The following is a 72,089-nucleotide window of genomic DNA, read 5'->3' as shown; positions in this document are numbered from 1 at the left end:
ACTAGCCTTGCTTATGTCCTAGCTGCGGGCCATACTTTTTTACGGAATTATCAGGAGGCAAAACGCACGCTACCTAAGTATTCTCAGTGCAAGCAGCGGGCACCGTAAAGAGCACAATTCCTTAAAAAAGCTAACCTTTCCGTGCTAATTTTAAGGTTTGGGTTTTGGCACATCCGCTTCAGTCGGTCTTCAGCCGAGCAAACCACTGTTTACTGTTGCGCTGTCTCAAGGATCAGCCAGCTCAAGTATGCGCGTACATCCTGGTTACAGTGTCGAAGTAACGCGGGCCAATCCCCCAAAACAGCATAAAGCGTGGTCACGTGCGTCACGTAGTTTGGGACTCTCCGTCTTCTGTAGCAGGAGGCCGGTAATCCCTGTTATGCAAAACGCTGTGCAGAGTATAAACAGTTACGCGGCATTGATTTGCCTGCTTTACGAAAGCTTCACGATCTCGTGACCGAGAAATATCTAAAGTATTGTGTTTCTTCTCGCTGCACTATATTATGTAGCTGACAACCATTACCCAATCAATCAGAATCCTCTGGCACCTTACGGTGGTAAACCGATGTGTGAGAGTAACTAAAGTAGACCTTAACACCAACCTTTTGGGCATCAATTGTGCATTGCATGTTGCATGTCCCACAGATAGCTGGAAAATTTCGAGGGCATGAGGTGTGGTAGAAAAACTTGTGTCCTAATTTCTTTTATGCCACCCTTGAACCGCAACGCGGGCTGGCAACGGGGAATTGCGCCAAAATGAATTGGCACGCTTGGTAACGGCTCCCTCGAGGAACTGAAGCCGGTATCGAAGGCCATGCTTTTCTGTACTGCAAACACCGGAAGTGATTGCTGCAGGAACTCGAAATACATCGTGGCCCCCAAGATGCGTGTTTGTTCTTGCATGTGCGTTTGCGCGGTTTGCTGCTCCTTTTCATCGCGTGAGCGAAATAATAGCGGGTGCAACTCAAATGCGACGTTCTTGGTGCAAATTTCGGTGCAGTTAACACTTAAACACGCATGACACGTGATGTATTGCTCTGCAGCTTTCTCTTCATAATTACCAAGTCTGTAACGCCGCGTTTACAGGTATTCCCCGTTAAATGCAATACTCTTGACATCGGCGCAGGTGCAATTCCACCAAAGTGGACTTAATTGACGTGGTTACCCTCCGATCCATGTATTTGAACCATCGGCCCGAAAAGATATATGTTCACTGCAGTCCTTGCGGCTTTGAAGGGAACTACACTCGCTTTCTGGAAGGCATCAACTTCACCTTCATCCCAACAGTTTTGCCCACTGAGATTTTTGGCATTCCCATAAAGGTAAATAAATGCGATTCAACCAGACAGCCTTAGGTCCATACCACTTACACGGTTTTCCAACAATGATGAGTAGAGGGAATTTTGGCGCTGCTATAGTGTCGGTACCATGGGAACGATGGGTAATGGTAAATGGATTTGTCTAGTGTTTGTACGTTTGGTTGCAGACGTCCTTGTAGCGCCGTTTATTACAATCTTTCTCATAGAATTCCTTGCCTGTATTTGTTTTCGGCGAAATGAATCATTCTGCAAATCCACACAGCCATTTGAAGCCGAAAAAAAAAAACAAGTTTAGGGAAACCCGTATGATGTAGCTGTCATTTCAATGCTCGCTGAGCCAACACCAAAGAAGCATTAGTACACAGGAACACAGCAGCTAACTTTTGTAAGTTTTGAAGGAAACGCGATGCATACCTCATGCATAGCCATGGATTACGAGCATTCGAGTGCACCACCACAATGCGTCGCCGCGGGAGCTCATATATTCGAAATTCCCACGATGACGCATGCAATGCGTCATAGCTCTATGTGTAGACAATCAAGAAGTTGAATCGAGATAAATATGTTTACCGCAGGTCGATATCGAACAAGCAAAGTCGCGCTCATCTTGCCACTTTAATCGATTCGTGTTCATCACATGCACTTGCCACGGCCCATGCAAACGCGCTGGCTTTTCAGCATCGCCATATGTAGTATTCTGCGTTTGATTTCGTGATTGCTTCCTAATGATGGCAATCCTATTTTTAATGATATTCCATTACACCTATTGCACTCATAAAATTAATTAATTGAATAATTCATTTATTTGAAACAACTTCTTAGTTGTTTCAAGACGCGCGGTTAAGACGAGCTGAACGCTTGAAAAAAAAAAACACACACACAAATGCCCCACACTACTTTTTTTCCCTTGCAGCTCTCTTTCGGTTGAAAACTTCGCAAACGATTTGCGACGCTTTTGCGGCCTCGAAAACAAAACGTGCCCTTCAATCAGGACGTTTAATTGGACGTGTAGAATTTCTTTCCTCGATACAATTTGAAAAGATATCTTTTTTGATAAGTTATTCACGGAAAATTGTTATTTCTCGTAAAAACCTTGCCTATCCCAGTCACATAGCGAATTTACGTACCTTTTCAATTATTTTTCTAAAACTCACGTTATTAGTTAGAAATTATGTCTCCCTCATCTAGAACTTCCTCTGCAAGACACAGCGATCGCTGCGCCTGTAGCCTGATCACGATATTTCTGCATATCCTAAAAGAAGCGCCTCTTATGTAAAATACTCTAAGATGTTTGACACGATTGTATCCAGAGGTAGGAAAACAGATGAAGACTAAAAATTACCAAGTGCTTGGTTGATGTGCTCGAAAACACGCGAAGATATTTACCTTACATTCTTTAGGTTCCTCAAAATATTTCTATATTACTCAATGTGCTGTAGCAGGACATTTTGGCACAAAACGGTGTTCGTTCTTGCTATAGATTCCCCGAAGTACGCTTCAGCAAACGTACAAACCACTCAGCGCTTCATTTTACAGCGAGAGCGTGTTGTGATGTGCAAAGTCAGAACCACCATAGGAATATAAGCTAAGCGGGACTTATAGCTATGTTATATGTTAGAAGTTATAGCGTTGATGCCAAACGTGAAATCCTGTTGCTTAACATGCACCCAGGCTAACAAGTATTACTTATGTGAGTGACTGAATGGTACCAGAAGCAGTCGGGTCTAAGTGTGATTTATTTTGTGCATGTGACACAGAATAGTGTTGAAATTGTCGCCGATTTCTCGGTTCACACCTGCGGTTTACACGCAGGAGCCTCACCACTCAACCGATGTGCTCCGCATCAGAGCTCTGATGCGCTACGGAGGCTTCTACTTTGACCGAGACGTGTTCGTGGTACAATCTCTGCGACGCTTCCTGCGATTCGAGGCATCCGTGGGCTTCGGGAGCCGGGACTCCATGGGAAACAACCTGATGTTTTTTTCACAACAATTCGCGCTTCCTTCGGCTCTACCTAGACAGCTACCTCCAGTGAGTCGGGTGGTTCTCCGCATTATGTACTTCTTCCCCGTAGAAGCGAGGTCGATGGTTCTGAGCGAACAGAATACATCTAGTGTGAAGCCTAAAGCCAACATAACTAACTCTGGAGAGAAAAAAAAAAAGGAAAAGGCTACCGCACAGAGCCCTTGCATGGACTCGGAAACCAGTAGAGCACTGCCATGATACAGCAATTTCATGTTTGCCAGTTTATCAGACACATTCCCAACGTAAGTGCGAACTTGGCTATGAAAACGATACGCAACAAGATTGTAGATTGAGATGGAGCAATGAAAGCTGTTGGTATTTAAAGAGGTTGTCTTTCTGAGGCCCAGTGCAGGTGAGCTTGAGTTCCAGCCCGAATCAACAGCAGGCGTGGACGACGAGATGCGATTCAGAGAAGATCCGCGGCACCGAGGCATAGGAAGTCGATAAGTTAGGAAGTTTACGCTCCCTCACACTTACCCTCTCACAAACACATAAATAAATAAACAAGAAGAAAAACGTAGGATCTTTCCATGTCTTTTTTATGGCCAGCTAACTATCTAGAAATTGTAATTCATTTCAAGTATTCTACCATTTTTTGGTAGGGACCTTGCGCAGGAGTTGTTACGAATATATACGGCTACAAAAGCTCGATCGCAGGAAATATTAATCCCGGTGAATAACATAAACAACGGCGGGGCGTAATAATATACATCGCAGGAATAACTTCAAAGCGACCAAAAAAAAAAGAGGAACGTTGACCGCAACTTTAGCATACGCTAAAGCGGATGAACACGAAAGGCTGCACGATCACGATACATTGGAGAACTTAACTGACGTTCTTAATCCGAATGCTTTGTTACTTCATTTTACTTGTTTGCTCCGATGAAAGGCCATGGGCTCTTGCGCCCTAATTGAATATGCCTTAACACCAATGGTCGTGTGTTCCACCATTACTCGTGGAACGTATTTTTGGCACCAATGAATTTTAGACTCTCAAAAGGTCAGGGGTTGAACTCCTGCCAAAGCAGGGCTTTCGAGAGTCTTGGTTAACTCCACCTTACTTAACATCAAAGTCATATCATAAGAAGCCAACAAATTTCACTGACACCAAGGACAACATTGGGGGAATTACTTGTGCTTAATAAGAAAACGATAAATTAATGGAAATTAAAGTGCATGAACAAACAACTTGCCTTAGGTAATGAACGATTCCAGAACCTTCGCATTTCGCGTGCGATGTTTTACCAATTGAACTACTACGACGCCTTTTCCCCATGCACTTTCTTGGGTATTTATTGTTTCCTAGTAGAACCCTGGGAGTCTTAGCCAGCGCCACGACTCACAGACCTTGGCGGCTAACACGCCCAGGGTTCTGCTAGGAAAACGCAAATACCCAAGAAAGTGGATGGGGAAACGGTGCCGCGGTAGCTCAATTGTTAGAGCATCGCGCGAAATGCGAAGGATGTTTGATCGTTTCCCACCTGCGGCAAGTTGCTTTTTCATGCACTTTGATTTCCATTAATTTATCGTTTTTTTATTAAGCGCAAATAATTTCCCCTCTGTTGTCCTTGGTATCCGTGTTTGTTGGCTTCTTATGATATGACTAAAGAAAAAATCGGACCCCTCGGTTAGCACCCTTTCCTCTCGTCTATTACATTAACGAGGGTCTCGAATCCGGGAACATTCATGCCTTCATGTAGCACGTGTGGGTTCATTGACCGGTTGCCTTCACAATGTATTTTTCGGTCTATGATGAACCCAAGGCTTTCGCCTTTAGAAGAAGAAAATCTCTAGCAGAAACCATCTCAGGAAGACTGTTTACACTAATGCCACCAGCACTAAAGCAGTGTAACGAATCGCCGTATTGCTGCAACCGAAAAGCATCTTACATGAGGCTTGAACTCACAACCGGGAGATCCTCTATCGCGCTTCGTTCGGGACACACTACGCCACCTGAAGGCTGCGTCGCTTCGTTTTCTTGTCACATTCGGCGCTATGTGGAGACGCCCCATCTAAAAGACTACCATACGCGCTAAGTGTCGGCGTAGCCAAGATTGTTTTATTTGTGACACCACGAAACGTGTTTTTCTTACTAAAATGTGGAGAATTGCACAGCTTTTTGTAAAATACATCCAGAAATCATACCTTGTTGTTAAGGTTCCAGTCCTGCTTTCACGAGTATAACAACCTCGTGCTGAGCCTGCGCACGTCGCCAAATGAATTGCTTTATCAAAACTGCCATAAAGTTGCACTACTAAGAGCCTGCCACTGACGGCCGGGTCATGCGCCATCTACGCTCACCCGCTTAATCGTATTTGTAGGGTTATGCTAAAAAACGTAATTTCAAATGAATTTACTTTTGACCTTGTTCAATTTTCGAGTGGAAGTGTCATATCTTTCGTAAGCTCACATAATTTCCGAATTCTATTAGGTTATATTTCAAGACCCACAGATGTCGAAGACGAAACACAAAGTTGGAGTAACTTTGCGGGAAGTTTCATCTCCGGCGGCTACGGTGCACACAAAACACGAGCATGATTATACTGCGCTTAGTGTTACACTGACGATTTTAAGTGAAGGACAGGACGTGGACGTACGTAGCACAACGTCCTCTCCTTCATTTAAGATCGTCAGTGTAACACTAAGCGCAATATAATCCTGAACGTCCACCAACTAGCCCCCTTCATTGCTGTACTAAACACGACAAGTTACGAATGCAAGGGCGCATTACGTTGCTCGAGGAGCTGGAACCTTGCAGGTTAACCTCTATCATTCGTGCATTACCGGAAGGTTTACGAGTATGCAAACAGGCTGGTATTGTAATCCTAATGCTCTGTTTACATTCGCTTTGAATAAACAAGGTTTCATATTCTGCATTGTAATGACAAAAGCTTGCTAACGTTTTGAATATACTACAATGTGAACATCATTTAAAGTTTCTTGGTGAAATCGACTGCTTAAAATTCGCAAGCTATTGGAGAAGTATTTCATGTATAAATAAATTCGCTTCTGGTAATATTACTTTTGGTATACGTTTCGGTTTCAAACAGTATTATTCGCACTGCCTTAGGGATTGGTTGAATAAATGTTTCATTCACAATACGGCTCTTGTGCCTAATACGAACAAAGGGAATGGGGAATACGGTGCCGGGAGGGCAAAACGTGATGCGAAGAAATGGATGTACAACTGGTGTTATGGACCGAAATCGCAGGCTACAGCCAGTAGAGACTCATGGGCCATGTTGCAGTCCTTTAGGCCACCCACTCGTGGGATCCACTACACGTATGTGTTCCACACGGAAGTGCTTTTTTCACACCACATCGTCTGCTCCAGATTCCCACATCACGTGTTCGATGTTAGGTTGTACTGGGTGCTTAAAGTTGGGGAAGGTGTACAGGCCACTGAAGGAGGCGCCACGTGCGTAGTCGTCAGCGCAACATCCAGCTGCCTTGCCTCGGCTCGAAGTCCTGCGTAAGCTTGCCACTTATCTACCACCTTTGGCCTGAGGACAAAGCTAGACTGCAGCTAAAAAAGAAACACTTGCCCTGCGTTAAGTAAACCAAGGGGCAGTGCATGGCAGTCTGGATGTACGGAGCGTCCTAGATGCGTCGCACCTGTCTCCAACAAGTTTGTTGTGAAACACGTAGAGACGCGGGACCATTTTATCACTCCAGCAGTCCTACTTTCCATTGCGCAGGTTGAATGACTCGCGTTGGAATTACAACGCGGGCGAGCTGCCCGCCAAAGTTCTACTCGAACGGCATCCGCATCTCGCCCATCGATTGCACTACGGCCTCGAAACCGGACTCGACATGCTAGGCGTCCTCTACGAGCCACACGCCTACCCACACTGGCGGAACGCCTTTGCCATGCACCTTCTGTCGCAGAACCGCGGGGAGTCGCAGCACGATCCACTGCGCGCCACTCCATTAAACGAAACCAACATCCGGGACCTCGACAACGCCTTTGGAGAGATGGCGCGCTCGGTCCTGTTCGGAACCTCCTCCTTCGTGACCCCGGATGCCCCCGTGCTAAGCGTTGCCGAGCTCGAGGCTAGAAAGGACCGGGGCGAGGAGCTGACCAGCACCCGCCCCGGAAATGAGCGCACATTTTTTTACCCTGTCATAAACGCTACCAAATAGAGCTTTTCAGGTTTGAATGACACCTCTGATGCGTGTTCACATGCATTTGGTATACTGGCTGCTCTTAAATTTTATTTATTTAACTATACTGTCAACCCTCTTGCGAAGGTCCTTACAGAGAGGGTTATGAAGAAATATAAAAAAATAGAACATGTGGAATAAACACAAACACAGAATACATCGGAATCAAGCGGCGCACTGGTACAGATAGTCATCCAGAGTTTGTTTGAATTGACAGATTAGTATGTTCCACAATACACTTCGGTAAATTGTTCCAGATTTCAATTCCATTGGGGAAAAAGGAGTACCTGAACGTATCAGTGTTAGCGGTATAAGCTTGGATGGACCGATTATGGTTGGTTCTGGAGCTCCGTTTGCCAGATGCCAGTATGTATGTTTCCTTCCTAATATTTATTTGGCCTTGGAGTATTTGGAATAATAATTTCAATAGATTTGTCTACGCGTTTCTCCAGCAGTTCCAGCTTAAAAAAAAAACGGAACATTTCTGTGACTGAATGAGTCCTTCGGTATCGGGAGCATATAAAGCGCACCGCGTACCTCTGAATTTTCTCTAATTGTTTCTTCAAATAACTTTGGTGTGGGCTGCATATCTCTGACGCGTGCTCTTAAAGTGACCATACAAAAGTTTTGTAAGCGGCGAGTCTTACATCGCATATGGCACCCTCCAGTTCCTTTCGCAGGAAGAATAACCTCCCGTATGCTTTTGAACAAAGATTATTTATATGTACGCTCCAGGATAAGTTTTCTGTTATCGTTATTCCCAGGTATTTAAACTGACTGGTATTTGTCAAACACTTTTCACCTATAGTATGTGAAAACAGAAGACGGCCCTTTTTTTGTGTGTGGTAATCTGTGTATATGTTGATTTAGAATAATTTATCTCCATACTCCATTTCTTGCACCATCCGCTTAACGCCTTTAGACAGTTATTATGTTTAAGTTGGTCTGCCGTGTTTCGTATTCTAGAATAAAATAGTCATCCGCGAACAGTTGTACATCTGGTTCCATCACAGCAGAAATGTCCTTAATATACACCAAAAATAAAAGCGGTCCCAGGACAGATCCCTGAGGGACACCTGAGAGCACTGCCAGTGAGCAGGAGACATGAACATTCATTCTGACCAACTGGTTGCGATTCGTTAAGTATGCTTTAATCCATTTTATTACAGTGGAATTAAGGCCGGTTGTTTCCAGTTTGTAAATCAGTCTTTTTTGTGTGGCACCTTGTCGAAAGCCTTGGCAAAATCTATGGCGATTGCGTCAATCTGCTCCCTGGCATCAATCGCCATTGCGAAATCATGAATTGTTCGTGAAAAATTTAAAAGGTTCCGGTTTACCGAACAGGGCCAGCGTGTCTAAGCTGTAGGGCTGTGATAAAAGCTGTAGGGCTGTGTATAAAATGTTTGACGAGGATTTGCAGCCACAGCTGTAAGTGGTTACCGCCATTCATGCTTTTTTTGTTGTTGCTGACTGCCGGCCTTAACCACCTTCCCTTACTGGAAACACACATGAAAGTGTCAGTTTCCTTATTCCCGCGGCTTTACATGTGCTGATGCAACATAACTTTTGCTACTTGCGTAGAAGACGTGTGACGTCGATGTCTTTATCGTTACATTTGCAGTGGCTCCAGTTCAAAGTTCTCCTCGTTTGTTTTCTGTAACGTGTAGAGCACCTACAGAAGCGACACTAATGAAGAGCAGAAACAAAGTCCAAGAAGCTAGGTCTTCTTCCGCAGGTTTCTGAAAAGACAAAGCGTTGTTCTTGTGAACCTCATTACGGTGAAGGACCTGTAGGTTTACAAATACCGTTTATTCGAATTTATCCTCAGCATCATCACTCATTCCACCTTGCTGCACATTGCTTGAGCCAAACCCGTCAAATCAATCACCTTCTCTGGGAGAGTCAAAACCCAATGACTTCTTCAGGCACTCCTGAAAGCAAAAACGTAAAAAAATGGAAGCCACCCGTTTGACAATTTTCGCCTACTTCTGTTTATAAATATTCTATAGTTCGCTGAACTCTATATCTACATTACTTTATTGTACTTATGAGATCGTCGTATTTCAAGTATACAGCTGCTGAGGTTGATTGTGTTTGGTAGTTCTGGCCTTTCGAGTACGAGACTCAAAGGATGTAAATAAATATGAAGGTGTTCGCCAAGAGAACTTCGTCACATATTGCACAAGATGTTGGCTTTGTTGGTTGAAAATAAAGTTTAAAAGGGTACGAAGAGAAAGAAGAGAAAAAGAGTAAGGGTAGTACCATAGAGAAGATAAACCCCCGAATAAAGAAAGAAAGAAATACTAAACAGTTTAAATGGAGAAGCGACACGCACGAACGACCAATTTGTATTTTCAATGTAGCACGGCTGCACAAAGCCCTTATAGCTTTTCAATCTTTTCCTTTTTTGCTCTACGACAATATAGATATTGAATTTTCTTTTGTCAGAGCCATCCTGAAGTCTACGTGTAATTTGCGTTATCATGTATGAGAAGTACTTTCCATTGAAAAAACTGTCAAGAAATTTCATTTTTAGTCCTGATAAGGACACCTCACAAATATAGTGTCCGCACTAAAAATGCTAAACATGAAGCGAACTGATAAACGCTAAAATTCAGTGCAGAAAACATTGCTATGACTTTCTGTGCCCTGTTACTGAGACCGCCGATTGGAGGACCACTTGCGATGAGAGTAGGGGATTATTATTTCTTTAAATGTCTTTTGCAAGTGCCCTAATGGTTCATGCTGGTTGTCATTTTCATCTCCTCTCACAGAAACTACAACCTCCAATTCATGGAAGCTCGTTGTGAATAGTTGAAGAAATTGAAACAGTTAGGACAAGAGGAATTGGGTCACGACGCCAACTGCATAAGTCATGCAGATAACTAAGCAGTAAGACTAACTGCTTAGTTATCTGCATAAGGGAACTGCATAAGTCATGCAGATAACTAAGCAGTAAGACTGGAAGCACGTGTGTGCTACCATACTCGACCACACAGCATTCGACCACACGTCCTCTGCGATTAGAAAAAGCGGAGCTGTAAGCCCTTGCATCATTCTGTTGCCTTCACAAACGTTGACGCACCATTCCGTCGTCGATCTTGCCGTTCTCATAATGCTTTCCGGTGTTGGCCTAAAAAATGCCAAAGGGAAATGAATTTATTTAGTACTAGAGAGGCTGAACTCTGCCAGCTAAAGCCAGCAAATGTGAAACTTGTGCGCGCTAAGCGTGTAGTTAAAACTTAGTTAAAACTCTTGAACATCTAACGCATCTTCCCAATATGCGTTCACCAGTCGCTGAACACATCGGAAATCTTCACCGTGTACGTAAAACATAGTGTAGTTTTTCCGGCACGGTGTTTAAATCAAGAGAGGGAGGCGTTAATTTCTCTTCACCGAACCGCGATGACAGCGTAGAGAATGAGGGACCTTGTGAACCATGCAAGATCACCTGCATGCCGCGTAATCTGCGTTCTTCTTATCCATTCCGTTTGGCATTACTTCTATGCCCCTTAGACTGGTCCCACCGCGCTAGAAAACTCATTCATCAGGGTTTAACAAGAAGCTGTAGCTCGGGAGTGCTTCATACAAATACATGTGAAAAGAGAAATAAATTTATCAGAGCACACCAAACAACTTTTGGTAATATTTGTTGCATTTAAAGGATATATATATATATATATATATATATATATATATATATATATATATATATATATCCAGTGATGCGAGGCAATTTTTTACAGAATTGTCTTTTTCATTCGAAAATTGGCGAAAACACCCGGAAAGTTTGAGTGCCCAGTTCATAAATCTGTATCACTATTGCGAAGTGTGAAGCAGACAAACATTTTCATAATGTACACCACTCGCGTATACACCCATGATTTGTGAATAGGGCATTTGCATAATCCTTCAAGAATTGTAACAATTTTAGGTAAAGTGTAAATTCGCAGATTAAATGGATGCGCTTGAACTCACGTATTTGCGATTGCTGATTTTGGCATTGAGCAAAGAGATTGGTAAACTACGTTCCAGTTTTTTTTCTTACGTTGTCAATTTTCGTGAACTTCGGCACCACCTTTCAATATATGAGGAATAATATGGCTTTAGACTAGGCACATGTTTTGTTTCAACGAAGTGTAGTAAAAATTTCTCGAGATCATTTCAATCGTTTGCCGTTTAGAAATTTCTCCGTTTTCGTTGAATAATAAGATCGGCTGTGGTATTCAAATAAGGATTCATCGCAGCCGCGGCGCTTTCGAAAACCTTAGAAATTAGGTGTTCTTGATACGACATATTGCAAGGAATAATATAAATAGGCACAAGTGCGCAGGAAGGATAAGACACATTCCTCACTACACCCATAATAGTGTCACGTGGTGGTGAGGTTCAAGAACACAATAGCAATACTGTGAAAGACAAAACTAACTTTTATCGGGGGGAACCTGTGCCCACAAAAACAGGCTACACTTATAGCACAACGATAGCGGCGAACACGGTCGGCGATTGTCGAAAATCTGATCAACGGGTCAAGCGCCTCGGCTTTTATATATCAATCGTCGAATGTTCCAGACTAATCGTTGGGACCCGCGTGCCTTCCACAAAGTTCTACACCATTCGCGTCAGGCAATGAAATCAGATAACATAAGGGTCGGCGACAATAGACAGCGGATAGAAGCATCAATAACTTTCCAGAAACTTCGGATACACGCAGGCGCGTCCCGCGCTGTGCGACAACATTTGTTAGGCGGCGAAACGTGGTCGCCCGATAAAGATAAGTACACGTGTCAATACCCCCTCTTAAAGAGCATCGACCCGATGCTGCATACAAACGAAAGTATTAAAGAAAAACACCCGTAGCAAAGAAAACAACAAAATAAGGAAGTTTGTCAGCGTCCGTAAAAGGGTTTCAGATGCACCACGTGGACCACTTCAGATCGTGCGCGGCGCCGCTGTGAAGGCGAAATTCCGTCTTGCACGACCTCATAGTCCAGTGCGCCAATACGTCAAATGACCTTGTAGGGTCCCAAATAGCGGCGCAATAGTTTCTCACTCAGTCCTCGTCGGCGTATCGGTGTTCAAACCCAAACACGGTCGCCGGGGTGGTACTCGACGAAGCGTCGTCGGAGGTTATACTGTCGGCTGTCGGTCCTGTGTTGGTTCTTGATCCGTAGGCGGGCGAGCTGTCGTGCTTCTTCGGTGAGCTGGAGATAGCTAGCGACGTCAACATTCTCTTCGTCAGTGACGTGCGGCAGCATGGCGTCGAGCGTCGTCGTCGGGTTCCTGCCGTAAACCCGCTTAAACGGCGTGATCTGTGTTGTTTCTTGCACCGCCGTGTTGTAAGCGAATGTTACGTACGGCAGGACCGCGTCCCACGTCTTGTGCTCGACGTCGACGTACATTGATAGCATATCGACGAGGGTCTTGTTCAGGCGCTCCGTGAGACCATTCGTCTGCGGATGGTAGGCAGTTGTCCTCCTGTGGCTTGTCTGGCTGTACTGCAGAATGGCTTGGGTGAGCTCTGCTGTAAAAGCTGTTCCTCTGTCGGTGATGAGGACTTCTGGGGCACCATGTCGCAGCAGGATGTTCTCGACGAAAAATTTCGCCACTTCGGCTGCGCTGCCTTTCGGTAGAGCTTTAGTTTCAGCGAAGCGGGTGAGACAGTCCGTCGCCAGGACGATCCACTTATTCCCGGATGTTGACATCGGAAACGGCCCCAACAAATCCATCCCAATCTGCTGGAATGGTCGGCGAGGAGGTTCGATCGGCTGCAGTAATCCTGCTGGCCTTGTCGGTGGTGTCTTGCGTCGTTGACAGTCTCGGCATGTCTTGACGTAACGGGTGACGTCGGTGGTCAGACGCGGCCAGTAATACCTTTCCTGTATTCTCGACAGCGTCCGGGAGAATCCGAGGTGCCCAGCGGTTGGATCGTCATGTAGAGCGTGCAGTATTTCTGGACGCAGCGCTGACGGTACAACAAGAAGGTAGCTGGCGCGGACTGGTGACAAGTTCTTCACGAGCAGGGTGTTTTGTAGCGTGAACGAAGACAACCCGCGCTTAAATGCCCCAGGGACAACGTTAGTGTTCCCTTCCAAATACTCGACGAGGCCTTTTAGCTCCGGGTCTGCTCGTTGCGGTTTAGTGAAGTCTTCCGCGCTTATTATCCCAAGGAAGGCGTCGTCGTCCTCGTCGTCTTGCGCCGGGGGATCGATGGGGGCGCGTGATAAGCAGTCAGCGTCGGAGTGTTTTCTTCCGGACTTGTATATTACCGTGACGTCATATTCTTGCAGTCTGACGCTCCACGGCGCCAGCCGTACTGAAGGGTCCTTTAAGTTAGCTAGCCAACACAACGCGTCATCGTCGCGGACGACTTTGAATGGCCTGCCATAGAGGTAAGGGCGGAATTTAGCTGTAGCCCAAATGATGGCGAGGCATTCCTTTTCAGTCGTAGAATAATTGCTTTCCGCTTTTGACAGCGACCGGCTAGCATACAATATCACCCGTTCCAGTCCTTCTTTTCTCTGCACTAGAACGGCACCGAGGCCTAGGCTACTGGCGTCCGTGTGGATTTCGGTATCGACGTCCTCGTCGAAGTGTGCAAGTACCGGCGGCGACTGGATGCGTCGTTTGAGTTCTTGAAATGCCTTGGCCTGCGGCGTTTCCCACTTGAACTTGACATCACATTTGGTTAGATGTGTTAGCGGCTCCGCGATGCTTAAAAAGTCCTTGACAAAGCGCCTATAGTAGGCACACATGCCAAGGAATCTGCGCACTGTCGTCTTGTCGGTTGGCTGCGGGAACTTTGTGATGGCAGCTGTCTTCTGTGGGTCGGGGCGCACTCCGGATTTGCTGATGACGTGGCCTAGGAACAAAAGCTCATCGTAAGCGAAGCGGCACTTTTCCGGCTTCAGAGTGAGCCCTGATGACTTTATGGCCTCTAACACTGTCGCAAGCCGCCTAAGGTGATCGTAGAAATTTCCGGCGAAGACAACGACGTCATTCAAGTAAACAAGACACGTCTGCCACTTCAATCCTGCTAACACAGTGTCCATGACGCGCTGAAACGGTGCAAGCGCCGAGCACAGTCCGAATGGTATGACCTTGAACTCGTAGAGGCCGTCTGGCGTGATAAAGGCGGTCTTTTCGCGATCTTTCTCGTCGACTTCTATTTGCCAGTAGCCAGACTTGAGGTCCATCGACGAGAAGTATTTAGCATTGCAGAGCCGATCCAATGCGTCGTCTATTCGTGGAAGGGGGTACACATCCTTCTTCGTGATCTTGTTCAGTCGACGATAATCGACGCAGAAGCGTAGGGTTCCGTCCTTTTTCTTCACCAGTACTCCAGGAGAGGCCCACGGGCTTTTTGACGGCTGGATGATGTCGTCGCGCAGCATTTCGTCTACTTGTTGCCTAATAGCTTCACGTTCTCGCGTTGAAGCTCGGTAAGGGCTCTGGCGGAGTGGTCGAGCGCACTCTTCGGTTATTATGCGATGCTTTGCAACTGGTGTTTGTCGAATCCTCGATGACGTCGAAAAGCAGTCTTTGTATCGTCGGAGAAGACTTCTGATCTGTTGCTGCTTACTCATAGGAAGACTTGGATTCACGTGGAAGTCTGGTTCGGCGACTATGCTCATCGGGGTAGATGCGGCTGAATCCGAGAGGACAAAGGCATTGCTGGTTTCCACAATGCGAGAGGTACTGGGATCGATACGCAGCACCTCCACCAGATGTCACGTGGTGGTGACGTTCAAGAACACAGTAGCCATACTGTGAAAGACAAAACTAACTTTTATTGGACGAACCTGTACCCACAAAAACAGGCTACACTTATAGCACAACGATAGCGGCGAACACGGTCGGCGATCGTCGAAAATTTGATCAACGGGTCAAGCGCGTCGGCTTTTATATATCAATCGTCGAATGTTCCAGACTAATCGTTGGGACCCGCGTGCCTTCCACAAAGTTCTACACCATTCGCGTCAGGCGATGAAATCAGATAACATAAGGGTCGGCTACAACAGACAGCGGATACAAGCATCAATAACTTTCCAGAAACTTCGGATACACGCAGGCGCGTCCCGCGCTGTGCCATAACATTTGTTAGGCGGCGAAACGTGGTCGCCCGATAATGATAAGTACATGTGTCAATATAAGCATTTGAAGCTGGCGTAAGTTTGGTGTTTTCATCGGTATGTGTAGTAGAAAAGGGTATTCCGGTGAATTTATACGTCCTTTTTTCTGAATTCCTCGCGCTCCCTCTAAAGTAAGAACATGCCGTATTTTCCTGTGTATAAGTCGCACCCAAGACTAAGACGCACTTCGTGCCAAAATCAGCCATTTTTACGAAAAGGTAACATATAAGACGCATCGTTGCATAGGACGCATATATTGTACAATAGTACACACCTTGCAACGAGGTACTTTTGTCGTTAAATGCGGAACTTATAAAATTTCGACGCGCTCAACTGCTACACACCGCTCGTTGCCCGATACTTAAATCAAAGAAAAAACATTTCGTGCGATTTTCTGTTTTCACAAACGAAATTGAGTTATTCACCTCAAGTGCACGTTGTCTAGGTGAACTGTGTTTTGACTTTCGCCTCAGTCATTAGTGCAGCCATGCGGCATATCCTATTTTTGCTATGGCGGAAATATATATACAGAACTTCTCACTTCTTTAGGACGCACCACCGGAAAAGCTTACAAAAAAAAATATCCCCTCCTTATACACCGGAAAATACAATATTAGTTGCCACAGTGCAAACCATGAACTGCATAAGTTTTTGTATAGTTCACTACTTACTGCAGCGTCACAGAATGGCATGGTACAGAAACGAGATGAAAACTGGTTAATACACACACAGACCACACAAAGTTAACAAGGAGTAAACACCAGCTAGCCCGGTTTTTATTCATTCGATAAGTCATCAATAGTTATCGCAGAGTGAGTTTTGACCCTCTGCATCCTGCACGCAATGTCCCTAGACGTACACGATGTACACACACAGCTAAAACATATACGATGTAATACTGAACATCTTGTTTCTCGGTGAAGGGAGTATAGCATTCACCTCACATCCTAAAGACGGAATCTAAAAAAAATGTTACAGTGGCATCATCTTTCGTGAACGTAACTGATGAGCAAGCGTATGGCTGTTATATCGGACACGACGCCATCGGCCCTCGGTGCACATCGACGCTTACACTCTTCGCATCACAGATCGTATTAAAGACAAGGCTCGCAACTCCGCGCCATAACCAGCAGCCGTAGGAGTAGGACGCTCCGTTTTAAACATTCGCATAATATGTAATTACCGTGCATCGCGTCAGCGCGTTCAGGCAAACACGAACACTTCACCCTCGATAGCCACGGACACTCGCTGCCAAAACGCTGGCGTGAGGAATCGCGGCAGCAACAGCGAGCGAAGTGACCTTCGTTCTATGTATCGCTTCAACAGAAACTTATGGGAGTGAAGGCAGCCGTGGGCTCACGTAGACTATGCCCCCTAAAGGATATCGCTTTCCCGATAATGCTCGCGCAACCACTCGAGGCTGAAGTATAACGCCCCTCCCTCCCCCCCTTCCCCTCCTCAAGTAACATGCGCGCGACGAAAGACGGCGCGCTTCCTACCCTTCCGCATGCGAGATTGGTCCGCCATCGTCGGCCCACCATCGCAGGCTTTCACTCGAACAGACAGCGTTCGTTGCAAAAGGACGATCGTATCACGAGACGAACCCGATATGCATGCATCACAAATAAAAAGCTGCAGCAAGTGCAAGAGGAGGTCATCCCAAGGCGCATCCACGTGCCTACCTCCTCCGCGATGCTTCGCCTCGTGTCTCCTTCCACACTTCGCTCAACGTTACCTACACCGTCCTGTACGTGTCGGTATTTGCCACGCAACCACGCTCTTTCGTACTTTCCCCGTCGCCCGATATTCTCCACCTCCAGGCGCCTACCTCGTTCGCTTGTTTGGCGGCTTCACACATGTCCCGCCATGTTGAAGAGATGGCCAGTTACGCTCGCGCTGAAAACAGGTGGACCACGCCCCCCTGTTTTTGCCGCGCTCCTTGACTTTATCAGCGGCGTCCTGACTACAGGTCACGTACTCCCAAGCTCAGACAAGAATTCAGCACACAACAATGCCTTATGATAGCATGTTTTCACACTGAACAATAAAAAAAAACAAAGAGAAAAAGCTAACATTTATAAAAAGAACAACCTTCCAGACAAACAGTCAGCACACGCCGACAAGAGGGATTTCGAGTTTAAAAGCACCAGGCGTGAGGGAAACTTCCACAAAATTAAACCACTCCAATGTTGTAGACATATCAAAAACATTAAGTAAAGAAGAAATAGGCGTACTCAGTAAAGGCCTAAACTTTTGTCCTACGAACAACACAATAAATGAATTCGAGCTTCACAAGGACATCTCAGAATTTTCCCGACGAATGAGGATCAGAAACTTTTTCGCAGACACACCAGACACCAGGACGACAACACTTAGAGTCCAATCCACTTGGACTCCCGAACCAGAACAAGGAATAGAACTTGACATATACCTTAAAACTGTGAGGAAAGAAATTATAAGCCAATCCAAGACAGCTAAGCGACCTAAAAACATAACTGCGTTGTGGAGTCATATCATTTCAAATCTTAGTTGCCGGAATGACATTGTTATTAAGGAAGCAGATAAGGGTAAAAGTATAGTTATTTAGCGAGTAGAAAAATACAAGAATGAGGCTTACAGAAAACTAAACAACCCAGAACATTACCGTAAGCTAGATAACCATCCGACATTATCCTACACAGGGACAATTACCAACAGTCGGAAATCCCTTTTGGCTGATGATTTGATAACACCGTCAAAATACAAATTTCTTAAACCAAGCAACAAAACTGCTGGGCATTTCTACCTCCTTCCAAAAATTCATAAAATTCCGTCAACTGAGCTGTACACCACTATTATCCAAGGTCGCCCGATAGTATCAGACAACAACACCCCGACAGAGAGCATCTCCACATTCCTTAACCACTTCCTTGGTGACTTGCCAAAAGCACTTCCGTCATTTGTACAAGATACGCCCCACCTGCTGAGAATTATAGAGGACATTAATACTAAAGGCACACTACCCCACAACATAATTCTCCCAACACTAGACGTCACGGCCCTGTACACCAACATTCCAATCACTGATGGTTTATTTTCGATAAAACAAACGCTGTCTAAACACAGTGCATAACACTCTACTGAAGTCTACTTGTCTCTTCTTGAATTAGTTCTAACACATAAATACTTCGAATATGACGAGAGTTACTTCCTACAGATTCATGATACAAGCATGGGTACGCCTTTTGCACCAACCTATGCGTTCATAGTTATGGGGATTCTAGAAACAGATTTCCTATCGCGCTGCACTGACAAGCCCCACACATGCCTACGATGCGTAGACGACATATTCATAATATGAGGACATGGTCAAGACGGTCTAGATAAATATGTAGCATTTCTAAACTCTTTTCATCCAATAGTAAAATTCACATTAGAATCCAAACTGAGCGCATAAGCTTTCTGGACACAGCAATATATATTGACAATGGGGCGTTAAAGACAACGCTGTATAGGAAGCTTTTAGACAAAGAACAGTACCTAGAATATACGAGCCACCATCCGAGACATTGCAAACAAGGCATCTTTAAATCCCAAGCCACACGACTACGTCACGTTTGCGTTGAAAACGAAGACTAAATAGATAGACTCGATCACCTTAAAGAAACCCTATCAAACAGGAACCACCCAAACAGTGACTTTCAAAAAGCCTACATCGCTGCAACCAAACTTGATTGAGCCCAGGTTCTCAAGCTCCTCCCGAGGATCACAAGAACAACAGTGCCTCTTCTTACTACTAAATTCTCAAACGCATTCCCAAACGTGAGTAACATCCTCAGTAAATACTACCCAATTCTCACCAGCAACCAGAAACTTAATGAGATTTTTCCCGACCCGCCCAGAGTAGCCCACAGAAGCACCAGTAATTCTAAAGATATTCTTGTGCATGCCAATCTAAGAACAAGGACGAAATTGGGAACCGATCCGTGTGGCCGCCCCAGGTGCTCTACATGCAAACATATTCAATATACTACTACAGTAAAAGGTACAGCGTCAAATTACGCACACAAGGTAACTTCGGCTTTCACCTGCACTTCAAGCAACGTAGTCTGCTGTCTAGAATGTTCCACTTGTAGCAAACAATACATAGGTTAGACTGGACAACAAATTCATACAAGACTCAACGGTCACCACGCGGACACAAAACACGATTTCCCTAAAGCAGTAGCCAGCCACTTTAATGAACGTGGTCATATATTTGACAAAGCAAGGCTCTATATACTACAAACAAATTTCCGTTCACCTCGAGAAAAGAAATATACGGAATCATACCTCATTCACAAGTTTTACTGCCTACACCACGCGAGACTTAATTTGGCACGTGGCAACTTAGAATCTTTAAAAGCGGTAACTTAAATCTGAAATTCTCATATCATCAACCAAGACACAAAACACATTATGCCACCAGCTATCCTTGATTCTTAACCTCACCTATTCCTCCATTTCAAAAGATATTTTCCTGCCTAGTACTCAATTTAATATACTCTTTCATGTTTTGCGTTTATATCAACTGTACGACCCCCTTTTCCCATGTACACCGGCCCCCACCCGCTTCTGCGAACGTCACCCTCCTATTTGCTATTCTGGTTTCGGTTCCGCCCCCTCCTATTTCTTTTTCTTGTCTGTTTTCTATTATATGTTTTTTGAAACAACCTCACCAACACATTCCGAAGTCCCAGACGTCATTATACCTTTATCGGCGCCTGAGCCACACAGGGTATCGCCATTTCTGTATACCGCCGTAACGACACCTACGTTCAGTTGCTGGGGCTAACGGCCCTTAAAAGATCATGCCGCTGCCTTCCAGATACGCCATACATTGTATCCCAGACTCCTTGTCGCCATCTTAACTACTTCAAAATTACTCGACGCATTACTGCTATGCTACTCAAGTCACGCTTTCAACTCCGTTTTTGTTTTTTTTTTTACTCGCGCACTGACCGCCTAACCGGCTCTTCTCAGGCCACAAAAACATGCCACCAAGGACACCTCTGATTGCTCCCTAACCTCTCGCTTTCCCAACGCCCTCCCATGCCCCCCTTCCTTTTTTGTTCTTTCTCCCCCCTTTTTTCCCTTTTGCCCCCCCCCCCCCCGTTTGTTCTCTCTCCTTCACTTTCCTTTCCTTTTTCCCTGCCTTCCCACTCTCCCGCTCTTGTCCCCTCGCCTTGGGAACGACGCTCACAGACGTCAGACAACAGCGCTCATTACCTCTGAAGTCTCGCGCTTTATAACTAACCGCCACCGACGACAAACACACTTGACGTCACTGCATTAACACTTTAAAACTAACATGCCGGGGATGACGAAGCCGCCTTTGACGAAGATAGGTCCTCGTATCGAAACGTTAGCCAGCCTTTCTGAGGCACCTTATCCCTGATTACAAACTTTATACCACATATATGTGTCTAGGAAGACTAATACAGTGCCTCACTGTGTGCTCTACGACATATATGCCCTATACTTTTATGTCGTACCATGTCTTCTTGAATATGTTTTTCCTCGTTGAACAGCTTGGATAACGTAAGCGGGGACACAACGTATAGCGTTTTTCCTTTCATGAGATTTTTGAGACGCCTCGTAGCTGCCAGGGCACTGCTCCTGATAAGAATAAGCAGTTGCATGGCGTGCTTCTTCGCGCCAATGTGTCGCACCCGCCTACTGCCAGAACGCCGTCAGAGGAGTTGAGCGCCATTCTAAAGATGGATATTACTTTCAGTGCCACGATTTTGCTCTCATGTACGTGCTTTTCAGCAGGCTGGTAATAAACTCACTGGCATGGGGCAGAAGAAGCTAAGCTGCCTTCAGTAAGACGACTCAGTCTGGTTGAAGCACGAAGGTGATGGACACCCACAGTGGTCACATCCTTTCAAGCGGTTTCACTCTGAAGCAGCATCGCGAACCACCATGGATGACCCCGCTTATGTTGATAACTCAACTAATTAACGAACGCATGGAAGCATCCCGAAAATTGCGCTCCAGAAGCTCACCAGGATCGAGTCGAGTTAGCTTGTCTAAACGAAGTCCAGTCGTAGGATTCCTCTAACGCTAGCGGGTCGGGCCGTGACAGTGTTCAAATGAGTTTGGTCAACCAAACTTCAACAGGGGGACAATTGACTCGCGTATAACAAGCTTAGATGCACACAAGTGCACCACTATGATATGATGCACGTAAATGGGATCGGTTCAATCTTGGTCAGCTCAATTTCCGGCTCGACCCACTTGCGTCATTCATTGTTCAGGTGCACCTAGCCAGGGAGGGCACTGACGTTGGGTGAGCCTAGTTCCTCAGATACAGTAGTAATGAAGTGGGATACCAGACGGCTCCCAAATGAGCCCAGCGCTACGAGCGTTTTTACATTCCTCCCCAAACAGACAGTGGTTATCGTAGGTGCGAGTCAAACCAGCGACCTCGTTCCCTGCAGCAGGGCGTCATAGTCATTGAGCCACCCTGGTGGGTAAAAGCTTGCAGCGGCCTCTCTTTAGGCAGCGCGCAGTTGCCATTTTAACCACCTTAAAGAAAGCTCTAATTCGAGGCTCTCAATTCACTTGTGCTAACTGCTATATGTCGCCCAAGCCATGACAAATTCACGGCGCAGCAGGCGCTTAGGCGAGTGCCAGGACAACCAACGGCAAGTCATCGAGTGCAACGTCGGCCATTGCGCACTTGCAGGGACGAGAACGTCACCCGTACTCTGTGAGAATGTTTGCCGTGCCGTATTTCGCGTACACGAGTCGTTGTATTGATAGGAAATCACTCCGCCGGAAGGCATCGAATGCTTTGGCTCCACCAACGACGACAATTTGGGAGTACAGTCAATGCTTCTGATGGCCCTCACATTTCTGCGGTTGTGTCATGCACGGGCAAGGAACGCTAAACTCCTGATTTCAGCCGTTGTCCAATGCCAGCAAATTTCTGCAGATAACAGTGACAGTTTCCGACGATTTCTTCTACCTGCGCGAAAAAAAAACGAGGACGCAAGAAAGAAACACAAGCCACACCACGAGCGCAGTGGTGTGGTGTTCAGTGCGCAGTGCACTGAGCACTCAACACGGAGCACTGCGCACCAGTGTACACTCAGTGCACAGTGGTGAGTGACAGTGGTCGTTGTTGTTGCGTGCCGAACGTATGGCTTCTGTCCAGTGTTTATGAGTGGCAAAGAAATTGGTGGATTATTACAGGACAATTGACAAATAAAATTTCGGAATTGCCGTAAACTAAGTGCTGTAGAAGGTGAAATTCTCTGTTAAAATGAAAGCAATACTAGCACGAACAATCAATTATCGTCGTTCCTTGAAGCTTACTAGTAGTCAGGATCTCTTGGCATTCCTCGTCTCGCTGACTGTGTCACTTAAGGTTCAAGGTTATCTTAAAATTATCTCAAAATTATCTTAAGCTTATCTTAAGGTAATTTAAGTTTAAGGCTTAACGGTTGTCCCATACAGTGGCACGTTCCCGCAACAAGGGATTGGCCGAAACGTGGGTTATACAAGAATAAAACCAATGGGATTCAATAGTAGTCAAATCTGAAATAGGAATAACAACGCAAGCAAAATAATATTTGCTTGAATATGTATCTAAGTAGTGGAAGAAAACGTGTTGTTTCGCAGTCGGTCCACTATAAAAAAACCAGGAGGAATTGAATGCTGGAAAGAGGAAAGGTAAGAATGCGAGAGAAACAAACCAGGATTTCTTGAAAATGAGGAATGTTATCTAAGAATTTGCATAACGACTTTAAGAACAAAAAAATACAACAATAGTAGTATTAAATTAGCCACGGTATTTTCTTTAACAATGATAAAAGAATCATGAACGATTCCACTCTGTGAAGGTGGATGAGCAGCGAAGCTGTGCAGCACACGAGAAAGAGGTCACATTGAATTTTGAACAAAGGTACGAACACATTTATTTTTATCGGTGGTCATCACGAGGAAACGTACGCGCACACATTTTTTTATGCATCCGCGTTCATTCGTCTTATAAATTTGTTATATACATTCCTAATTTCATTTCGCGATACACCCGCAGGCAAAGAATCCGGAGCCGAAATCCCCGCACATACTGGCGGTGGGCCAGTGCCGTCAGCGCCTTAGCAGAGGGAGGGGCAGTATGGGAACGCTGGCATGAAGAGCACCGTCGGAGGTAGCTGTGGTAGAAGACGACGATGAACGTGCGAGCTTGAGCGCGAGCCATTGCTGATGATGGTAGATTTTGTTCACACAGATTTGTTGACGCACACAAAGAAATGCATGAAACCATAGCCATAAACAGCTTCGCTGTAAAATGGAGAAGCAATCGACAGTAATTTGTTCACTACGGGCAGTTGTTTCGTTCATTTTATTTACAAAACCTTCTTTAGCTATTCATAGAATAAACTGCAATTTATTTTTCCCCATGGCCGAGGTGAAGATAATTTTAATAAATGTTTGCATGATTCATGACGAAAACTGTGATGTCGACCGCAGTTATGCATATTAGACACCAAATTCATCCCCAATCTCTTATCTTTAGGAACAAAGATGATACCAAATTTTTCGCGTGCCCCTTCCAAGTACAGATGCGCCTATAGATGACAACATCCTGCCCCTTCTTTTATCTAATGACGGGAAACGGTTCGTGCGTAAATAGACTGGACATGAAGGCAATATAAAAATGCGATGGTACAATAAAGTATTTTCGAAATGTTGTTTATTAAAATGTATACATCAACAGGTTCGAGTTTGAAACCGCCTTATTCACGCTGACATTTCCACCCGATGTTTTACATTAACAAGGGAATGACAAAGCGCTGTTGGCAAACCCTTGGAGGAGCGATTGAGCATCGTCGAATTGTGAAGCCATAAAACTGGCTGCTGTACCCGTTTCCAGAAAGGAACTCTCTTGGTTGTAGCAACCCGTTGACGTAAACAAAAAATCAATTTTTGCAGCGCTTCCTTGTACAATTTCTTCCTTCCAACTGACACCATGCCCGCTGAACACGTTCGGTCAGAGCTGACGCTCTCACGGGAATCAGGTCTCGCACTATGAGTAGAAGTATCATCAGAAAGTCCGCCACTGAATGATATCAGCGTCATAAAGGACATTTTCCATTACAATTAAGGACGATCGAGATCGACCTCAATCGTAAGAGCCGCTTATGGCCTGGGTATGATAGGACGCCTGCAGTTCTTGTGAAGTAGCAAGTTGAACAAACCGTAAAAAAAAAAGGATAATCAACCTCACGTTCATTTGTATCAGCGGCACATACATGGTATCGCTTATTATCCTGTTCAGGTAAAGCACATTCGTATGCGATACCGCATTCGACACCTTTCTTTTTTTCTACCTTTCTTTCTTTTTTTTCTTTTATTCTTTCCTGCTTAAACCCTCGACAGCTCGCGCGGGTGGTAAACTAATGTATTTACGCTGTACGCGCTTATCGTACCATTATATTTTTACTTCGTTTGAGCCTCTCCCGTGCCTGCTGCCAGGAGTGCAAACAAAGAAACCGCAAGGCGAAACCGAGCCTGTCGGTCACGTGGGAGGGTAAATTGCATAGCGCGCGCGGTTGCTCGGTGGCGGCTGCGGCTCCGCCAACTGAACTCTCGCCTTCGACGTTAAAAGCAGAGACGGCTGTTTTCGCCTCAGCGTCAACCGGTCACGACAGCCACTGCTCCAAGGTCGAACGCACGTAATGTTGCCGCTCTCTTACTCTTGTTGCGATAGCGAGTCAAATAAAACGTGTTGCAGCTCCGTAGCGGCTCGCAAACCACCATAGGCAGTCCTCTATGCTGGTTCTCCCGGTTCGGGCGGTGGTGCCTCGGGTGCGACAGTTGGCGTGCGACGCGGTACGTTTGGGACTTGAGACACGATTTAGCAATGGCTTTTAGATTTCTTAATACGCGAAGCATACTAGCAAGAGAAAGCTGCCATTAGGCCCTTTTCTTTGGTTTGTACTACGATTCCTACTCGGCCCTCAATTTGTCCGAGAACAGCGGCTCGTCTTCAGCAGGCCGGTATAGCGTGAGCTTCAAAGATGCCGCGTACGCAACTCGCCAACATCGCCTGCGTATTCCTAGTCGTGGCAGCCTTGTACGGTGTGTCGTCCGCTTTGGGTATCTGCACGCCTAACCCAACGTCACCCGACCTCGGCGACCGCGCAACCTGCCCGTTCACGATGACCGTGGACGTGGACCCCACCCGGATCCCTTCGGAGTTGCCCGTCACCAAGTGCAACTGCCCGGACAGTCGCTGTAGCGACGTGGGCGACTACCGCTGTCAAGAGGTGAGGAGCACTTTTCGGGTGGCGTACCGCCTGGGCGACGGCAACTTGTCTGAACTGACCCACAAGACGGTGGAACTGACAACGTCGTGCGTCTGCATCGTCGGCAGGTCGGCCGGAGCGGTGTGGGGAGGCCAGCGAACCACAGGTGGTGATCCCCATAAACCGGCGAAGTTCAAGTAGCATCTGTTGTCTGTCGTCATTGGCGTCGAGCTGCGGGCATTTGCGCGATTGTCTTCACTTTTGTGTGCACGCTAACGAGTCCATGTCGTGGAATGCCTCCGTGTTTCGTGCGCGGATCGTCGCCGCCGTCGTGGCAACCTCTGGAGGATTAACTGGGACCTTGTTCCGATGCTGCGTTGCTGTGTGTAACAAAGTGTTCGAGAAGTCTAGGGCTTAAAATTGTTCGTTGATTTAAAAAAAAATGATGCTGTGTGAGAAATTATGCCTTTGCCACCACCGCTTCATTTTATTTTATTTCTTTTCTGTAGGGTTCTTGTTTTTTTTTTTTCCAATGGAGGAGACAGGAAGCTTGGGGTGAAAACGAATAGCTGTTCATTCCTTCTTATGTGGAGCAACAGCAGTGGCTCAGCGACCTTATTCTTATATTTAATGTCATTATTTTCTTAGTATTCGGCTCACACGTTTGAAACTAGTGCCCTCGCCGCATTGAAATATTTCGTGCAGTACAGTGCTCTACAGTGCCCAGTAAGTGAAACTGTCTACTCCGCCCACATCGCGACCGGTGCTTGTTGCTCCGTAGGAGGGCGCCGAAGGGATAGCTGGGGGGACACGACGGCAGCCGCAACGCGCCATAAAAGCAATTCGCCTTCACCGACAACCAGAAATAATCAGCTTTGTGCGCCCAGGGCTCCGCCATATCTCAAAAAAAAAAAAAAATAAGCTGCCGGCTGCCACACGTTCCGATGACGCGTTTCGATCGCTGAGCACTGTACTCTGTGATTTCGACATAACACGTTGCAAATCTATTTGCGACGGTTTCACATAGTCCCTATAATGTTCAGTAAGTGACAACACATTTTTTTTTACGTAGAGAAAAAGGTTACGGGTTCAATTTTCGTCACGATGGCCGCATTTCCCCGCAGGCGCCACGAGACGTACTCGTACGGCAAGCTTTTAGTGCACCGTTAGCAGCGCCCGCACGGTGAAGTGTTTCTGTAGCAATCTGTCACCTATTGCTTCTTTTATGCAACTTGCGACTTAAATAGCTACTCCAAATCAATCTGTATAAAATGTTTTGCCGCATTGTAGCGTGGAAGTATAAGCTTTACGTATATGGCAGTTATAAGCTCCGGCACTGATCACCAACCAGCGTCGGTGACTCCGTTGCACACCAGAAATAAGTTGTGGTGTATTACACATGTTTGTCATGATAACTGCGCTACGCAGGACTTTCATGAAAATAAATTCAATATGTATACCTTTATCTGACTTCGTCGTGTGAATGTGTGTGAGTGCGCGTATGTGCGAGTGGGATTAAAATCGCTTATATGCAGTAGCCACCATGAATATCGTTTCATATGCTTTACAGGTAGCTCGCACGATTTGACGCTAATCGTATAAAAGGGGTAATGTCGTGAACCACGCTGCCGAAAAAGCCAACAACGCGTGCCTTGTTTATGAAGATGAATTCCATTACCATTTCTTGCGTCGCTCCGAACTTTTCACAGGGAACTCCTGCATAACAACCTTTGTCTGTTTTTATTTGATTTCTTTACTTGTCACAAATAAATCAGAAACATTTATTTCAAGAAAAGAAAAACATACGGACAAAAAATTGCAAAGCAAGCGTTAAAAAAAAAACAAGAAAAACAGCTCCTGCGGCTACGATGCTATGGTAGCCGGGTAAAATTGCGCAATAAACGAAAAGTCGTGCAGAATGCATGAAACCAGTCTGTCAGAAGGGAACGACGCTGCAAAAAAATGATATATATATGTTGTTTTGGGGGAGGGGGTGGCACGAAAAGGTTACGAGAACATTACTATTTCGTTTCGGAGTGAAACCGACATATTTTGGATCGGTTTTAGGTTCAAGGAGGAGAAAGTCGGCAATCCGAAACAATCGAGGTCGGGCAATGTCAGCATTAGGGCGTTATCTGGGAGGGTCCGCATAAGCACCTATTTCAGGCAAGGATAGTGCTAGCGATAGCCCGTCGAGCGCTCCACTAATCTAAGCGTGCAGATAAGCACTAGCAGATAAGCGCCGTGGCGATACCCAGAGCTCACGCGCTCAAGAGCTTATCGTTTTGTTTCCTAGAGGTACGATGCTTTGTTACTGAAGTTTTATCCTTCGTTTGTGTTCATTTAAGTGCGTTTTCTTGGAACAGCGGTCTGGCATTTCGGCGAATGCAATCGATGACGTGCTGCTTCAGAGATCGTGCTCGGTGGCCTTGACTCGAGCCACTGAGCATGATGGCAGAATTCATAATTCACGTATTCAGAAAAATGAATACTGTTGTTTTATGTCACCTTGCTCAGAAATTTTTTGCGTACGAACCATTACGAATAATTTGTTTTTCGTTCCGGAGCAGAACCAGAATGGTACTTCTTTCAGTGGAACGAAACTAAAACCACGAAGAAAAATATTTCGTTGCAACGCCCTGCAATAAAAGGACTCATAAAACTGAGAATATAAATAAGTAGAAAGGTAATGCAATGCCAAATTTAGGAAGTTCTTCGGTAGATGGTCTGGGAGTCGCGATAGACGACTGCTTGACGCGGGCGAACCATACGAACCAGGACAGAATATCGGGTAGTAATCGGGAAGGCTTACAAGGGGGGTATCGGACGCTATATTTCATAATATTACACAAAAAAAAAACAGTTAATAGAAAGCTTCAGTTTGAGAATCCTATTAAATACATTAAAATGAAAAAAGAAAATCTTTCTTGACAGCACCAGCACCGAACTTGACGAGGTTGGTTGCACTCAATAGTCACAATCCGGGGACTATACAAAGCGCAATATTTATTCACGTCGTCAATATGTTTATAAATATGATTTAAAAGCGCTAAATGTAAACAAAAAATGATACTGTCATATTAACTACTCCACAATTTAGCGACGACAAATGTTCCGACAATTTAGTACGCTGAGCCTCATAATGGATCTAAACCGAACAAATAGTACTGTTTTATACAGCATGGCAAGATATACCGTCACGATGGAAGTCGGAATTTTTCAAAGCGGTCATAAACTTTATCACAAAATCATTTGAGTTCTAAATTAATCTATCAAATTTGTCCTCTGTAGATTGTCTAACGGGTGCAGCTAACTACTAATATGGATGAGATAGTTCAAGTGGCTGAGGAGTTCTATAGAGATTTATACAGTACCAGTGGCACACACGACGAATGGAAGAGAGAATAGTCTAGAGGAATTTGACATCCCACAAGTAACGCCGCAAGAAGTAAAGAAAGCCTTGGGAGCTATGCAAAGGGGGAGGGCCGCTGTGGAGGATCAGGTAATAGCAGATTTGTTGAAGGATGGTGGGCAGATTCTTCTAGAAATCTGGCCACCCTGTATACACAATGCCTCATGACCTCGAGCGTACCGGAATCTCGGAAGAACGCCAACATAATCCTAATATTTACTAAAGTAATCGCAAATAGAATTAGGAACACCTTAGGCTTCTGTCACTCAAAGGACCAGGCAGGATTCCGTAAAGGCTACTCAACTATAGACCATATTCACACTATATAGAGAAACGTGCGGAATATAAACCAACCCTTATACATAGCTTTCATTGACCATGAGAAGGCGTTTGATGCAGCCTAAACCTCAGCAATCATGAAGGCATTACGGAATGCGGGTGTAGGCGAGCCGTATGTAAAAATACTGCAAGATAACCACAGCGGCTCCACAGCCACCGTAGTCCTCCATAAAGAAAGCAACAAAATCCCTATAAAAAAGAGCGTCAGGCAGGGAGATACGATCTCTCCAATGCTATTCACAGCGTGTTTGCAGGAGGTATTCAGAGACCTAGATGGGGAAGAATTGGGTATAAGAGTTAATGGAGAATACCTAAGTAACTTGCGATTCACTGAAGATATTGCCTTGCTTAGTAACTCAGGGGACCAATTACAACACATGATCACTGACCTGGGCAGGCAATGCAGAAGGGTGTGTCTGAATATTAATCTGTAGAAAACTAATGTTTAACAGTCTCGGAACAGCAGTTTAGGATAGGCAGCGAGGCACTGGAAGTGGTAAGGGAATACATCTACTTAGGGCAGGTAGTGACCGTGGTTCAGGATCATGAGACTGAAATAATCAGAAGAATAAGAATGGGCGCGGGTGCGTTTGGCAGGCATTTTCAGATCATGAACAGCAGGTTTCCTTATGCCTCAAGAGAAAAGAGTGTAACAGCTGTGTATTCCCAGTACTCACTTACGGGGCAGAAGCCTGGAGGCTTACGAAAGTGGTTCGGCTTAAATTGAGGACGACGCAGCGAGCTATGGAATCATAGGTGTAACGTTAATGGATAAGAAGAGAGCAGATTAGGTGAGGGAACAACCGGGAGTTAATGACATCCTAGTTGAAATCAAGAAAAATAAATGGGCATGGGTAGGGCATGTCATGAGGAGGGAAGATAACCTTTGGTCATTAAGGGTTACGAACTGGTTTCCACGAGAAACGAAGCGTAGCAGGGGGTGGCAGAAAGTTAGGTGGATGGATGAGATTAAGAAGTTTGCAGTGCCAACATGGCCACAATTAGCACATGGCCGGGGTAGTTGGAGAAGAATGGGAGAGGTCTTTGCCCTGCAGTGGGCGTAGCCAGGTTGATGATGATGATGATGATGATGATGATGAACCGCAAAGCAGGCTGGCAACGCTGAATTGTTGCAAAATGAATTGGCACGCTCGGTAACGGCACCCTCGAGGAACCGAATCCCGAATCGAAGAGAATGCTTTTCTCTGCTGCAAACATCGGAGTTTGTTGCTGCAGGAAATGGAAATACGTCATGGCCGCCATGATGCGTCTTTGTTTCTGCACGTGCGTTTTGTCGGTTTGCTGCTCCTTTCTTTAGCGTGAGCGAATAAATTGCGGGTGCAGCTCCAATTCGGAGTTCTTGCTGCAAATTTTGTTGCAGTTAACGCTTAGACATCAATGACGGGCGGTGTATTACTTGCAATTTTCTCTTCATAATTCGCAAGCTTGTAACTCTCGCTTAACAGGTATTCATTGGTAAATCTAAAAATCTTGACATCTGCGCAGGTAGAATTCGCCCAAAGTGGGCTTTATTGACGTGGTGGCCTTCCGCTTCATGTATTTGAACCACTGGCCCGAAAAGACATACGATCACTGAAGTCCTTGCGGCTTTGAAGAGAACCACAATCGCTTTCTGAAAGGCATCCACTTCACCTTCATCCCCGCGATTTTCACCACTGAGATTTTTGGCATTCCCATAACGGTAAATGAATGCGCTTCCGCCAGACAGCATGGGGAAGAACGATAGTGGTGGTTAAGGTTATCCCATACGGTGGCACGTACCCATACACATACATTGGCACATACAGTGCCACACTACATATAGTGGCACGTACCTGCTACAAGGGATTGGCTGACACGTGGGTTATACAATAATAAAAGAAATTGTATGCAATGGCAGTAAAAGCCGTAATAGGAATACCAACGCCAGCACAATAATATTTGAATGAATAGGTAGCTAAGTAGAAGAAGAATAAAAACATGTTGTTTCTCAATTGGTCCGCAATAACAAAACCAGGAGGAATTCAAAGCTGGATAGAGGAAAGGTAAGAATGCGAGAGAAACAAACCAGGATTTATCGAAAATGACAAATGTAATCCCGGTATTTGCATAACAACTTCAAGAACAATAAAAAACAACAAATATAGTAGTACTACACTAATCATGGTATTTTCTTTAACGTTGACAAAAAATCGAGAGATTCCACTCTGTGAAGGTTGATGACCAGCGAAGCTGTGTAACACACGAGAAAGAGGTGACACAAGATTTTGAACTAAGGTACGAGGGCATTTATTGTCTTGATCGGTGGTAATCACGACGAAAGGTACGAACACACATTTTTTTTACTCATCCGCGATCATTCGTAATATACATTTGTTATGTACATTCCTATTTTCATTTCGCTGTACACTGAGGCAAAGAATCCGGGGTCGAAGTTCCCGCACCGACTGGCAGTGGGCCAGTGCCGTCAGCGCCTTCGCAGAGGGAGGGGCAGTATGGGAACGCCGGCATGAAGAGCACCATCGGAGGTAGCTGTGGTAGAAGGCAACGACGAACGCGCAAGCTGTGGCACGAGCCATTGCTGATGATGGTATATTTTGCTCACATAGATATCTCGAGGCACACAAGAATTGCATGGAACCATAGCCATAAACAGCTTCGCTGTAAAATGGAGAACCAATCGACAGCCATTTGTTCGCTACGGGCAGTTGTTTCTTTTATTTCATTTACAAAACCTTGTTTAGCTATTCATAGAATAAACTGCAATTTATTTTACCCCACGGGCGAGGTGAAGATAATTTTAATAAATAATTGCGTGATTCATGACGATAACTGTGATGACGACCTCAGTTAGGCATATTAGACACCAAATTCGTCCCCAGTCTCTTAAGTTTAAGAAGAAAGATAATACCGAATTTTACGCACCCGCCGTGGTTGCTCAGTGGCTATGGTGTTAGGCTGCTGAGCACGAGGTCGCGGGATCGAATCTCGGCCACCGCGGCCGCATTTCGATGGGGGCGAAATGCGAAAACACCCGTGTACTTAGATTTATGTGCACGTTAAAGAACCCCAGGTGGTCGAAATTTCCGGAGTCCTCCACTACGGCGTGCCTCATAATCAGAAAGTGGTTTTGGCACGTAAAACCCCATCATTTAATTTTTTAAATTTTACGCGTGCCCTTCCAAGGACAGATGCGCCTATAGACGATAACATCCGGCCCCTTCTTTTATGTAATGACGGGAAGCGGTTAGTGCGTACATAGACTGAACATGAAGGTATATATAAATATGCGAAGGTACAATAAAGTGTTTTCGAAATGTTATTTATTAAAATGTATAAATCAACAGGTTTGAGTTTGAAACTGTCTTATTCAGGCCGACATTTCCACCCGAAGTTTTACCTTTACAAGGCGATCATGACAAAGCGCTTTTGAAAAAGAATTGGAGGAGTGATTGAGCATCGTCGAATTGTGAAGCCATAATGCCGGCTTCTCTAACCATTTTGAGAAAGGAACTTTCTCTCGGAGCAACCCACTGGCGTAAATAAATTTCGGTTGTTAATACGCTTCCTTGTACAATTTCCTTGTTCCAACTGACGCCATGCCCGTTGAACACGTTTGGTGAGAGCTGACGCGCACACGGGAATCCGGTCTCGCATTATGAGTAGGGGTACCATCAGAAAGTCCGCCACTGAATGATACCGGTGTCATCAGGGACATTTGCCATTGCAGTTAAGGCCGATCGAGATCGATCTCAATCGGAAATGCCCCTTATGGCCGGGGTATGATAGGACGCCTGCAGTTCTTGTGAAGTACCAAGTTCAACGAACCGATGAAAAAAAGAAGATGAAATCGACCTCACGTTCATTGGTATCAGCGGCGCATACATGGTATCGCTTATTATCCTCTTCAGGTAAAGCACAATCGTATGTGTTGCCGCATTCCACACCTTTCTTTCTTTCTTTTCTTTCTTTCTTTCTTTCTTTCTTTCTTTCTTTCTTTCTTTCTGTTTTCTTTCTTTCCTGCTTGCGAGGCTGATAACCCTGTATGCGCTCATCGAACCATATTATTTTTATTTCGTTGGAGCCTCTCCCGTATCTGCCGCCAGGAGTGCAGACAAAGCAACCGAAAGGCAAAACCGAGCAAGTCGGTAACGTGGGAGGGTAAATTGCACAGCGGGCGCGGTTGCTCGGTACTGGCTCCGGCTCAGTCACCTGAACTCCCGCCTTCGGCGTTAAAAGCAGAGACGGCTGTTTTTCCCTCACCGTCGACCAGTCATGACAGCCACTCCTCCAAGGTCCAACGCACGTAATGTTGCCGCTCTCTTACTCTTGTTGCGATAGCGAGTCAAGTAAAACGTGTTGTAGCTCTGGAGAAGCACAGTGGCTCGCCGACGACCGCCGGCAGTCCTTTGTGTTGGTACTTTCGGTTCGGGTGGCGGTGCCTAGCGTGCGACCGTTGGCGTGAGACGCAATACGTTTGAGGCCTAAGTCCAGATTTAGGAATTATTTTTAGATATCTTATTACGCGAAGCAGAGTCGCAAGGGAAAACTGGCACTAGGCCTTTTTCTTTAGTTTGTACTACAATTCGCACTCGGCCCTCAATTTGTCCGAGAACAGTGGCTTATCTTCAGCAGGCCGGTACAGTGTGCGCTTCAAAAATGCCACATACGCAACTCGCCAACATCGCCTTCGTATTCCTAGTCTTGGCAGCCATGCACAGAGCGTCTGCTTTGGGTATCTGCAAGCCCAATCCACAGTCGCGCGACTTGGGCGACCGCGCAAGCTGCCCGTTCACGATGACCGTGGACGTGGACCCCACCCGGATCCCTGCTGTGATGCCCGTTACCAAGTGCAACTGCCCGGACAGTCGCTGTAGCGACGTGGGCGACTACCGCTGTCAAGAGGTGAGAAGCACGTTCCGGCTGGCGTACCGCGTCCACGGCAACTCGTTGGAACTGACCCACAAGACGGTGGAACTGGCAACGTCATGCGTCTGCATCGTCGGCAGGTCGGCCGGAGCGGTGTGGGGAGTCGAGCGAAGCACAGGTGGTGATCCCAATAAGCCGGCGAAGTTCAAGTAGCGTCTGATGTCTCTCGTGATTTGGCGCCGAGCCGCGGGCGTTTGCGCGATTGTCGCTTTTGTGTGCACGCTAACGAGTTCATGTTGTGGATGCCTCCATGTTTCGTGCGTGGATCGTCGCAGCCTTCGTGGCAACCTCTGAAAAATTAAACATGTCCTTGTTCCGGTGCTTCATTGCCGTTTGTAACAAAGTGTTCGACGAGTCGAAAATGTTCGACGAGTCGTAGGCTCAATGTAGTTCGTCAATTTTTTTATGTCATGTGAAAAGTTATGTCTTTGCCACCATCCCATTATTTTATGTTATTTCTTTTCTGTAGCTTTCTAGTTCGTTTTTTTTTTTTTTTGTATGGAGGAGACTGGCAGTTTGACCAAAAAGAATAGCTGTTGATTTCTTGTTATGGGGGGCAACAGGAGTGGCTTAGCGTACTTATTCCTACGTTAATCTAATTACTTTCTTAGTATTTGGCTCATACGCTTGAAACTAGTGCCCTCACCGCATTGAAGTATTTCATGCAGTGCAGTGCTCTACAATGCCCAGCGATTGAAACTCTGTAATCGGACCACGTGACGACCTGTGCTTCTTTCTCCCCAGGAGAGCGCCCAAGTGATATCTTGGGATGCGAATGCCGCCACAGTGCGTCATAAAAGGCATTCGCCTTCAATGTATACCACGATCAGCTTCGTCTCCCCCAGCGCTCTCAAGAATAAATAATAGGCGCCGGCTGCCACACATTTCAAGTTAGGTGTTTTCTATGATTTCGACATAACGCGTTGCATGTCTTGTTCCGACGCTTTCACATAGTCCTTAATATTCGCTAAGTGACAAGACATTTTTTTTACGTAGAGAAAAGGGTTACCGGTTCGATTTTCGCCCCGACGGCCGTATTTCCAGTCAAGCGCAACGAGACATACGTTCCTTTGCCAAGCTTTTATTGCTCCGTTAGCAGGCCCCGGAAGGTGAAGTGTTTATTTAGCAATCATTCCCCCATGGGTTCATTTATGTATCTTGCGTAGCGACTTAAATAGCTGCTCTAAATAGAAATGTATAAAATATTACGACCCTTATAAACACGACGATTGATAATAATTGAACTTCAGGTAAACTAATTGGTAGCCTTGTTCATAACAATGTTCTAGAAGCGAAGTTTGCTACGGGTCCGGTCACTGCCCCGACAATCACTATTATTTGTCGCAGCAGTCGTGGCCAAGCCAACAACGCCTTAATTCGCTGGCCTTGTATATGCAGGCTAACGCTAAGTGCCCTCCTTGGCGGTGGCTCCTGGCGATTTGGCATATCCCGGAGCCCTCCTGTGCCTGCAGGAGTGCCTCGCCTGGTAACCTCAGCTGGCCTGGTAACCAACGCTGGTCACGGACGCTGATACAGATGCTGCGTAGCCAGTCGGCCTCATTCGTAGCCGAGTGTGAGACCGGGGTAGTTGGTATTGCATACCGAAGTGACTAGAAGAGTGGACACTGTACACAAAGGCGAAAAAGACGAGCGCTTGTCCTTGTCGCTTTTTTAGTATCCAGTGTTCACTCTGGCGCTAGTCACTTGCCCATTCGTGGAGTGGTTTAAAAAAGTGCTGTGCCCCCTGATTTGCAGCAGCAGCAGTTGCGGCCAAGAGAACATCTGATTAAGCCACAGTCCGTTTGTCTGCAGGTGGTTCCTGACTTTATTTCAATTTTGCCTCGTTTTTCTTTGTGTTTCTTATTTTTTTAACTTTTTTTTTTGCCTTGTCGCGACTGCTGCTGCTAAGCTACTAGCAATGCTGGTCAATATCGGCGTGCATTGAAGGTTTCCTTGCGACGTCGAAATGTCCAGAAAAGTCAAGTGTCCCAACAGTATGTTTAACGCTAGTTTCCGCATCTCCTTTATTATTGCTATATATTGGCTTCAGCGAAAGCTGAGAGACCCACGTTTTCCAGGACAGATCTCCCTCTGCAAAACGGTTTAGTTTTTGTGTAAGTAACACATCCGATGCATGGGAAATGCGACGTTGCTCCCTTTCAGCCAACGAAATCGTCACAAACCAAAAATTACGCACTAGGAAAATGACGGCGAAACGAACCCTATACTTAAAGATCAGCAATGCCCGATAGAGAGAATTAACGGTTTCCAAGGAAAATGAGATTGTGCTGCCATTGCCAAGCACATTGTAGAAGTAAATGTCTGCTTTGTTTCTCCCTGGGGACTCATCGACTGTACTCGCCACACATTCAGAATTACCATCGAAAAGCTCATAATGTCGTGCTTTCTTTCCTAATCAGACGAAAACACAAACAATTTTGTTCCAAAAACGCTCAGGGCGGTAATTCGAAAGTCTCAAACTGGATATTCTAGGCATACGCGTGAGCCAAGGGTCTCCCGAAACCCAAAGGCGCAATGAAACCTGAAGTCACCCTCACGGGATGCGTCGCGATCACGGACCGTACCGGAGTAGCAAAAAGGCAGCAGCAACCATCCGGCACCGGTTCTCACTCGTCGCCGGGACAGAGCGAGAGCGCGCGTGTTGGCACCCGAAATATGGTGAACTATGCCAAGGTCATGCAGATCCCGCTGCGGATGGGGCGATAGCATGTGTAATACTCATTTACAGTCTACTATAAACTGCCGTATTAAAACGCCCTTGCCTAAAGAAGAAGAGAAGCGAAAAGGCGGTCCTCTATTTATTGAGAAATATCAAACTACAGCTCGAAACACGTGTAGCATGGTTATGCCGTATTGCCACTCAGGCAAACCAGCGCATCGAAGCATAACTGTGGCTCTCGTCTTCCGTTCTCCTTTATCTACCTTCTCGGCATTCGTTATTCTCCTTTCACCTGTCGATCTCAGGTATTCCTCATCTAATAAAGATTGCGCTGTCTCCCACTTTATTTGTACGAGCGTTCGACACAATCACGACAGTTTCTGCAACTTCACAAAGTCTGTTTCATGTTCCGCAAAATCCGGGTCTCAAGGATATGTACTTTTCCAAGTTGTAGCTGTGGAGTGTAAATCTTATGTATCGTGTACTGATGACATGCATGGCGAGTATGATTTTACTTCTCATCATTCCATCTGGATAACCATCAACTATGCTCTTTCAATTTTATTAGAGATTTTTCCCCACCTCCCCTGTAATATTTAAGTGTGTGCAACTTAATCATCGCATTTTAGAAAGACAAATTCATAATTTATGCAGCTGTGACGAGCTGAACTGAACCTATTCGAATTTAAGAGCTAGAGGTAGTGATAAAAGAATTTAGCTCACTTCTTATAAAAGCAGTTTCTCGCAAAAGACTAGTCAGCATAAAAAGATGAGATATATTTCATGTCTCTGTCCACATGTCGTAACATCACTGGATTCAGATTTCTTGATTTAGAGTTTCTTTTTCTACAAGACTTAAAGAAATGCAATGATCTGGACAGGAACAACAAGCTTCTCGTTTATTCACAGTCGCATCAGCTGTGGCCTAGATATCTTGCGGTAACGCATATCACTGTCATATATTCTCTGCTCAAGACATGCAAGATCACGCTCTATATATTACTAGAAGTTTTGGTTCGAAATGTAACATGAATACTATGTCACAGGAAATAAAATTTTGTCGGTGAATAATAGGTTTCCTCTTACCATAGCTATCATGATACCCACGCTAGCAATGAGCTCTCATAGAAGCTTGTCGACCTTGATGTTTAGAAAAACCGCTCGGTAAAGCTGGAAAGAATAATTTCCTGCTGCCCTCATCTCATGCTATCTAGGGTAAAATTACATCTTTCTTTCCCACTGTTAGTTTGCGGAACAGTCTTCCATATCAGATGAAGACGTCTCTTTCTTGAACGGCTAGATTTATAAAGCATGGAATGGTTGTCTACCATTGTTATGTTGTTCACCACGATGTCCATTGTGTTCGTTTATTTAATAATTTCTGTATTTATGCAATTTTTTTCGTATATTCTATAGCGCAATTTATTGCACATACCACTACATTGTTTTATTTGTTCGTATAATACAGCGTATGGACGGTACTGGAGCATTCTGTGCCCGCTGAGATCTTCTCATGCACACATGTATATCTGTAACCTATCTGATCTTAAGTAAATAAAGATTGTACTTTATTTCATGAGGGGCGGGCATCCCAACATTTCCCAATGAAGAAACCGTGCCACACAAGAGGATATTTGCAAGCGCGGGCTTTGATTTACAAGCAAGCTCGCAATACATTAACTCGATATATTAGTTCAAGAATATATTTATATATATAGGAGTGATAACTAACTACACTATGTTCGTTAGCTCTGGCCGCAATGATTCAAAGCAAGCACGGCATTCAGCATAGCGTACGTGCGTGTCGCGGGAATTGTTTATGCACTAGGTACAGCGGACATGATTACGAGATGAAAACGAAACTCATTCCCCGGTAGCTGTGGTAGAAGACGACGACGAACGTGCCAGCTTGAGTGCGAGCCATTGCTGATGATGATATATTTTGCTCACACAGATTTGTTGACGCACACAAAGAAATGCATGAAACCATAGCCATAGACAGCTTCGCTGTAAAATGAAGAAGCAATCGACAGCCATTTGTTCGCTACGGGCAGTTGTTTCTTTTATTTTATTCACAAAACCTTGTTTAGCTATTCATAGAATAAACTGCAATTTATTTTACCCCACGGGCGAGGTGAAGATAAATTTTTGTAAATAATTACGTGATTCATGACGAAAACTGTGATGTCGACCTCAGTTAGGCATACTAGACAATAAATTCGTCCCAAATCTCTTGTGTTTAAGAAGAAAGATATTACCAAATTTTACGCGTGTCCTTCCAAGGACAGATGCGCCTATAGACGATAACATCCGGCCGCTTCTTTTATGTAATGACGGGAAACGGTTAGTGCGTACATAGACTGGGCATGAAGGTATATATAAAAATGCGAAGGTACAATAAAGTGTTTTCGAAATGTTATTTATTAAAATGTATAAATCAACAGGTTCGAGTTTGAAACTGTCTTATTCAAGCCGGCATTTCCACCCGAAGTTCCACCTTTACAAGGCGATCATGACAAAGCGCTTTTGAAAAAGAATTGGAGGAGTGATTGAGCATCGTCGAATTGTGAAGACATAATGCCGGCTTCTCTAACCGTTTTCAGGAAGGAACTTTCTCTCGGAGCAACCCGCTGGCGTAAATAAAGTTCAGTTGTTAATACGCTTCCTTGTACAATTTCCTTGTTCCAACTGACGCCATGCCCGTTGAACACGTTTGGTCAGAGCTGACGCGCACACGGGAATCCGGTCTCGCATTATGAGTAGGAGTACCATCAGAAAGTCCGCCACTGAATGATACCGGTGTGATCAGGGACATTTGCCATTGCAGTTAAGGCCGATCGAGATCGATCTCAATCGGAAATGCCTCTTATGGCCGGGGTATGATAGGACGCCTGCAGTTCTTGTGAAGTACCAAGATCAACAAACCGATAAAAAAAAAGAAGACGAAATCGACCTCACGTTCACTGGTATCAGCGGCGCATACATGGTATCGCTTATTATCCTCTTCAGGTAAAGCACAATCGTATGTGTTGCCGCATTCCACACCTTTCTTTCTTTCTTCCTTTCTTTCTTTCTTTCTTTCTTTCTTTCTTTCTTTCTTTCTTTCTTTCTTTCTTTCTTTCCTTCGTTCTTTCTTTCTTTCTTTCCTGCTTAAACCCTCGACAGCTTGCGAGGCTGATAACCCTGTATGCGCTCATCGAACCATATTATTTTTATTTCGTTGGAGCCTCTCCCGTATCTGCTGCCAGGAGTGCAAACAAAGCAACCGAAAGGCAAAACCGAGCAAGTCGGTAACGTGGGAGGGTAAATTGCACAGCGGGCGCGGTTGCTCGGTACTGGCTCCGGCTCAGTCACCTGAACTCCCGCCTTCGGCGTTAAAAGCAGAGACGGCTGTTTTTCCCGCACCGTCGACCGGTCATGACAGCCACTCCTCCAAGGTCGAACGGACGTAATGTTGCCGCTCCCTTACCCTTGTTGCGATAGCGAGTCAAGTAAAACGTGTTGTAGCTCTGGAGAAGCACAGTGGCTCGCCGACGACCGCCGGCAGTCCTTTGTGTTGGTTCTTTCGGTCCGGGTGGCGGTGCCTAGCGTGTGACCGTTGGCGTGAGACGCAATAGGTTTGAGGCCTAAGTCCAGATTTAGGAATTATTTTTAGATATCTTAATATGCGAAGCAGTGTAGCAAGGGAAAACTGGCATTAGGCCCTTTTCTTTAGTTTGTACTACGATTCGCACTAGGCCCTCAGTTTGTCCGAGAACAGTGGTTTATCTTCGGCAGGCCGGTACAGTGTGCGCTTCAAAAATGCCGCGTACGCAACTCGCCAACATCGCCTTCGTATTCCTAGTCTTGGCAGCCATGCACAGAGCGTCTGCTTTGGGTATCTGCAAGCCCAATCCACAGTCGCGCGAGTTGGGCGACCGCGCAAGCTGCCCGTTCACGATGACCGTGGACGTGGACGCCACCCGGATCCCTGCTGTGATGCCCGTTACCAAGTGCAACTGCCCGGACAGTCGCTGTAGCGAAGTGGGCGACTACCGCTGTCAAGAGGTGAGAAGCACGTTCCGGCTGGCGTACCGCGTCGACGGCAACTCGTCGGAACTGACCCACAAGACGGTGCAACTGGCAACGTCGTGCGTCTGCATCGTCGGCAGGTCGGCCGGAGCGTTGTGGGGAGGCAAGCGAACCACAGGTGGTGATCCCAATAAGCCGGCGAAGTTCAAGTAGCGTCTGATGTCTCTCGTGATTTGGCGCCGAGCCGCGGGCGTTTGCGCGATTGTCGCTTTTGTGTGCACGCTAACAAGTCCATGTTGTGCATGCCTCCGTGTTTCCTGCGTGGATCGTCGCAGCCTTCGTGGCAACCTCTGAACAATTAAACGTGTCCTTGTTCCGATGCTGCGTTGCTCCGTGTAACGAAGTGTTCGACGAGTCGAAGGCTAAACGTAGTTCGTCAATTTTTTTATGTCGTGTCAAAAATTATGACTTTGCCACCATCCCATTATTTTATGTTATTTCTTTTCTGTAGCTTTCTAGTTCGTCTTTTTTTTTTGTATGGAGGAGACGGTCAGTTTGATCAAAAAGAATAGCTGTTGATTTCTTGTTATGGGGGGCAACAGGAGTTGCTTAGCGTCCTTAGTCGTACGTTAATGTAATTACTTTCTTAGCATTTGGCTCATACGCTTGAAGCTAGTGCCCTCACCGCATTGAAGAATTTCATGTAGCGCAGTGCTCTACAATGCCCAGCGATTGAAACTCTGCAATCGGACCACGTGACGACCTGTGCTGCTTGCTCCACAGGAGAGCGCCCAAGTGATATCTTGGGATGCAAATGCCGCCACAATGCGTCATAAAAGGCATTCGCCTTCAATGTATACCACGATCAGCTTCGTGTCCCCCCGCGCTCTCAAGAAAAAAATAATAGGCGCCGGCTGCCACACACTTCAAGTTAGGTGTTTCCTATGATTTCGACATAACACGTTGCATGTCTTGTTCCGACGCTTTCACATAGTCCTTATTATTCGCTAAGTGACAAGACATTTTTTTTTTACGTAGAAAAAAGGGTTACCGGTTCGATTTTCGCCCCGACGGCCGTATTTCCAGTCAAGCGCAATGAGACATACGTTCCTTTGCCAAGCTTTTATTGCTCCGTTAGCAGGCCCCGGAAGGTGAAGTGTTTATTTAGCAATCAGTCACCCATGGGTTCATTTATGTATCTTGCGTGGCGACTTAAATAGCTGTTCTAAATAGAAATGTATAAAATATTACGACCCTTATAAACACGACGATTGATAATAATTGAACTTCAGGTAAACTAATTGGTGGCCTTGTTCATAACAATCTTCTAGAAGCGAAGCTTGCTACGGGTCCGGTCACTGCCCCGACAATCACTATTATTTGCCGCAGCAGTCGCGGCCAAGCCAACAACGCCTTAATTCGCTGGCCTTGTATATGCAGGCTAACGCTAAGTGCCCTCCTTGGCGGTGGCTCCTGGCGATTTGGCATATCCCGGAGCCGTCCTGCGCCTGCAGGAGTGCCTCGCCTGGTAACCTCAACTCGCCTGGTAACCTCAACTCGCCTGGTAACCAACGCTGGTCACGGACGCTGATACAGATGCTGCGTAGCCAGTCGGCCTCATTCGTAGCAGGGTGTGAGACCGGGGTGGTTGGTATTGCATACAGGAGTGACTAGAAGAGTGGACACTGTACACAAAGGCGAAAAAGACGAGCGCTTGTCCTTGTCGCATTTTGAGTATCCAGTGTTCACTGTGGCGCTAGTCACTTGCCCATTCGTGGAGTGGTTAAAAAAAAGTGCTGTGCTCCCTGATTTGCAGCAGCAGCAGTTGCGGCCAAGAGAACATCTGATTAAGCCACAGTCCGTTTGTCTGCAGGTGGTTCCTGACTTTATTTCAATTTTGCCTCGTTTTTCTTCGGGTTTCGTATCTTTTTTACCTTTTTTTTTGCCTTGTCGCGACTGCTGCTGCTTAGCTACTAGCAATGCTGGTCAATATCGGAGTGCATTGAAGGTTTCCATGCGACGTAGAAATGTCCAGAAAGGTCAAGTGTCCCGACACTATGTTTAACGCTAGTTTCCGCATCTCCTTTATTAATGTTATATAGTGGCTTCAGCGAAAGCTGAGAGACCGACGTTTTCCAGGACAGATCTCTCTGTGCAAAACGGTTTAGTTTTTGTGTAAGTAACACATCTGATGCATCTCAAACGCGACGTTGCCCCCTTTCTTTCAACGAAATCGTCACAAACCAAAAATTAGGCACTAACAAAATGACAGCGAAACGAACGCTATATTTAAAGATCAGCAATGCCCGATAGAGAAAATTAACGGTTTCCAAGGAAAATAAGATTGTGCTGCCACTATCAAGCGCAGTGTAGAAGTAAATGTCTGCTTTGTTTCTCACTGGGGACTCATCGACTGTACTCGCCGCACATTCAGAATTTCCATCGAAAAACTCGTGATGTCACGCTTTCTTTCCTAATAAGACGAAAACACAAACAATTTTGTTCGAAAAACACTCAGGGCGGTAATTCGAAAGTCTCAAACTGGATATTCTAGGCATACGCGCGAGCCAAGGGTCTCCCAAAACCCAAAGGCGCGATGAAACCTGAAGTCCCCCCACGGGATGCGTCGCGATGACGGACCGTAGCGGAGTAGCAAAAAGGCAGCAGCAACCATCCGGCACCGGTTCTCACTCGTCGCCGGGACCGAGTGAGAGCGCGCGCGTTGGCACCCGAAATATGGTGAACCATGCCAAGGTCATGCAGATCCCGCTGCGGATGAGGCGATAGCATGTGAAATACTCATTTACAGTCTACTATAAACTGCCGTATTAAAACGTCCTTGCCTAAAGAAGAAGAGAAGCGAAAAGGCGGTCCTCTATTTATTGAGAAATATCAAACTAAAGCTCGAAACACGTGTAGCATGGTTATGCCGTATTGCCACTCAGGCAAACCAGCGCATCGAAGCATAACTGTGTCTCTCGTCTTCCGTTCTCCTATATGTACCTTCTCGGCATTCGTGATTCTCCTTTCACCTGTCGATCTCAGGTATTCCTCATCTAATAAAGATTGCGCTGTCTCTCACTTTATTTGTACGAGCGTTCGACACAATCATGACAGTTTCTGCAACTTCACAAAGTCTCTTTCATGTTCCGCAAAATCCGGGCCTCAAGGATATGTACATTTCCATGTTGTAGCTGTGGAGTGTAAATCTTATGTATCGTGTATTGATGACATGCATGGCGAGTATGATTTTACTTCTCATCATTCCATCTGGATAACCATCAACTCTGCACTTTCAATTTTATTAGAGATTTTCCCCCACCTCCCCTGTAATATTTAAGTGTGTGCAACTTAATCATCGCATTTTAGAAAGACAAATTCATACTTTATGCAGCTGTGACCAGCTGAACTGAACCTCTTCGAATTTAAGAGCTAGAGGTAGTGATAAAAGAATTTAGCTCACTTCTTATAAAAGCAGTTTCTCGCAAAAGACTAGTCAGCATAAAAAGATGAGATATATTTCATGTCTCTGTCCACATGTCGTAACATCACTGGATTCAGATTTCTTGATTTAGAGTTTCTTTTTCTACAAGACTTAAAGAAATGCAATGATCTGGACAGGAACAATAAGCTTCTCGTTTATTCACAGTCGCATCAGCTGTGGCCTAGATATCTTGCGGTAACGCATATCACTGTCATATATTCTCTGCTCAAGACATGCAAGATCACGCTCTATATATTACTAGAAGTTTTGGTTCGAAAGGTAACATGAATACTATGTCACAAAAAATAAAATTTTGTCGGTGAATAACTGGTTTCCTCTTACCATAGCTATCATGATCTACACGCTAGCAATGAACTCTCATAGAAGCTTTTCGACCTTAATGTTTAGAAAAACCGCTCGGTAAGGCTGGAAAGAATAATTTCCTGCTGCCCTCATCTCATGCTATCTACGGTAAAATTACATCTTTCTTTCCCACTGTTAGTGTGCGGAACAGTCTTCCATATCAGATGAAGACGTCTCTTTCTTGAACGGCTAGATTGATAAAGCATGGAGTTGTGTACCATTGTTATGTTGTTTACCTCGATGTCCATTGTGTTCGTTTATTTAATAATTTCTGTATTTATGCAATTTTTTGAATATATTCTATAGCTTGATTTATTGCACATACCATTACATTGTTTTATTTGTTCGTATAATACAGCGTATGGACGGTACTGGAGCATTCTATGCACGTTGGGATCTTCTCATGCATACATATATATCTGTAACCTATCTGATCTTAAGTAAATAAAGATTGCATTTTATTTCATGAGTGGCGGGCATCCCAACATTTCCCAATGAAGAAACCGTCCCACGCAAGAGGATATTTGGAAGCGCGGGCTTTGTTGTACAAACGAGCTCGCAATACATTAATTCGACATGTTAGTTCGAGAATAAAGTTATATATAGGAGTGATAACTAACTACACTAGGTTCGTTAGCTCTGGGTGCAATGATTCAAAGCAAGCACGGCATTCGGCATAGCGTACGTGCGTGTTGCGGGAATTGTTTATGCACTAGGTACAGCGGACATGATTACGAGATGAAAACGAAACTGATTCCCCCGGTGCCTCACGCCTCAGTGGAGTTGCCTCACAGCACTGCGTTCTGTTCACTTCACTTCCATGCAGTCACTTGTTTTGCGCACTGCCTTTCTCCGGTTTAGTCGATCCTGCGCGCATAACTGAACGAAGCCGCACGTGCGCACCTCCCGGACGTTCCTCAGTGCATCGCCTGATCAGTGAGCCGTTACCCTGCAGTGTTACTGCGACCAGGATGTGCACGCATTGGCATTGTTGCGACGCCCACGTAGGTCTGCCTAAGCACCAGTCTGTTCACAGGGAGCTCCTTGCCTTATTTAAGGCAGAATCACCCTCGATGGCAGTTGCCAGAGCACTTGATCCTTGCTCATTGGTATAGACTATAGCGCTGGTGCAGATTGGAGAAGCAGTTCATCAATACTGATACGCTCGGCGTCAAAGTCTGACTCGTGTTTTCTGGCCAGTTGGACATCGAACCTGTTGTCCTTGCTGATCAGGTTCCAACTAGTCCGCGAGCTCGGCTGCCTCCCTCGCGCTGGACTAGACACGGGCTACACGAGGTGCTTTCGGAAGCTGCTTCCAACGTTCGTCTCTTCCGCGTGAAACTTTGTTACAACGGGTGGCGTTGTCCTCGAGACATTTTCCAGCTTGTTACCGTCACGGAGAAGCTCTGAAGATCAGGCACCACTGTTCTGAGACTTGGTTTCTGTATTAAAGAGAGGCATCTTCACTTCGTATTGTTGGCCCTCGGCTGCAGAAGCAATCATCGTTGCCAGCTGACCCGTAGTAGTAGTCACTTCGGAGTTGTACCCCAGGCGTGAGTGTAAAAGCGTCGTAGCACGTCACTGCCTCCGAGCTTTGCACGAATCGTCTTTTTCACGCCCCACCCTGAGAAGTCTGCGCGACTGACCGAGTCAACACGATGTCGGCAGTACGGCGCCATTGGCTCCCGATATGTCTTGCGTTCCTGAGTGCAATCTTTCTCGTAGCAACTAAAGCGGCCACTCAGGGCTCGTGCGACCCTAACGGTGTTTCAGAAGCCATCGGTGATCGCGCGACTTGTACGTTCTCGACGACGCTGGACCGGGACGCCAATCGGGTGCCACCGGAACTACCTGTGGTCAAGTGCAGGTGCCTGGACAACAGGTGCAGCTTAGCCAGCGACTTCCGGTGCCACGAGGTGACGCACAACATGACCGTGGCCTACCGCGTGCGAGGCTCGTCGGCACTTCGAAACAAGGTCATCCAGGTCACTACGGCGTGTGTGTGTGCAGTCGCTAAAACCCGGCAAGCGCCGGGTGGTGTGGTGAGGCCGGCAAACATGCCCAACGTCAAAAATTGGATGTGAGCTGTTTGTTCTTCTAAAGACCCGTATCACCCAGCTTTACTGGCGCCTAATGTAGAAGGCTAATATCATGCAATGTTAAGCCTAATTCAATGTAACCAAGGAATTAGGAGAGTCATCGATCAATGTAGAAAAGTCTTGATATTGCGCAGTATAGTCAAGTACATAAAGGTAGAAGAAAAGAGATGGATGTAGCACTTCCTTTAAGCTCGCTTAGGTCTCCTGACTGTCGTGTGAGCAAATACTGCTTCGTGATACTGCACTGCAGGGCATGGTTAAGAGTACTAGGCGTGCTGTTCCGATCATTCCTGCCTAATTTTTTTCTGGTAAAAAAAAATTAACCATCGTAAGTAGTAAATATCTGCGGATTAGTATGTGCTCTTGTAACTTCGGGCTTCACACTGCATAGTGCTGAACTTATGCTTGGTACCTTCATACTACCCAACCCACTGACTCGACGTTTGAATGTATTTATTTGTGTTCAGTATCCAGATAATAAAGAAAGAGCGTTCGTTGAACTGAGCAGCGTTCATTGAAAAAGGATGCACTGGATAGTATTGTGCGACGCTGTTGCCCGCACAAAAAACACAATATGTCTGTCAGAGTATGCGTCAGCCATCGATTTCTGCAGCACCGGCGCTGACGTTCAGATAACTGTCGAGTTTAAAAGAAGCATGATTGTTGAAATAATATCTTAATCTTTCTGTATACTATCACATGTAGCGACTTCTTGCCACGGTGAGCAAGAAAAGCAAAAAAAAAAGACCTTCTTGAGTTTTGCACGATACTTAGCGTCATGGTTTCAAGAAATCGGTTTTAACATGATTCCCAGTATTTTATCGCTTTGGTGCATTCTTTGTTGAGATCACTGCAGTAATACTTTTAGCATCCGTTACCGAAAATCAGCGTAAAATTTACTTTTCGTTTCTCTTTGCACCCAAAACAATTGCACTGTTTCTTTTATTTGCACAACAGAGAAGTATGACAACCAGACACACACACACACACACACAAGCACACACGCGCAGGCAAAAAAAAAAAAAAACGTGTGCAAGATGCTGCACGCGTGTGCCGTGATGTCCGCCGTAAACCAAACTCTATATGCACGGAAACCACAGCTTGCTTCTGCGACTGCAAAGCTTTTTCTAGCATGCGTACCTCATACGGTCTGCCCAGCTTGGACTAACTCAGTGACTCCGCGATCTGAGTGCTGCAGATGATAGTGACTGCAACGTATTTGTAAGTTCTGACAGTTTATTTAATGCGTCATGCCATCGATGTAGTGCGACGGTGAATGGCAGAAATGTCTCATATTCACCACAATGACCAGAAGGGGCACTGGCTAACGCTCCCAGAGGTACTATACAGTTGACCACATTCAGAGGCACACACACACACACAAAAAAAAAAAATGGGGACGGCAGCGTAAACTGCGCGGTAAGTTATAGCCTCTCATGACTATGGGTTTCAGCGTCCGAAAGGCTCAAACCTCGCCGACAATGTTGCCGCGGAGGAGAGCTGCGAATTTACTCTGATAAGTTGCAGTTCTTCAAAATGCAAACCAAGATCAGTAAATTGATATTCGAACATTTGGTATATTCGGATATTCGGATATTCGTTTCGTGGTATTCGGGTATTCGTAATGTAGGGAATGGAGTTACCGCCGGCTGGGAATTTGACTTTTATTCTAAGCTAAAGAACTTCCTCTGTAGTTACCCTGTACAATGTTAAAGCGAGTTTGTTTTATAAAGGTTGCAGTTTCGCGAAAAATGTACCAAGCGCGAGGTTATGGAATGTACGCAATGAAAACTTATCTCTTTTGTGCAAACGGGTCTGTTCACTGCGCCTGGAGCTGGAGTTCAACGACGGACACCTAAGAACGGGCGTGGCTTATTCAATGACGAGTGATCTGCATGCTATACTAGAACGGGCTATTAGAAAATGTTTATCCTTGGCGTCCGGGGTGCGTGTTGCGCACCGGGAGCGTAAAGTGCCGCTTCTTGCACCTCAGTGTGTAGCAGAAACAATTCAAAGGTTCACGCCCACTTTAATAGCCGCTGACCAAGGACAGCCAAAGATATTGCAGTCATTCTCGTACTTTGGCCATGCCGATGTTGCACACGCATGCGCAGAAGTTGCGGCGACCTTGAGTGCTGGCTCCATTTGCCGGTGTTTTTCCTAGCGTTGGCCTTTTTGGCTCACTTAAGAAGGAGGGACAGGATCCGGGTCGCTGTGACATACGCTTAACTCATGATTGTCTCGGTCCTGCGCATAACAACACACACTCGTTGCTGTTCAGAGTTTACTTCGCATGCCGGTCGCTGTGCGATTCCCGCACGCCGGGAGGCCGCATTTCAATCGAGGCGAAATAAAAGGGAGACTCCTATTCTGCTTTGGGTGCACATTTGAAGGCCCCCAGGTGGTCTAAATGAATCCGGTGTCTCTCACAGAATGTCGTGTCTCTTGATCATATCGTGGCTTCCACGCGTAAAACCCAAGAATATCATTCAATAAAATTGAGAAAATAAAGTGCGTTAATTAACCAAGCGAAGCTGCACGGGAGCTAGGTTATGATTGACGCCGCTGACAAGGGCTTTGGATTATGCTTAGACCAGCTCGCTCTCTCTCACATGGCCCCAAAGCAAGCCACGTGACCGTTTATGCGTCTCTACCCACATCGAAATGCGGCCATCGAGTGCGAACCCGCAAGTTCGTACTCAGCTGTTGCAAGCCATAGTTACTGAGCTGTAGCGGCGGACTTCCATCAAGATGATGTAAAAGGTAGCGTTAAGCTGTCACGCAAGGACATCCAAGCTTGTCTCGCTAAAATAACAATCACGAAGACCAAAGAAAGTGGGAGATGAACGGAGACTGTGCCTTGCAAGGCCTATTCCACTGAGAATTCTGTCTGGCGGGGCTTGTTTACACCAATCAAAGCTGAACCTGTACCTGAGAAAGGGGAATGATGCACTTGGTCAAAAGCTCTTCTTATGAAACGTGCTTGCAAAAGACTAACTTTGTCAGCTTACTGGCGAAAGGGGCAGCTGCTTGAGCTCCTAGTTGGGTAAGCATTGCTTCAGACATGGATTTTTTTTCTTTTTTCCCCTCTAGTACGCAAACCTTTGAAGGGAGGGTGAAGGCGACGAGACAGAGCGCACACTAACAACCAACTGTATTACTCAGACGGCGGGAATATGAGTACAGTCGGAGTGGGTAAGGAGAATGTCAAAAAAGAGGGGAGGGAAATAACTGCGCAGGCACATGTGCCGCAACACGCACCTCTGTTCGGTCTCCTTCTTCCTTCCTTTAACGTTTTGCGCAACAAAAACAATTTTTCACAACAAGCCCCGCATTCGTCTGAAAATCAAATCACTCTCGTCTGGATCCCAGCACACGCCGGCGTTGTCCACCCGCACCTCACCAACCTCAACGAGGTTACACACTCCGTAGCACGAGGACTAGTCAACCGTGCCGGAGACGGTGCAGGTGCACCCGCGGGACGTGACCACCTTACAGGATACAACCACCTTGTGAAGTCATTTTACCTCGCGAGAAGAACCTTCCCCACCCCTCACCACAAGTTAAACAGAGCACAGGCAACCACCCTTCGCCTGTTGCAGACCAATACATGCCCCTCCCTCACACACTATCACATCACATACCCCGACATCTACCCGAGCCAGACGTGCAAGATCTGTAAAACTCAACCAGCAACACTCCCGCACATGCTATGGGAGCGCAAACATCAATACCCAGACCTTAATCCCGTAACCTTCTCGTCGAGATGGCACGCCGCCCTGCGCAGCTCCCATCTCGACGACCGACTCTGGACGACCCAGTAGGCCTACGAAGCAGCGAAGATGCAAGACCTCGACGTCCCATCGTGAGAGGCTTAGGCCCAGCCGACTAAACTGCTGGTTTTCATTAAACTTCACTCTCTCTCTCGCTCTCTCCTCGGAAGGCCTTCTGTCAGTTTGAGGAGAATGGACAATCGGCGCGCCTACGCAGGAATCTCACTGCCCACAACGCAGGACACCCTGCGTGCCGGTTATGCTTTCTTAAGCGTTGTAACTTACAGGGCACGCTATACCCATCCTCATGCAAAATAGTTCGAAAAGCGTGTGGGACACTTCCGGTGAATCGCACTTGGCCTATGTACCTGCAATAGGATGAATACCTGAGCTTTATTTTGCAGTGCATTACGGTATCGAAAGCTAGAGCGCAGCGAAAGACGATATACGAAGAAAAGGCGTACACAGCACAAGCGCTTGCGTTGTGTGTACCTTTGTTTGTCTATCGTCGCTTGTTGACGCTGGAAGTGTCGATACTCTAATGCCCATACCCTGTTTTATAGATATCAGGCAACGCTACGAAGGGTAGAAAGACTCCTCTTAGTGCTCGCCTTCTCAACCAAGCAGACAGTGCGTCAGGTATGAAAGAAAGGCGTAGGTATGCGTCACCTAAATTATTGCAACTATTAAGCCGCAGAATATGGCCCGAAATTGCGTACATTAATAATGCACATTACACGTCTCGGTGACCAGTGTGGCTAGGGGCAAAGCTTGCGCTCGCTATCAAAGCTGCTTGTATGAGAGGCACTATATATAGTGCCTCTCATACAAGGAGCAGAACGGTGCGCAACAAATTGCGTACCTTGATGGAACATTGCACCCATCAGTTGTAGTTGTAATAAATAGAGTGGTTCTTCCGCAGAAAGCGGTCGCAAATCAACACAATGGCGTTGCGAAAAAAAAAAAAAAGCATTGAGACTTGTACGATAATTCCTGCCTCTAGCTTTCGCCGCGTTGTCTACTAGGAACGCAACGATGTGTAAGTGAGCGAAAAGCGGCTGGTGTGCTACTGGAACTTTTAGACCTCGACGGCCTTCGTCAATGAGTCTATAAACGTGTAGGCTTTTTGCACGTTTGCCGAGTGGAAGACCGTAAATTGTGCACATGCTTTAGGTGCCAAGAACGATGGCATTGGCAGCAAGGACATTATGGCAAGGGACAGAATTACATCAAACGTGGATTTCTGCTAAGGTTGTGAGTGGCCTGAAGTTCGCTTGCACAACTGTTGCCTAGCAGTAAGTAATACGAAAAGTTGCCTTCTAGATAAAATTAAGTTATTATGATGTAAAAGAATATCACACTTTCGCCACAAGGGCAAAGCATTGAATGCGACAGTAACGTTTTAGAATATTGCATGGAGTGTAAGACTCAAAGCTGTAGTGGCAGTGTGAATGGAAGTAAACGTAAGCTAAGTACAAACAATCCGTTGTTCTTGGGGTCCTCTGAATTATGCCATCCGTCAATTTCACTTGTCCGTTAATTAAAGCAAAGGCCTTTCTTAACGACATTACCACCACTTTTTCTTAAAGTGTATGTTGCAGTTCTATTTCCCGGGCCAATGCCGAGGTAGCGCACAGCCGTTCCAATAAGGGTACATAATTTTCAGGTTTGAGACCAGCCGTTGTTTCGCACATTTAATGTTCGAGTCGGAAGATTTAAGATAAAAGGCATACGATGTGGGTGTTTGCTCTCATGACATTTGTTTGTGGGAAGCCGTTCTGAATATTTTGAGGAATAATTTTGCCGGCAATGTAAGACCGGGTGTGAGCAACGTTAGTGATAGAATAGTATGGCAGTATAACCCGCATATACCGCATGTCACATAGACCATTTTTCCCGCGCTGTGGTAGCATCCTGTTCAGGACCCTAGAAAACTTCCGGTCCTGCATTTCTGACAGTCAACTTAGCCAAAGTAATAAAAAAGCAGTATTTTATCGGATGTCATACTGTAGACACACATTCTTGATGTGTTCAAATATGAAGAACGTGCGCCATGCATCGAGCTCGATGTAGAGGCTTTTCTTTGTTGTACATAATAAAATTCACTTGTCAAACACTCCAACGCCACATCAGAACTAGCGCAATCTGTAAAGTTCTATAAATTTATTGGCTAGTGTAACCTATGTGGTCCTTTCGGTAACTCTGTTTGTAGGCATGAAAAGGGCCTTGACATAAAGCATACAAAGAACCAAATATACATTGGGAACCTCACGACGAAGACGTCAAAAAAATCGCTCGAAGTTTCCATGTAACAGCTATCGCAATAAAATGTCAGGGACATCCAAGTTCCGCATCACGAACTGCACAGCACTTTTTCCTTCGTGGCATTAAGATCTGGGTAGCAATGGCACAAGATAACAAGTCATCTGCTCTTGCCGAACATGGACCAGCACTATTTTAAGAGGTTCTATATATCAATTCACAGCGGCCACAAAATGTGGCTTATAGCTTATTCGTTTTTATTTATTTGCCTCAGTGAGCGCGTAGCAGCGGAAATGTATTATCAAATCAGTCAAGACTAATCATATAGCGTTGTCCATGCTCGCTAATTTTCTGACTTTGCCGCACCATTACTGATTTTGAAGCTATCAGCCATCTAGCGATGTCACTTTATACGAAGGAGCAACTATTGCATCACTTAGCCCAACGACGTGCTTTTAGCATAGTGTTATGTGAAAGATTCGTTGCATCTGAGGCAAAAACAAAGTTTACCACGATTGGAGAAAGCTGTGATGTGACTACGCGACGCCATGCGAAACGTCTGTTGTGTCAGGAAACATAGAATCAGCAGACGTGCCAGAAAAAGAAAAACCTGACTGTAAGAGCACCTGCATATACCTATCATCCAAAAGGACTTACGTAAACACCACCAGTCCTAAGCTACTATTCCGTAAGCCTCTTTTGCACATATCGTTAGCGGCAGTTCTTTTATGAAGCAAGGTGCCTTCCTTCTCCCTGGAAAAACAATCACTATTCTTAGATTCGCGCCGCTATTATTCGAAGCGAGTAGAAAAGAAAAAGAAAGAAAGAAAGAAGAGCTCGGGAGAATCGTAGCTACACCGCGCAAGCTCTCTTCCGCACACACGCACACGGCCTCCCGAACGGACGACGCCGAGTACAGGTTTCAGACCCGCGAGGATTTCCCGCACTTATCGCGTGACCTTCGGTCAGCGTTTATAAAAAGCGCGCGCTGCAAGCGGATGCCGCACGTTGTCCTTGACGTTTCCTACAACGACTACATCGCGGCGCGCCCCGTGACAGCACCGTTGCTCAACATCTCCTGGCTATAGCGGAATGGCGAACGCAACGTGCGGCCGGCCTCACCTGTTGCTCAAGTTCCGTGCTTGCAAAGTGTGCTGATGCGGTGACACCCCCGTGTGACTTATCGTGCTAAGAGAAAGACTGCTAAGACGAAGAAACCTCAACCCCCGGCCAAGGCACCGAGGGGTCTTCTGGAAGGCTCGTTTCCCGACCACCGACTCCACCGAGCAGGATGATGTCTCCGTCGTCGCTGCCGACGGTTCTGCACCTAACTATCGCTTTAGCATTCGTGGCTAACCCGGGGTCGGCGCTGTTCAAGGGAGCCACGGGTGTCTGCGCGCCGCAGCCGCATTCCTTCGGCGTGGGTGACCGGTCCACCTGCACGTTCTCCAAGATCGTCGACATCGACGAGCAGAGGATACCGCGAGCGATACCGAGCGTCCGGTGCAAGTGTCCGGGAAGCCTGTGCAGTTCCCGCGGTGACTTCCGCTGCGTCGAAGTGAAGGATCCGATACAAGTGTCCTACCGCAACCTCAAGTCTCCGACCGCGCTGTACAACAAGACCATAGACGTGACCACGTCCTGCGTCTGCGCCATGAGCAGGAGCGGTTCGGCCAAGTCCAGCGATGTGTTCAGGACCGAGGACAACGCCCTGCACAAGGAATCCGAGGAAGATGACAGCCGATTTGCGTGAAGCTTGTTAACCATATGGCGTCTGGAGAGACGGTGTGCTTTGAAACTCGCTGATGTGACGAGGAAGCTTTAGCTCGGGCACAACTCCGACGACGCCCGTTCAAGTACACGTAAAAGGTGGACGTGCCTTTAACACACAAGCGCTGTAACTATTTGAACGAACTTGTTGCATTTGAGATCGAAAGAGTACTTCTGGTAGCTCTAGTAAGCGGAGTGTTGACTTCGGACGTCAATTTCTTTTATTACAACTTCCAAAAATTGATCCGTTAAGAGATATATAGAAGTGCGAAGCTTACGAAATCGTAACTCTGCACCAAAAACAGATATCGCAGTTTCGTGAACTATATCGGTTAGAGCATTTAGAGTGAACAAACTTTATAGCTCAATTTACAGCTTGTATGATGTGGCTACAACGTTCTCAAAAGTTGTGCAAATGTGTTGCTCACAATTTATCGATATATTTGGGACCGATGTACATAATTAAACGTTGCCCGCTTGAGAAGTATTATTAGGTGTAGCTGAAGTACAGAATGATTCTATCGCTTTTTATTTTAGAACTACATAGATGAAAACTTCATATTTCAGTGTCCCTCGAAATGTTTTTTTTTTTTCATTTAAAAAGACTGATAGCAGAAATTGCCATTCTGCTTCCTACAGTTTGTATATTTGAACTTTCTTCTCGAAATACAACAAACCTCATAAAAGTCTGAGCTGTAAATGCGGAGAAAAACGATTTTCGTTTTCACGTGTATTTAGGAAAGAGCTCCAGAGCTAAACTGCCTCTTGAGTAGCAGTCGCTGATGCGGAGATAATTCCTCTAGCCGACACAGATCTGAAGCTCGCTTAGGTGTCGAATTTTTGTGTCTCTGTGCGCGTATTACCATATCGATGTGTTTTGTTCTGATGTGAGCCTGTTAATTTTGGCCTCATATGCCTGTACTGAACTAACTTTAGTATGTGGTTCAACTTGTCCTCGCATTTTTTTTATCTCTATGTCACAATGCGTCCTGAAGTATGTCGGGACTTCCTTTATACCCTTTATCGGTCTTGGCTCTCGATTTTTAGAACACATAACGCCTTTTCAGTATCTCAAATTACAGCTTATTATAATTACCAATACATAAAAAGAAGTAGCTGTCCCCATCAGGAGGCGACGAACTCTATTTATTTTATTCCCTTTTCAATAAACCAATTACGCTGCTTTGTACCTAGAAGTACCTTGTAGCCTGATCACATCGCACATATTCTGCTTTTAAGCCTTAACGCAATATCCCGTTACGCAGGCGGAACTGTTGTGGACTCGGCCCTGTTATTGCTGTGACTACCAATATTTATTCCACCTAAGAGTGTATTAGGGTTGACAAAGGCAAACTCAGTAAACTGTTACTTGTGTGTGGTTTGAGGAGTCGGCTAACTGAAAAGGCTGGAAACAAAGATATGCTAAAGTCATCCCACCTTGCGGGGTGTTCTATCCTTGAAGCATGTCGTCAAGTCGTCCTGCAATCTTTATTAGCGTTGTTTAAATGATGCTATACATAGAGCTGTGCCAATTGGGATGTTCCTAAAAATCTAGGGAGATTAAAGGACGTCCACTGTTTTCATATGCTGTGTTTACGTTTCGTGTTTGACTTTCTTCGATTCCTCGTTTGTATTTTGCAATCGCCTTTTATGCTAGTATACAAACGACAGGGACCCACATTTCTTGTGGAAATTAAATATGAACGCTCAGAAACATCGTCCTTGGCAGTAATGATTTTCCGTTTGAAGTGCCTGCTTACAGAAAAACGTTAAGAATAATTGAAGTTTTACCCTCACTGCGAACTCCACCGTGGCGATGCAGCACAGTACTTAACAGATCGTCGTCGCGTGCAATGTAAGGTCCTTGCTGGCCCAAAGTATTGCGTATTGGTTTGTGCGAAATTGCGCGTAGATCGTAACGCATTATTTATTTATTTATTTATTTATTTATTTATTTATTTATTTATTTATTTATTTATTTATTTATTTCATTTTTATCGAATCCACAGTGCCAGCAGATATTACAATGGTGCTGGAATGAATCGCAAGATGGCCCCACATTCAAGCGCAATTCAGACTATTTTGCCCCGGGGAGGACAGTGGACATACAGCAGAGCGGTGCTTAAGTGGTTACTCTCTCTCCCTTTTTTCCCCTTCCTCCCAACCCCAGTGTAGGGGAGCAAGCCGGGTGCTCTTCTGGTTGACCTCCCTGCCTTTACTGCCCTTGCTTTCTCTCTCTCTCAACTCCTCCTCAAGTTTCACCGTGATACAGAATTAGGGTGCGAATGGTTCGCTTCGCGGGTTCGACGTGTATTTGATGCCGCACAGCCCGTTACGCCCCGTGGGATGTCCCACATGTTGACGGGTGCTGTTACGCGACAAAAATGCCACATGACGTGACTTCGTACCCTGGTGCGTTCGACAGGCGCGGGGCGGGCGCAGTAGTTGCCCGCTACTTTTGCGAGGCGGCGAGAAACACGGCTCTCTCATTTTGCAAAGTGTGCTGATGCAATGGTTGACGAAGAGTTATGCGCAGTAAACCCCGCAGCCTGTTTAATCCCTGTATCTGTGCCGCTGAAGAGATGAGTATTCCACCTGTAGAGACCGACCGCACTGCCAGCTGGCGGTTCGTCTCAGATACAGAGAAAAGGCAGTGGGGACACAGAGACAGACAACATTATCAAACCAAGGCCCCACATGGCCACATTCAAGCTCGGCGGCCGCGATAGAATTAAAGCTAAAAGAATTTCACACCAGCGTCTGTTGCAATTTGTCCCAGTCGCAATAGAGCTCTACTTGCTGTGCGAAATCACGTCGGTGTCAGTGCAATTGCCACAAGCGTCTCTTACTGCACCTGACGAAGACCTGACGCGTCTTGCTGAGGAAAGGGTGGGTTTGTCCTTTAAAGAAGATACACTGTATATTTGAGATTCCGAATGGACTTCCTTTAGCATAGTGGCGTATTAATTTCGAATAGAACAGAAAGGTGGAAATAACAGACATCCTGATCTTACAAAATATCGCCTTTTTCGCATCCACCCAAGAAAATTGGTTCACAACAATCGGAGGTTCACGAACATGATTGACTATGAGCATATTGTCATGTTTGCGCGTGTCACATATTTCACTCTTTTAATCCAAAGTTAATTTCAAGTTGTGTAGTTCGTGACAGCTGACAAATGAAAGACCATGAGTGTACTGTTATGGAAAAATCGTGTACAGTAACTCATCCAGCGAGGCAAGCTCCTTGCTTCATGCAGTTGTAACTTGCAACATTTAAAAAATAACATCAGACGTGAATACGTAAAAGAATGTTGACAAGGCATTTATATTTGAAGACCTCTACTGTAACTGAACAGCTCAAACTTATCTTACGATATTCTCTTTGATCTCCTTGCACAGCTTTTTTTCCATGTTTCATGGCATGATTTGAAGTGTAGCTGCAACAAACAAACAGGCAAATTTTGTAGGCATGCCAAAGATACAGTGTATAAGACATCCTGTTAAGACACCAACTTGCAGGTTTTGTAACACTGCGCTGCATTACCAAGTTTCCTACGCAACTGCCACACTGTTCCAAAATTTACCTTACCAGGCAAAGCGATGAGGAAGGGAAGAAAACACAGTGACAAAACGACATCCCTGCCTTCTCTCTTTATTTCCTCCTTCTACTTTAGCAGGCGAAGCGACGAGGGAGTGAAGAAAACACAGTGCCAAAATAACATGCCAGAAACCCCTCCTCTCATCTACCGTGTTTAGCAATACAACGCGATACAGATGTGAGCATTTCCATTTGTAACGTATTCTAACATTTCCCACCGGCACGGGTCACCGTCATGCTTTTCCATTTTTTTTACCGCGCTATAAGCAGACCGGATCCAAATCGTGTTGCCGCCTCGTCCCGCTTTTTATCCTCGTTTACCACTCTCACGCCGATACCACCGGCTGGACTACTGCGACTCAACGCACAGACGCACGACACGGTCACTTCGATGGTGTCGTTCCTGAACGCGCCGTGTCCAGCACGAAAAACGACCTGGAGCTTCTCCTTAATCTCCTGGCAGCGGAAGTCACCCAGCGGGCTGCAGAGGGCACCGGGGCACTTGCAGCTGACGGTGGCTATCCTGGAGGGGAACCGGTTCGAGTCGACGTCGACGATTCGCGTGAACGTGCAGCTCGCGCGGTCACCGATGCTCGAAGCCTCGCCGTCCGGTATGCAAGCCTGGATGGACGCCATGGAACGCGTTCTCGCCGTGCTCCTGGCAGAGCCGCCGACGAGCAGGAGGCAGCCGACGATGAAGACGAACGCCGCCTTTACCGCCCGCATCCTGGCAGTCGGAATGCTTTCACTCTTGCCGGAGGGTCGACGACTCGTTAATATGGCTGCCTAACTCCTGTTGGGGGCTTGCTCATGTGTTCGAAGGTTAAAACAACGCTGCCTACCGGTGCGGTGAGAAGTTCGCTTGTTCGGATGAGTGAATGCCTGCGACTGCTCTAGAAGAATTCTGGTAGAGCGAGCGCAAATTGGAACTGACAGCGCACGCAAGGAGACAGCTTGTGCAGACGCCTTGAAGCAAGCTACATCTACCGTCAAGACGTCTGGCTTTTCTCTGGGGCGCGATGCAGCCTTTGACCGCGCAGTCGCAGACAGACACGCAGACGAGAAAGAACGTCTGGCTGTGGCTCGTCGTTCAAAACAGGCGGGTCGAGACAGGAACTGCTCTGAAAGGCAGCGCAGCTTGCGAACGTTCACCTAATGGAGGACCATTTGACGCCGACGATGACTTCCCCTCTTTTTATGCGTGGCTAGATTCCACGTGCTGTTTGCTTCTCGCAACCTCTACGCGGTCTTATGCGGGCGACGCGTGGTAGAATGAAGGACGTTGTGCGCGAGTGTTTGTGGGGAGGAGGAGGGCGGATGGGAGAGGGGGGGGCGAGAGGCAGCGGCTATGGGGCGCGTAACGTGATGCCGCCCAAAGACGTCGATAGCGCGCTTCCACGAAGGATGAGTCATGTTTACGGGGCCGTGACCTAACAATTCTAGGGGGAAAACGACAACACAATGCAAGCTCAAGTTTTCTTTTTTAGCGCGATTCCTTTCGCACGTTTCGTTGCTTTATGGGTGAAGTTTTCTTCAAAGAGTTCAGGGTGTTCAAAAAGACACGTTGAGCAATGTTAACGCAGCTGTGCTTATACCGAAGCAGGGTTTCGGTACGGGCTAGTTGGTATTCCATTGCAAACATCACTTACCGCACGCACATGGTACCTACAGGGTCTCGGTATACAGGCGTGTTACTAAAAATAAAAATCTGTTAGAATTCAGTGCTTGTCTTCATCGTTCTTTCTGCCCCTCTGTCTATGTACGCACTGTAAGGGGTGTTTACAGGGCTTATATATACCATCAGGTCGATGAGAATAAGCCTCACAATCACACTTGCAGTCATCAATATAGCAGAACGGCCGCCGTTGATGGCTGAATGAACAATTTGGAAGAATTTGTTACCATTACTTTATGTCTGTTATGGAATATAATTGTTAGCGCACAGTTATTGGGAGCACTTTCTCCACTCACGCAAGGTCTTAATGAAGGAGTCTTCACGAGGAAACGAAATCCGAATGAGGGGAAGAGAGAGAAGACAGTAAAGAAAGAAATTGATGCAGAAACTCCTCTGGGAGTTGTCTAAGTATATACGTAAGCATTGCGACACTTGTTCATCTCTACGCAGCCCGGTATCATTGTCAATGTTATGAAACTTGGTCCCACCAGTATAAACGACAGCGCTGCGGCGACACACCCGTCAATTGGTGACACAGACGGCGACACTGACGCTCAATTGGTGACGCCAGCAAACTGCTGCAGGTGGCGGCGCCAGGTGCGCCGATTACGATCCGATCATTATGAGAAACTATCGCTCTTAAGCGCCTTATCCATCCGCGCCGAACCGTTATCGACCATGACCAACCGTGCTCCGGCGGCGGCTACGTATGGCGCGGTCGCGCTGGCCTGTGCTCTCGCCACTTCTCGCGCCGAGCGAGACGCGCGCGACCTCTCTTGAAAGTGGTCTGCGATGGGGACAAAGTGCGCCGAGTGCTGGTAGCTTCGTGTGCGCTGTGTTCTCGCCGCTTCGCGTTGAAGCGAGAGGTAGGACGAAAGTGAGTTCGCTCGCTACTGCGAGCCATATCTTGGAAGCGATCGTATTACGTGACGGTCGGACGGGTTTCCTCGTCGGGTAGGCATAGCAATGCTTGCGTATTTAGAAAAAGAACACATTGGTCTGAGAAGATATGGAAAAAAAAAACTCGGCGTTCAGATTTTAGCGTGTGCGTTCGCTTAGCGCCAGGGTGGCACACCTTCTCTTTCCCGTACGTTCACGAGCGTGATCGGGGAACCCACGTGACATAGCAGGTGTGTTCAAACACACACAAGCACGCACAACAAATATAACGCGTTTCAAAAACGCGCTACTTCAGCGCGACTACGAAGTAGTCGCGCTGAAAAAGAAATATAGATGCATTACATACCTAGTAGACATATTTGAGACAGACGCTAACATACAGAAAATAACATTACAATACGAAAGTTTGAAATCACGCGCTGTTTGATTCTGTCCAAGAGCAGCAATGGGTGCGAAACTACATCAGCTTCCTGAAGCGCTATACTGGAGATCAGCGAATTCCGCCATTTCCTCAAATTTAGCTGTGGCGGCATTCTGAGCCACTCAAAGATGGCGTAGGAGCCCTCCGGGCCACGCAGAGCTGACAAGGTGGCGAATTCGACAGTATGGTTGAATTTGACTGTGTCCAGAACAGCGTCCCTGCAGTTTACCCATGGCGATGCGGGCTGAGATATGCCGAGATGGTATTCTACATGTATTAAAGACTGTAATGTAGCCATAAAAATGAGAGTGTGCTTTCTTTAAATTGTTGTAGTATAGCGTTGCTGTTTTTTTTTCTTGACACAGAAATGACAGATGTGCGTTCGCATTAGGGACGCATGGATGCGGTACCCAGTTCTATGTCTGGGTTACCCGATAATGCTCGGAATTGAGGCGAAACAACCAAGACTCACAAGTGTAATAACGGCGGTTTTGGAATGACGGATATAAACATCCTTGGGTCAGCCTTCATATTCGTTCCGGAGACGGGACGCGATGTTGTGGTAAACATTTTCATTACCTTGTTGTACTATTGTGGCGTGCTATGTTTATGCAGTCCCTACGAGAAACAAGAGTTGGCGCTGCCTTCGCAGTAAAGCTGCAGGACTTGGCGCAACCACTCACGAACGGCAAACGCTCATTTTTTTCGCACAAGAAGTTGGCCTCACGGAGCGTAGAAGGCATTGCGGTGGCTCCCGAGGCGCCATTACAGGTCGTTATCGGCGTCTATCGAAGTTGCATTACCATGCGTACATATACCATGTCAAGGACACTCCAAAAAAAAAAAAAAGAAAAGAGAAAGCATTCAAGGCTATGTGTTTTCAACCAGCCGACGTGGCGATCTCTTTGTAGGTGTCGCGCGTATGTAGTTTGGCCATTGCGTTCAGTACTGTCATGGCGTCAGCCTAATACGCTGTTACGTGAGTAACGAGAAAGTTTCATATGTTTGCGTGTACTGATGTGACAACGATTTTCAACAAGTCGCGATCGACATGGGCGAGCTGAGTGTAGCCTTTTTTTTTTTGTAAACGCTGCATTTTTCGGTGGTAGAAATTCGTATTTAATTTGAGCCTGGATCGTCGTGCGCGCCGACAAGCCATGCTGAAAGCGGACGCTCGAGCTGCAATCGCGCAATTTTGCCGGTGCTAGCACACTTTCGATGTTCATAATGTTAATGCGTTAAGATTAGGAATATAAAAGCAAAGAAAAAAGGAAGTGTAATATTCGAAGTTTGGGAAACCGGCCATGAAGTAGAGGTCACGTAGTAACGGCCCCTCCACCAATTTAAACGGTGGAACCAAGCGGAGCGTTTTGATTCGGCGAGGACGCAGGTAGCACCCACGAAAAAGGATCTGGGATGATGATAACTATATACACATGAAAATAATGAGCTGCGCTAAAATAGGTATGATTATATATATATATATATATGTATATATATATATATATATATATATATATATATATATATATATATATATATATATATATATATATATATATATATATATATATATATATATGGATGTGTGTGTGTGTGTACAACTTGCAACATTTTGCAATATAGTGTATGCGATTTAAATCAAGGATCCCGGACTTCAAGGTGGGGCGACGTAGTGCTGATGCCTTTCTATCGGATTTGATGCTGGATCGCCACTGATTTCTCATGCGCGTTTCAAGCCAATGGCCGCCATCCACAATCAGGCTGCACACTCCCTGCCGATAGGATTTGTTTCGTGGCCAGCGATCGCTGCGACCTTACACTTGGTCTTAGCCACGGCAAGAGCATTCGTTCAAGTTGTTTGCTTTGAACAAGGATTCATATTTAGTACTTTTCTTGTGCCGTATTTCAGATCTCTGTATTTAGTAAACAAAGCCGTCTTAAAAGTAAGACCTGTCTATCAAAAGTAGTCATTTTTCCTTATTAGCAGGAAAAACTAAAAAATAAAAGCGGGTCTTGCTAGGACAAAGATGTTCTGGAACAGTCATTGCTAAATTAATTTTAGAACCTTAGAAAACACCAGTATAATACTTAAATTTGGGCAGCGCTTTAGACGCAGGAAGCACTGCACCGCTAGATAAACTATAGTTTCAACATGCAATGGTGTGTAATTGGAGATAAAACCAGTTTTCTATGAAAAGTAGTGACTACAACTTCTATTGCACGTACTGGCATCAGAAAAAAAAGTATCAGTTGCTGCGCTGGCCACATTTGTCTCAAAGTACCGTCTATGCATGGGTATAACGTGAGTACTGAAGCCACGCGGTTGGCTGTATCGCTGCCTCAAAGGGGCTTCGCCCTCCAGATTTCTCCTCTGCCAAAGAACGCAATGACCTGGTCAGTAATGCTAAGTGAACAGCTAACTTCTGTATGGTCAACTATATCTAAAGCAGCAGATCTACAGCTGACGAACCTTAATTACTGATATAATACCACTGACGCATTATCCAGATAACACATTATAACACTAGTTCCTCTCGCGAGTAAATGCTCCGGAACATTTAAACTGTCGCACAAACGGAGCGTCGGAAGTATGCGTAAGCGACGCACCAAACTTAAAAAAAAAAAAAAAAAATTCTAGGCCGTGTAACGTCTGAAACGTCAAGTGAGGCCTCGAAGAAGCTTCGATTCACAATAAGAGGCACACTTCGCAAAGGATAGGCATTGCTAGCGCTTGTAGTTGCCTCGTTGACGGCTCTCTGCGACCTGTCGACAGGACAAACAATCCAGAAACAAGTCGTTTAATAAAGCTTCCCTGGAATAAAGCCGCAGGAGACGAGCACAAATAAAGCAGCCGCGTATGCGCGCAAAGCTACCAACGAAACTGGCAGCAATCGTCAGCGTCCCAGCACACCTCAGCAAGCATAACAACTTCATTCCTGCATTCCTGAATTCAGTGCATAGCTCAAGCACGACGTCGTAGACAATCTTGCTGGGTATACGCAACTCGAACTCGGCTCCTCAACAAGTTGACGACAAATTATCATAGCAGATCACTCAGTAAATGCTACTGAAATCTACAGAGAGGGCACGCTCATGCACCTCCCACCAAACGTTCTGATTTAGAAGGCCTCCACAAGTTTTTCATACCTCGGCTACCTTGCTTCTTTCTATAACGTAAACCTAACTGTGCTCCCCAGCTATGGCTCGTACGTGCAAGAGATAGAGAGAGGGAGAGAGAGAGAGAGGAATTAGGAGGGCAGGGATGTTAACCAGTCAAGGGTCTGGTTGGCTACCCTACGTTGGCGGAAGGAGAGAGAAGGTGTAGATACGTGTATGGACAGTACTCTAGTTAAAGCCACTCTCGCAAACCAGACGTTCTGAGAAAGCCCAATAGTGCCTTCACTGCCTTCTGAGCCGATGATCGGTGGGGACGGTGCTCTAGTTGTCTGTTCACTCAAAGGGCGATCATCGAATTTCCTGAATGCGTTGGACAAAGATTGTCTTTGTGTTTAAAACTGAGGACAATGGCACAATAAGTGGTCAATGTTCTCCTCGCATCCGCAAACGTCACACGTAGAACTATCAGTCATTCTAATTCGTGCTAAGTAGGCATTCATGAAGGCGACTCCAAGCTACAACCGACACAGAAGAGACGCTTCGCGTCGGTGCAGAGCGGCCGGAGATCTGAGTTGAAGTGACGGGTTTAGTCTGTGCCGTCTTGTGCGGCACGTGCAAGATTTGCATTGATGCGGTAGAGGGGACTCGCTCCTGTTTTTTTACTGACAAGCCTTGTTCTCGCCCACACTCATTTATATACGACCTTGTTTAGCCGATGTACTCATTCTTACAACCTGATAGGATCTTATACAGAACACTAACAGAATCTTTTGAGAAACCCCTTACGTGCTTCTTGTCGCTCTCTGCACATTTACCTACCTCTCACCCGGGAGCACAATCTTAAAAGTTCGCGGAAAGCGACTATTTCACAGAAAGGAATGCAGATAAAAGCGGGGCGCGCTTTATTTGATTGGCAAACAATATTGTCGAAGCTTGGGAAGCGTTCGTAGTTTAAAAATTTCAATTAGGTTATGGATTTCATGAATGCTCACATCTGTCCGTCTTGGTTTAAGTTAAATAGTTACTTTCATTGCTGCCACACAACGAGTTGCTAAGGTATTTCCATGGGTCTCCGAAGAGTCTTCTCATGTCTTCATGTATTTTTTGCACTGAAACTCGCCTTGGTATGATTAGCGAACAAGCCCACATCCCAACCATGAAGTCAAGCTGATGACAATGGGTAATCATCCAGTAAGTGCATCTGGTAATCTTAAAGCGTAACTGTCACGTGAGTGGCCCATAAGCAGTCGTGAGTCCTTTCCCTGCTCTTGTAATCTAGTTTCTTGCATTTTTCATAAGCACCCATATTATACCGGACAAATGAAGTAGACACAAGAGAAGCGCTTACTCGTAAATAAAGTTTATTCAGAGTACATCGCGCACATATAAACAACCATGAATGGTGCGCTAACCACAGTGTGCATAAGAGGCCAAGGTCAGCCTTATCATATTGCAATGCATACTAACAACCAAATCACCATTTCCTTTCTCAAAACTGGTCTTCCTTGCTACGCAACAGTACAGGTTTGCCACTGATTGTCATGTGGCACTGTCTGGTATGAAAAACTTTCATTACCTGGCCCGCATGCTCGTCTCCATTTTTACCTAGCCTGAATGAATGAATGAACATTTATTTGAAGCAGTGACTTGTCAGTCGAGGTGGGACAGTCCCTTATCCTAGGAACCCTCTGGCTTTGATCGCCCCGAGGTGCGCGCTTGTTAAGTGTGCAAGTATGCGGCAAGTAACTCAGCAACACATTCAGTAGGGGTGTTTAAGACCAAAGCAAATTTGATCAGCCTTTCAAGCGTACTTCAGCATCTAGGATTGCATTTGGGTCGAGCGAACTGCGTCCTCAACACGCCATCTTCACCTGCTCTGAGCGCACGACTCAGGGCGCAAACACAGGCCGTTGTGACTTGCACCGTCTTGTTCACCCAATCCGATGACCTGGATCCACAAGCACCACCTGCCGGATAGGACACCTTGATCGTCTCCTTGACGTCCTGACACCTGTAGTCACCCTGGGGGCTGCAGATGTTTCCGGGGCACTTGCACCTGACGCTCGCTATTTCCGGCGGTATCCTGCGCGGATCGATGTCCACGACGCGAGTGAAAGGGCAGCTAGCCCTGCTTTCGATGCTGTAAGACTCTGGCTGGGGGTCACACCGTCCGGGATGAGTGCCCTGCAGAGGAGCTCGTGCCCCCCCGACGACCAGCCATCTCGCAAGGCAGGCGAGCGTCAAAAATGCTTGAAGCTTGTCCAGCATGTCGGCAGTCACTCAACCTGCGCGACGAAAGGGAAAGTCGAAAATTTGCATACGGTAATTCTGTTTTCGTTTTTTTAATAGAACAGACTGGTAGCATATTCGGGCAACTACAGAAATTTCTGGACCACCGGGTGTAAAGGTATACGACCTGGCTCGGTAGCTAAGTGGCTGTGCCATTGAGCTGCTAACATGAGGTCGTGGGTACAATCCCTGCCTTGGCGGGTGCATCCTGAAGGACGCAAAATACAAAAAGGCTCGAGTAGCATCCTTCGCGTGCACTTTAAGAACTCCAGGTGGTAAAAGTTAATCCGGAGTGTCCCTATAGAGTGCACCAAATGGCACGCCGTAGTGGGAGAATGTTTCGAACGCGTGCAAGTTCAAACAAAACTTTTCAAGATAACCAATACCACGCTGAATTCTGCAGCTTCTTGTATTCGAATACCAGTAAGAGCGTCAGCTGTGCAACGCGGCCTCAGTCTATTTTATGGCGTGCCGGTGTAGTAACAGGTTGACCACAATTCTAGATGACCGCAAGCTTTCTTTTTCTTTTAATTTGACATACTGCTCTGGCCAATGTTTCTTCGCCTCGAAATAGCTGTATCTATACAAATCCGAATAACAAGGATAACTAGAGCAGGATGACTGCGAAGACGGCGATGACAGCAACGACAGCTGACGGAGAATACAATGACTATGGTAACGAAGGCAACGATGCTATGAAAGCGACGATGACATCACGACCACGATGTGGCAAGCCGACAACGTCAGCAAAACCACCGACATGGTTTTGCCTTTTCAATTGCTTCTCTATAAATTGTTGTCGAGTTTTGGCGTCACTTTGTTTTGAAGTGGCACAGCGTTAAAACGTATACCATCAGCATGAGCGCGAGAGAAATGCATCTAATAAACTCTGGCTCATGTGCAAAGCAACACATATTAAAAATAGAGGTTAACAACAACCGTTGCTCTGAAGACCAAATTCAGCGCCAAACCTGAACAATTCCGAAGCTGAGTAAACTTTAGGAACAGACAGTATGATAAAATTGTCCCGTTTGCTAAAACCCGTGACAGTGCCCTTCACAGTGGTCCAGTACACTCTTACATTGGCAGCAGCTGCATAAACAGCGTACGTTCAGATTTACGGTTTTTGTTCACCGCAGATGACGCACAATTATTTATTCAGCAGGACACCCCGGTCGTGTACAGCAGAAAACACATTGCATTTACAAAGTAACACCACAAACAGTTATATTACAAATACGTCGTGACACAGGTATAATAAAAACAAGTGTTGAAAGAAAGGTTTTCTTTTGTTTTTACTTCGTAGTTAAACGAACCGAAAGCTAGATAACGCTGGTTCTTTATGACAATATCTCCATCGCAAATCGTGCCTTTTATTAGGTTTCAATTCGTCACATATTCAGCAAGCACCGTGTGATGTCTAACATCAGCGACCAGAATACGCGCAGTCACAGCACACGTTGAAAGGTGGCTGGTGGCACGTCCTGTATCGCCGAATAGGATTGGATGTCGATTTCGAGCAATACGTTGAGGAAAATGTCATGAGGCATCGAATCGGAATTGCTCTAGACTGAGATTGCTATCATCACCGCAATCATCATCTTTTTTTTACGTTAATTGCCGGAAGGAATTGTCAGTCTCGCTCTCGCATCAACTGAATGCAGGTTTTTTTCTCTCTCAGCGTAGGTGGAAATCACCGTGCTGTATGCTCTGGAACACCCATGCTTTAAGTTAATAGGGTAAATAGGGTTGTAATAGATAGTAATAATAACACTAAAGACGTACATAAACATATAGAGCGCGCACGGGAAGCATTATATACTGATGACCGGCATCTCACAGCAATTTAAGAAACAATATACGTACAATTGTTGCATTCTGCCGCACTTTGAGGCTAACGCATAAATTTAAGAAGGTAGGGACTCCACAACGAGAGACGAAACGAGAAATGTTGGACCTAACGCTAAAAGACGGGAAGGGCGTGGTGTGGATGCAAATGGCATTAGCCGGTATTCTAGTTGAAGGCGAGAACAAGATGTGGTGTGGAGCTTTCCACGTGAAGCGTAGAAGAGTTAGTCTTTACTCTATGAGTTACAGAATTAGTGCCAAGAGAAGGAGAGCGCAGTAGAGAACGACTGGTGGTTTGATGTCATTGAGGATTTGCAAGCATGTTATTATTACTATTATTGCTACTACTGCTATTACTGCTACTAGTAGTAGTAGTACTACTACTACTCTTAGTAGCAGTAGCAGCAGCAGCAGTAGTAGTAGTAGTGGTAGTAGTAGTAGTAGTTGTAGTAGTAGTAGTATCTAACGAAGGACAAGGTTACGCACGCCAGTCTCCACCCGAGTTGCTTTAAGTCGTCAACGTTGCATTGGATGCAGGATGTCCAGGACAAAAGGACGCCATTAAAAGCTGGATGCTAGGAATGAACGAAGACACTGCGCAGAAGCATTTCCTGTTGCGTCCCTTACTTGCGTGGTGGTACGGCGGATTGGCCTACGGCAGAGACTCAAGGTAATTTGTAAAGTTGCGTAGCATTACGCTCGCATTTATATCCCTGGGTGCATGCCGGCTTCCAAGAAAACAGCGCTGTCAGCTCGGGAAAACCAGTCTGCTGCTGCTGCTGCTGCTGCTGCTACTGCTGCTGCTGCTAGGTGTGGGAGTAAGAGTATAATAAAAGAAAAAAAAAAGAGGGTTACGTGAGTTATTATATTTTCATGCCAGCTTAACGAGAAGAGAACGGTGTACCTGGATGTGGGCAATCCCTGCTTCACGGTGCAGGCTCGCACTAGCGACCACCTTCATGGCTGACCTTGACTTCTTGCTACTAAGATTGAACGCCCCAAATGTGCTGTGCTCAGTGGTAAGCGAAAAGCGATTTGTTCCTTCTAACGACAGTGGGTCGCCTATGGTTGAATGTGGGGCTTCAGTACCAGTGCGCCGCGAAAACTGTTTTTTGAGGGAGTTCCGTGTTCTTCGAGCTTTTGCCGATTGAAGTTGTCACGACTGATCAGCAGTCCGCTACCCTACACTCCCGTAAGTGTTCTCTGATATGAAGAAAGATGTCGCATCAACAAACTAAGATGACCGAGGTTAGCCACTTGAACAGAGGTTCCAAAATCCTTTTGTTTCCAAATATCTAGTTTATAATAAGCTTGTTAATGTGACCACAGCTCGGTTAAATTAAACTTGGCTTTTAGTCAACTATACTGAATTGCGGAGATTCGCTTTTTACTCACTTGAGCGACTTCATCACTGGGGACCCAGAACGATGCGGCGCACAAAGAAAATGTAACTTGCCGTAAGTTCATATTTGCTTAAGGTTTCTTTATCGCACTTCCGAATACATGTGAAATAAGTGTGCCCTGCTCGACACCGCTATAGTAACGCACGTACCATGATGCAATTCTACCATTGCCAATACATTGAGAAAGGCTTAAAATGGTACTACTCGTACTTTCGTCGATCATCTGTGTATTTTTATCTAGTGTGTGAAAGTAACGGAGCTGCGAGCACGCGCATCATTGCGCCATTGCGCCACCTAGCTTCTCGGCGCTTGAGCTGTCCTGGCAAGAAGAAAACGCTGTGCCAGATGCTTGCCCTACACACACACACACACACACACACACACACACACACACACACACACACACACACACACACACACACACACACACACACATATATATATATATATATATATATATACAGAGAGAGAGAGAGAGAGAGAGATCTTCGCCATGACGGTAAGCTTCATGCAATAAGTATTTTTCTCGAGCCAGTTGTTTTCACAGGCAACCACTGGATGCTTCGTGATCAGCATCAGTTGGCCTTTTGATTCTTAGTTGAGAGTTCGACGCGCACCACTCGGTCTGGAAGAGGTTGAAGATGGACTCCAAGGGAAGAAAACTAGTAGCATTTGCCTCGGACCAAGAGCTGTGTTGTCCCAATGACGGCAGCCCGACATATTTACAGGGACTGACCTACAGCGGTTGTCTGGATTGGACTTTGGTCTCTCGGTGTCTTCGAAACAGTGTAAAGTGGTTCTTAGACAAAGAAACCCATGGAAGCGATCGCGTTCCTAGCTATTTGAAGATCAAGGCAGTGGCCTTCCATTGAACTGCCTTCCATTGAACAGGCTGGAAGAAGTTCCAACGTGCTCTTCTTGACGAATGTCAAGAAGGCCCCCGTCATTCTTTGAGAATAACGGGTGACCTGAATCACGGCAAGAGGATATGTTGACTTTTAGGCCTTCTACAAAATATACAGAATACGAAGGTTAATTACAAAGGCTTCGAGCGATTCACTGACTTGCAGAAAGAAGATACAGGCGCACCAAATGTTTTCCCGATCTGAGGCAGGCAAGACGGATCCAAAAGAAAATTCAGCGCCGCATCGATACGTTCCAATCTCAAAAGGGGAAATCTTATTGCGAGTCTTTGGTTCCTCTTAAGCATCTCTCCCATTTGTGCATAACTATGTGGGGCCTACAATCGTCTCTGAAACATCACCACTCTTTTAATCAATTTCCCTGCAGCAATGATGACATGAGGTCTACATTGCTGAGGATTCTGCGCAAGAATTGCTGGCTTGCCGTCACTGCCTTTATCAACATCACGTGATGTTGCGGCATGGCAGGACTCCCGCATGAATATCATGTTTTCTATGGAGGAGCTAGAAGCCGCGCTGGCGACTTGTAGGAAGTTCTCATCACCTGGGCCAGACGGAGTCACATACAAGGCAGTTGGAAACCTTGGCCAAAAAGCCCGCAGTGTACCTTTGAAGAGATGCAGCGAATCCTGGCACGAAGGATTGATTCCTTGAAACTGAAAGGTCAGCCGCCCAGTAGCTTTACTTAAGAGTTCTAAATCTCCATTAGAGTTGGCATCGTACCGTCATATCGCTCTTGCCAGTTGCGTTGGGGAACTAATGGAAAGAATGGTGCTATCGCACTTTGAATGTTACCTAGAGTATAATGAGATATATCTGAACGCAATGGCAGGCTTCAGGCGTGCTTGACCATCCATCGATAACGCG

At 45.9% G+C, this 72,089-nt stretch overlaps 2 long non-coding RNA genes across 3 annotated transcripts in view; both read left to right on the top strand.

Annotated features, from left to right (window-relative positions):
* LOC140213161 (uncharacterized) overlaps window positions 1-7,441 on the top strand; it is a 7,862-nt gene extending 421 nt beyond the window's left edge. The window contains exons 2-3 of the long non-coding RNA XR_011890132.1: window positions 3,132-3,350; window positions 7,043-7,441. This is a non-coding gene — a long non-coding RNA (uncharacterized lncRNA). The remainder of the gene's footprint in view (window positions 1-3,131; window positions 3,351-7,042) is intronic.
* Window positions 7,442-32,014: 24,573 nt separating this feature from the next.
* LOC126527726 (uncharacterized) lies at window positions 32,015-45,607 on the top strand. Of its 2 annotated transcripts, none has more exons than XR_011890304.1 (2): window positions 32,015-33,977; window positions 35,999-45,607. It is a non-coding gene; the product is annotated as an uncharacterized lncRNA (long non-coding RNA). The 2 variants fall into 2 exon arrangements; XR_011890303.1 differs by lacking the exon at window positions 32,015-33,977 and adding an exon at window positions 33,984-34,718.
* The last annotated feature ends 26,482 nt before the right edge of the window (window positions 45,608-72,089 follow it).

This window comes from Dermacentor andersoni, chromosome 9 (genome assembly GCF_023375885.2).
Source record: "Dermacentor andersoni chromosome 9, qqDerAnde1_hic_scaffold, whole genome shotgun sequence".
In the NCBI taxonomy this organism is placed as follows: Eukaryota; Metazoa; Arthropoda; class Arachnida; order Ixodida; family Ixodidae; genus Dermacentor; species Dermacentor andersoni.
The sequence above is the reverse complement of the archived record's forward strand: the minus strand, read 5'-3'. Positions and strand labels throughout refer to the sequence as shown.